Source organism: Lissotriton helveticus, chromosome 5_1, assembly GCF_964261635.1.
Source record: "Lissotriton helveticus chromosome 5_1, aLisHel1.1, whole genome shotgun sequence".
NCBI lineage: Eukaryota > Metazoa > Chordata > Amphibia > Caudata > Salamandridae > Lissotriton > Lissotriton helveticus.
The window spans coordinates 333,937,274-334,009,362 of NC_136065.1; positions in this window are offsets into that span (position 1 = coordinate 333,937,274).

A 72,089-nucleotide genomic window follows, 5' to 3' on the forward strand; every position below is an offset into this window, starting at 1 on the left:
AACCAGCCCCTTGGTTTCCTTTGGGTTCTATTTTCCTTGGCATTTACCCACAGACCCCTTTTTATACAAGCAGTTATTTCTCTGAAATTACTTATGTCTGCATCATCAGATGCCAGATCCAAACAAACAGAAAAACTTGTGTTACACGCATTAATTAAATTGCTAAGGAACTCCTCGGGGACCACCTTAGTCCATTTTAAAGCGTATCCATTCTGCCTTGCAATTTCTAAGTTTTCAGAAGAAACCTCAGCTCTTTTATGCACAGTCAGTTGTGGGTCGGATAATTCTATCCTGATGGGAAAATGATCACTTAGGGGAGATTTTAAAACATTATAACTTACTATGCAATCCCTATAACACGAGGAAATAAGGACAAAGTCAATTGTAGAAGATAAACCTCTACCGTTGAAAGTAGGAGCGAAGGAGGTCTCAGTGCTACATAGCTCGTTCGAAAACCCTAAATCGTTATTAAACATGATCTCATTTAAAGCAGTCCCCGTTACTGAGTGCTCAAAATGTGACAAGGCGGTATCCCTATCCACCATTAACCCACAATTTCCTGTTCCTGCTCTATCACATAGGGCACAATTAAAATCGCCGCCCCATATGACAATGAACTGTTTATGGGAACTGTTATTTATACTATAAAGTTTCGAGTTCAGGGTTTTGAGCACCAATGGTATATCTAATACAGGGATATTATTATAGAAATTTACTAACAATATACAAACAGTGGTATTAATATGTAGCCCGACAATATGATAAAAACAGTTGTGAAAATACAACTCTTTTTTGTTACATAAAAAACAATTAGAAATGTACATGCATAATCCCCCCTTTGCTCTGCCATGTACAGATCCTATGGCTGGGGTGAATACAGTTTTAAAACCACTCATATGATATTCTTTCTTAGCCCATGTTTCTTGCAAACATATAACATCACAGTTGTTAATTAATTTTTGCCAGTTTGGGTTACCTAATTTGGCCTTAAGGCCAGCTATGTTCCAATATACAATGGACCATTTTTCTCCAGGCCCTCCATTTAAACCTGATTTATAACACACCACACTTTCTTTAGGGAATTCAGCAGCCCCCCCCCCGCATTTCCCTTCCTCACAGTGGTTACATTGGGCTTTTCAGAAGATCCAGGATCAATAAAGGACCTGCTAGATTCTACTCTCCTATGGTCAAAATTATTACTAATATGGCCTCCACTTGGAGTTTCTTCCATTATCAATACACCATCCAGATTTTCAGGATGGAGCATCCCTGGTACAAGATTATCATTTTCTACTAAATCATTACAAATAAACAAGTACTCACAGGTGAGTCCCTAATAAGGAGTAGATGGAATAAGTCATTCGTTTGCATCTAAGCCAGAGAGGGGTTCAAATAAATTGTGTAGTGGGATGTTCCAGTACTCATTTGAGTTTATGGGGTGATAGTTATTGCCAAGCGGAAAGGGGTACCTATTTGGGCGTTGAGGTGGTAGAAAAGGGATGTAATTGTTATTATATAGTCTATGGGTGATAGAGTGTGGGATTTGGTATGGAAAATGAGGAGCATCAAGATTACACAAGGTTGGAGGGTTTTTTGGAGGCATCATCAGAGCTTCAGGATAAAAATAGCTCAAGTTACGCGATGATACACCACCCTCACTTCTCCCTGGGAACCAATCACTGATGTACGTGACCACCCTATGATCCCTAAAATTGACTATCACCACATCCCCTTCAATGTCTTTAGGCCGTATGCCCACCCAATTACACCGTCTTACCAATACTATATCTCCATTTAGATGTAATGGGAGAGGTCTGTTGTTACGCAGCCAGTGTATAACTTTATTTTTAAGACTAGTATTAGATTCTGTGTTTCCTGCTGGCACGGCCGGAACTCCTGTTAAAGTAATGACATAGTTAGACGATTCTGGGGGTAAGGCTACTATATTTCTAAAATTAGTTTTTACTCTAGTCGTTTGACTTATCTTCGTTGAACGGTCGTTTCTAGTAGGAAGGACTTTCGGGGCACCTAATTTAACCTTCTCAATGCGTTTGTCTGTCATGACTGCTAATTTGGTAGAATTTGTGTCTGCAAGCGTGTTATTGGGTATGGAAGTATCCATTTGTTGCCTGCATGGTTCCTGTATAGAATGTTTAGTTTTAAAGCAGGCTTCACTTAGATTGGCTAGTTTAGGGTCTTCAATTTGATTGAATGCTGCCAAAATGCGATCCATTTTTTCCCCCAACCCTTTAACTCTCTCTGTGAGTGGGAGTATGAGGGATTTTAGAAGGCATTCAATAGCCTCCATTAGCCCTTTAGTTGGCAAGGCTTCAGAAAGAGAAGTTAGAACAGTTGGAGGCCCTAATGATACATCCTTCCCTATTACCCTAGGTGGCTTGTAAATTGGGTCCAATTGCGTACATGAGGTTTTGTCCCCTTTTCTGACCCCATTTTTTCTCCTTCTTTTCTTTGGTGGAGAACGGTATACTCCTGTATACTTCTTAGTTTGTAATTTGTCCTTGGTTGCACTAACCGCTATAGGCGGTTGTGTTTCCAAGGATACAATAGACTCTACTGTAAGATTAGAAACAGGAGAAGATGCGTTTCTGTTGGAATGAGAGACTGCATCTACCAATATAGGGGAGTTTAGGTCTATTAGGCAATTAGATATAACAGGTGGCTCGTTAGTAATAGGATCATTAATGTTTTCCGTAGCATGTGACAATGGTGGACTGTCTTGAAATATTAACGGGATATTTTCTGTACTAAACAACGCTGCGTCTGCATCAACAGGCGTGATGTTATGTGATTGTGTAGTCAGTGCAGCCTTCTGTGGCGTGATTATTGGCTTGTTTTTTAAGAGTTCAATGGAGAAACGGTGCTCCCCCCATTTCTCTGCCAATGTAATCTCCTTGTCTATTTCTCTAGTGGCCCTAGCAAAGTATTTATCTAATGGCCCAAGTATAGACACCCCTACGGTGGACGGTAAAGAGCTCGGAACACCTGTAGACATCCTTGGTCTATAATACAAATAAAAATATAAATAATTAATCTAATATGAACCAATCTTATACAAGTATGAGGTAAACCCAGTAACTAAGTAGTTGGTCGAACACAATATGAAAAACGTGTGAAGCACAGCTTACTGTCATGTGTTCCCAACTGGGATATAAAGTCCGGATCAGTAAGTTAGAGGGGGGGCCCAGCCCAGCCTCCTGCGGCCCCTGACGGCCACAGACGGTCACGCCCTTGTCCCGGGCTTCTCCCGGGACGCTCCCGCGCAGCGGTATGTTCTGCTAACTATAAAGGAAGAAGAGTGGTCAGGGGGCGGGGCAGGCAGGCAGGGAGAGCGGACCAGGTGATGTTACTAGGTCAACAGGGGCTCCTGGGAAATGAAGTCCCTGTATGAACGCTCGCAGCCCTGTTGCCTGTTGAGCCCTCGCCTTCCTCGTGCTCAGGGCTCCAGCGCTAGACATGGTGCAGGCAATTTACAATGTCTTCGACCCGCGAAGCGGGACCCGCGAAGCGGGACCCGCGAAGCGGGTCAGGCAAGCAGTAGGGAAATCCTCGGGCAAAACCAAAGTCAGTAGAGCAGTTCAATTGGACCTCCTCATGGTACACAAGCAGCAATCAACAGCGTCCCTCGGTCACTCCAACGCGGCAGGTTTAAATCCTTGTGGTCAGGGGGCGGGGCAGGCAGGCAGGGAGAGCGGACCAGGTGATGTTACTAGGTCAACAGGGGCTCCTGGGAAATAAAGTCCCTGTATGAACGCTCGCAGCCCTGTTGCCTGTTGAGCCCTCACCTTCCTCGTGCTCAGCACTCCAGCGCTAGACCAGGTGCAGGCAATTTACAATGTCTTTCACCCGCGAAGCGGGACCCGCGAAGCGGGTCCGGCGAGCAGTAGGGAAATCCTCGGGCAAAACCAAAGTCAGTAGAGCAGTTCAATTGGACCTCCTCACGGTACACAAGCAGCAATCAACAGCGTCACTGTTGGATGAAGAGGCACCCTTCCTTACTTCAGCACCGCTCTCATCGGAAGAGTAGCTGGTCTTATTGTTTGTAAAATCTACTTTGAGATAGGGGTGGCATTTTTCTTTATCAAACCTGTTGATATCTTTCTAGAGTTTACTGATTTTTTGTTTCATCAGAAACTCCCTACTCTCAATGATCAAATGATTTATTTCTGTCAGTTTGCTTTTGAAAGCGGTGTTTTGGATGACTGATTTGAGGTTACCTTCAGCTGCTTGTATCCGTGCCAGTAGGGCATCAGCTATTCTCTTTGCTGTATTAATGATTAGGATGAGGAGGTCCCTAGTACACTTCAATGAAACCAGAGACCATTCCTTCTTAAAGAGTGGGTCATCCAGGAAGAGACGAGGAAAATTGTTTACAATTAATCCGTTAGGTGCAATATTAGCCCTCAAATATTCGGTCATTAGTGCTCCGTGTAAAGTTGCTTTGAGCCATTCTTTTTTGAGGGCAGACAGGAGAGCCCAATCCTCTGAACTGCTGTCAGCACCAAGGATTGAAGGTGTTCTCAAGATTGCTGCTGCTACATCCTCGCCGAAGCTCAATCCTTGAGTTTTATCCATGGTGAGGAAGGGGAAAGGGTCCAGTACAATAAGAGCTAGTGGCTGGTAGCCTGTGGTCTCACGGCTAGAAAACCGTACAAGAATTATAAACAAATGGGAGAGACTGGGGTGGGCTTTTATTAGAGGTCCAGCATACCTGCCCGATCACTGAACACAACCCCTTTTCTTAGTCACACTTCCTCTGACCCCCTTAGGAACTGCATACCTTTCTTTGTTGTTCATATGTGGGGATATGCCTTGTGCACCATATATTCCATTGCGGGAGTGTGGCGGAATGTGCACAGTTCAGTCAATGGGAATACATACAGCAGAAGGATTTACCTGGATTACGGCGCCCACAGGATTACAGTCATCTGGGTTCTGCTGCCTAGCTGTAGGGGGTACCTGGAGAAATGGAATCATGGCAGAGACTGCTAGAGGGAAGCGGATTTGGGTGGCTATGCGCCCCAGGCAGCCGGTCAGACTGCCATGGTCGGGTCATCAAAAAACCACATCGTAATCCGGACAGCGGTAGGAGATACCTGTACTGCCCTATGGATGCTGTTTTAATCCTACTGCCATCTCAGCAGTTGGAGAAAGGCTGTCAGAGTCGGTGGGCTTTCAGTGGTCGCTTGAAGTACGCGATGCATGGATCATAATCGGGTGGGTGGACCGACTGCTTCAGATGAGACCGTGTCGGCCTGACCACCCCGGGCAGGAACATGGAAGCAGTCTGAGCGGCATAGTAGTAATGCCCTTAGCAATCAACTAGTAGAAAGCACTCCACTTGGGTAGATATTTTGTGCAAAACTGTATGTTCTTGTTGGATAAAGGGGCATGTGGTACACCCACTCACAGATCCACTCAGACACTCACACACCCACTCTCACATCCACTCACAGACCCACTCATACACTTATGCACCCACTCATGGATGCACTCACTCTCACACCCATTCACAAACCCACTCAGGCACTCATGCACCCACTCACAGAACCACCCAGACACTCTCACTGTCACTCAAAGACCCATTCAGACACTCATGCACCCACTCACAGACCCACTCAGATGTGTACACCCATTCACAGACCTACTCAGAGACTGACGCACTGACCCATAGACCCACTCAGAGACTCACACACCCACTCACAGGCCCACTCAGAGACTCATGCAGCCATTCACAGACCCAATCAGAGACTCACACACCCACTCACAGACACATTCAGACACTCATGCACTCACTCACAGTCTGACACACACTCAAGAGGAGGCCCAGGCAAACCCACTCAGACACTCTCACACCCACTGACAGACCCACTCAGACACTCACTCAGAAACTCATGCACCCTTTCAGACACTTACACAGACACCCACTCACAGACCCACTCATAGACTGACTCAGACACTCACACACCCACTTCCACACCCAGTGAGACAGTTATGCATCCACTCCCAGACCCACTCAGACACTCACACAGCCAATGAGACACTCACACACTCACTCACACACCCACTAAGACACTCATGCACTCACTCACTCACACACTCACTCTCAAAGGTTGCAGGTTATAGTTAGGAAATAAAATTTTAAAAACCTTAAACATTCCATCAAAAACAAAGGCAACAGGGTCGTTATAGTTAGGAAATAACATTAAAAACCTTAAGAAATCACCAAAAAACAAAGGTTACAGGGACATTATAGTTAGGAAATTGAATTTAAAAAACATAGAAATTCACAAAAAAAACTAAAGGTTATAGAGACATAACAGCTAGATTTAGATTTACTCATAAAAACAGTGAAATTCAGCAGTTATAGTTACCTGAGATAACTATAACTTACAACCACACAATGCACTACTTATGACCTCATATCACTCATGACATGGTCAACAGTATTTGCATAGGTGTAAGGGTGGGTGTGAGAGGGTCTGTATAGATATATGAGTGGGTGTGAAAGTCTCTGTATGGCTGTAAGTGTGTGTGAGAGTCTCTGTATGGGTTAGTGACTGGGCGTAACAGTGTCTGTAACCTTTGTTTTTTTAAGTGAATTGCTATGGTTTTGTAATGTTATTTCCTATCTATAACATCCCTGTAACCTTTGGATTTTTAAGTGAATTTCTAAGGTTTGTTTAATTGTAGTTCCTAATGGTAACCTTTGAGACGGAGTGTGTGAGTAAATGCATATGTGTCCCAGTGGGTCTGTGAGTGGAAGTGAGAGTGTCAGAGTGGGTCTGTCAGTTGGTGTGCGAATGTGTGAATTGGCCCGGGAGCGGCTGCTCAAGTGTTTCACTGGGTGTGTGAGTGGGTATGTGAGCGTGTACGTCAGTCTGTGAGTGAATGCATGAGTGTCCGAGCAAACCAAAAACACACTTCCAATGCAAAAGAGCACAATTAACATTTAATATTTCTAGTAAGGGGTTCTTATGAATCTCACAGTGGGTATAACAGTGTCTAAATTGGTATCATTTTAGGTGAATAAGTGTCTCAATGCATATCTTAGTGGCTGTAACAGTGTCTGTATATCAGTAGGTGTGAGACTCTCTATATCAGTTACAGAGTGGCTATGAACGTGTTCATATAGGTGTAAGTCTGGGTGTGGGAGTGTCTGTATGGGTATGTGAGTGGGTGTAAAAGTGTTTATATAGGTGTAATTATGGGTGTGAGAGTCTATGTATGGGTTTGTGAATGGGTGTGACAATGTCTGTGTGGATGTAAGAGTGGGTGTGAGAGGGTCTGTATGGGTGAGTGTGTTTGAAAGTCTTTGTATGAGGTAAGTGTGTGTGTGAGAGTCTCTGTATGGGTTTGTGAATGGGTGTAACTGTGTCTGTATGATATCTGAATGGGTGTGACAGTGTTTGCATGGGTATATGAGTGGGTGTATAACTGTCTATATAGGTGTGAATGTAGGTGTGAGAGTCTCTGTATGGGTTTGTGAATGGGTGTGACAGTGTCTGAATCAGTATGTGATCGGGTGTGGCAGTATCTGTATGGGTATGTGGGTAGCTGTGAGAAAAAAAGAGAGTATAAAAATAGAAGTTGAAAAGTTACTGGGAATAATATAAAAAAATTGCAAATGGAATGAATAGAATATTGGACATATATTTGTTGTTTATCCATCAAAAATACCTTTTAAAATGACTAATGTACTTTACAGGTATTTTAGGAAAGTCATTAAAAACCATGTGCAAATAGTACTAAAAAAATTGTACAAAGATTAATAACAACAAATTGAACATGAGTTTCTCGTCTAAAATACAATTACGAATTGACAGTGAAAAAGTAAAGATTGAAACACGTTTTAGTCTTTCTTATCCCATATGCAGAAAATAATGACAGACTACTTTGGTGTGGGGCACTTTAAATACATTGTCTAGGCATGTAAACTCTATGACCCTGTTGAAAGCAAATGCAGAAACACATCGGCCATTTCTCGTCCTATCATTGAAAAATATAATAAACACGGAGGTGAAAAATACGGTTCTGCTGTACCATTCTTCTCGGTGATCGGTGTCCAGTTGGATATTTGGGCTGGCTGATGTTTCTGGGGATAGGGGGGGGCGTCTGTGGCGCCTGGTGGATGATCGATGAAGTTTTCGTAAAGGTTTTTGATCTTGAGGTGGAAATAGGTTACAAGCTTGTCGCAGAGGTCTTGGGATGGGGTGATGTCTGTGGCTTCGCTGCATGGGTTGGTGAATTCTTGAATGACACTGAAAAGTTTCTTGGAGTTGGTGGAGTTGGCTGGGATTTTGTTGTGGATGAAGTTCCTCTTGGTGGCTCAAATCTGGTTGTGGTAGTCCGTCATGGCGTCCTTGTAGGTGGTGTGGTTTTCGGTTGTCTTGGTGTTTCTCCAGTTCTTCTCCAGGCGTCTGCAGGTGCGTCTGGCTTCTTGGAGAGCGGTGGTAAACCAGGCGGATTTCCTAGGGCAATGTCTGTCAGGGTTGCGTAGCAGGGAGAGCTCATCTGCGCAGTTGGAGATCCAGGTGTGGAGTTCTCTGGCTGCATTGTTTGCATCAGGTGCCCAGGTGTGGTTGTCTGCGCAAAACTGACGCATTGCTGGAGTTGTGTCGGAAGCGTGACGCAACTCCAGCAATTTTCATTTCACATGAGGCAAGCCCCATGTGAAAGTGCCTGCGTCACCCTTACGCCTGCCATGAGGCGTAAGGTTTTGACGGACTGGTGTCCTAGAAGTGGGGCAGTAAAATCTTATAGATTTCACTGCACCACTCCTACGACCCTTTCTTGTGGGGGAACGCCCACCCTGCATACATTATACCTGATGCAGGTATAATGTAGCGCAGGGGTTTAGGAAGTGACGCATCTGCCTAGATACGTCACTTTGTACTTATGGCGCAACATGGCGCATTATTTACGCCACGACTGCGTCTCTAAAAGTGATGCAACTGTGGCGAAAAAAGTGACGCAGGCCTTCATAAATAAGGCCCTATGTTCTTAACACCTCTGTGTCTCCTGATGAACAGCCTCTTGCACAACATCATGACCCCTGACCATAAGCCAGTTTCTGCCGCAGTAATAACAGAGACGTTTTAAGGGATGGACAAAGTGGGCTCTGGCCCTGGGCCCCAGCCTTTCAGGGGGCCTCCTTGAGAGAGTCTGCCCTGATGATAGTGAATAATTCTTAAACACGTTTCAAATACCGTTTTCCTTTAATTTATTTTTATATAGGGGATGTGTGAGAGTCTATTACAGACATTTTGCAGAGAAATACTGGGGCAGATTTATGATAACTGGCGCATCCCCAGGGATGCGCCAGTTATTTTGCGCCGCTGCTCCGCCACCCATGGTGCGCCGCATTTACAATGCGGCGCACCATGGGGCAAAAACGGCACAGATGCGTGACGCATCTGTGCCATAAAGGTGGCGCATTGCTGGAGTTGCGTCGCAAGCGCGACGCAGCTCCAGCAAGGCTCGGGGGTGCCCCATCTTTACAATGCTGCGTCAAGACCTACGCCTGCTTCAAGCAGGCGCAGGGTTTTGACGCAGCATTGGCCTGAAAGTGACTGAGTGAAATCTCATAGATTTCACTCAGCCACTTTTGCGAGGCGCACCTGCCCCGGAACGCCCACCCTGCGCCAGAACGCCCACAAGTGGAGCAGGGCTTTACAACGTGACACATCTGCCTAGATTCGTCACGTTGTAAATGGGTCGTAGGGATGCGCCACGTTTACGCCGCAGTTGCGTGACGCAAACGTGGTGCATTCCCATCATAAATCTGCCCCATTGTGTTTATGTTTCATTCAACATCCATAAAAACGGTTCTTTTAGATCAAAACAGGAGCTCACATATTCATATGTAACAGAGATTATTTGCAGTAATAGCTGGCGCTGCTGCTGTCTTTTCAAAATTGTAACATTTGTGACTATCTCTAATTATTCACCGTAAACACATTTAGTGTTTGCAGGAGTGTGCGTGAGCTCTGTCAGTGAGTGACCTGACCAAAGAAGGCATAAAAGAACTGAAACTGGATCATAAGTTCAAAGCTGTTCCAAAAAGGGGCCCCATAATACTTTTGGCCCAGGGCTCACGAAATCCTTAAGATGTCCCTACACATCTAGTTCCATTGGGCTCTGATAGCAAAGAGTTCATGGACAATTATTTACAAGAGGGAACGACTTAGTTCATTTAGGTCCACTGGAAATTCTCTCGGATTCAATGGAGAAAAATCAGTCATGTCCAGAACAATACATCTCAAAGAGCTCAAACTTGTTGACAAGGAAAAGTGTAAACATAGGTATAATTGAAATTCAAAGTTAGATCACATCAGATGAATCTCCAATATTGTTCCAGGATCCTCTGAATTCCCTCTCTCGGTCATTTGTAGTAAGGTATGTCCATTCAGGTGATGAGTACCTCTGACAAGGCTCTCTCGATCTCTTTGACCTCCTCAAGGTATTCCCTCCACCTTCGTCATCACTCAAATCAGATTCTTCAGATGTTTCAGGAATAGCGGTCCACGTTCAGTTGGGAAACTCAGTCTCCTATTCATCCACATTCATCCACATACTCCAACTCTGCAAGGGGATCTGTATTCTCATTCAGAGGGCCCTGGCCTGGACCACCACCAATTGCATCTGTGATGATGCAGGGTGTTATATTATTTTGACAGGCACACTGTACAGCCACCCCATAACCCTGGCCACCGTCTATGGTCCCAATGTGGAAAATACAGACTTCTTCACTAGGGTCTGGCATTTGATTGCCAGTTCCGACCTGCAGACTGTACTCTTGTGCGGTGACTTTAATGTCCCGCTGGTAGACGCGCTGGAAAAAGCAGGCAGCTCCAAACGACCCCACCCCCAGGCTGCCTCAACTCTAGCCACAATCATTACAGACAACCACCTCGCGGACATCTGGCGCGACACACACCACAACGCACGCAAGGGCACATGCTTCTCCTTGCAACACGGAGCGTGGTCCAGAATAGATTACTGGCTGGCGACCAGAGAAGTACTGTCCTGGCAGCCAACAGTCACCCATTTGCCACATCCTCTCTCGGACCATACCCCAGTGCAACTTGCCCTCTGGCCCCCTCATGAGCTCCCAATCGCGTTTTCGTGGCAATTACCCCCCGGGCGCCCTTAGAGACTCGGGGGCATATTTACAATAAGTGGCGCATCCCTTCATATCAGCAGGGAAGCGCCACTTATTGTGCGCCATGCCTCCGCCACCATGGATGCGCCGCATTTACAATGCGGCGCACCATGGGGTAAAAACGGTACAGATGTGTGAAGCATCTGTGCCGTAAAAGTGACGCATTGCTGGAGTTTCGTCGCAGGCGCGACGCAGCTCCAGCAATGCTCTGAGGGGCCCTATCTTGTTAATGCTGCGTCAATCCTTACGCCGGCTTCAAGCAGGCACAGGGTTTTGACGCAGCATGGGCCTCAAAGTGACTGAGTGAAATCTTGTAGATTTCACTCAGCCACTTTTAGAAGGCGTTCCTGCGCTGGAACGCCCCTCCCTGCGCAGGAACGCCTCCTTCTGGCGCAGGGCTTTACAACGTGACGCATCTCCCAGATGCGCCACGTTGTAAATACCCCGCACCATATCGCATCTTTTGCGCCGCCGCTGCTTCACAAAAGTGACGCAATGGCGGCGTAAAAGACACGCAAGGGGCTTGTAAATCTGCCCCTTCGTCTTTAGGGAGGAGGTACATGCAGCTATTCAGGACTATTTTGAGCATAACCCTGAATCGGTCGGCTCCCCCGCCGTTCTTTGGGACACTTTCAAACGCGGTTATTCGCGGTGTGTGTATAGCCAAGCAGCATGGTATTCTTAAATCTATCCGGGGGAAGATCTCGACACTTGAAACTTGAAACTCAGTTCCACCGCTCCAATGACCATGGCACCCTGGCCAGCATACGCAGAAAAATGTCGGCATATCAAGATGAGGCACTGAGAGAAGTCATTTTCCTGGGCAAATAGACCCAGGTAGATAAGGTGAGGGAGACCGCCCTGGCAAAACAGCCAGGCTGTTCCAGAAACCTCACATCACATCTTAGATCTCGAACCTCGTCAAACCCGACGACCAAAACTGCTCCTCTACCCTAGAACTGATACAAATCTTCGTTCATCTCTACTCTTCCTCCCAGATGACAACGCCCCCGGATCTCCAGGCCTACTTTGACGCCATCGAGCTGGTGTGGCTTTCGTATGCGATAGGGAATTCCTGATCTCCCCCGTCACTGCACAAGAGGTGCAACAGGAAATTGCTGGCCTCCCCCCAGATAGAGCCCCTGGTATAGATGAACTACCGACCTCCTTTTACAAAGAATATTCCGATATTTTAACCCCTAAGCTCCTGGATGTCTACCACAACATGCTAGAAGTGGGCTCACTTCCACCATCGATGCAGGAGGCTGTAATCTTCACGCTTCTCAAGCCTGACATGCCAGCTAACCACTGCGACGCTTACCGACCCCTGTCGCTCATCAATATAGATAACAAAGTATTCGCTGAGATACTGGCAAGCAGGCTACAACTCCTGCTCCCGGTAGTGATCAGACCTGATCAATCTGGTTTTCATACTGGGCAGATCTACCACCCATAACCTCAGGAATGTGTTTGCAGTCATTCACTACCTACAGCCCCATACACCCACAGTGGCCACCCTGCTCGATGCCACAAAAGCCTTCGACACTTTGGAGTGGGGATATCTGTTCCCACTGCTGGTCTGACTAGGCCTTGGCTCCAACTTTATTGCACAGATCTGCCTTCTTTACATCCTGCCCAATGCCCGAGTACGCCTCAACGGGCAAATATCAGACCCCTTCCCGGTGGCTTGAGGCACGCGGCAAGGGTGCCCATATTTTCTTTTCGCCATTGAGATGGAACCCCTTGCTGCACAAATCCGGCAACACCACGTGAACCGGGGGCTAGGATTCAAAACCCGCAGTATTGTTGTGTCCCTGTATGCGGACGATATTACTCTTTATGTAAGCCACCCCTAGCATAACCTTTGCCCATTAATTTGTGAACTCATGTGCTTTGGGGGTCTAACCGGAGTTCAAACTAACTGGTCTAAATCTGTGATACTACCGCTAACGGAAGCCGCAGCTCCATTCCCTATGAAACACTCGCTTCAATAGGCTACCGGCCCTGTTAAATATTTGGGTAGCCTCGTCAGCAGAAATGTTGAAGAACTTTGGAAAGCCAACTTCGGCAGAGCCATGACCTGGTTTGAGGATTGAGTTCCCCTGTGGTAAAAGCTCCCACTATCTATGGCAGGACGGATTGCCATTGCAAAAATGGTTGTATTACCTAAATGTCTTTATCTATTCGTGAACATCCCCATTCTAATCACTCAGGCCATTTTTAAATGACCCCGCTCTAATCTCATCACACTAGTCTGGGTGGGACAACATCCCCACATAAAGTATGAACCATTAACGCTGCCATAATCACAGGTAGGGTTGGGCGCTATGCGCCGAGGCACACTTTCTGCACTACTGGGCACATCCCACACAGTTCCAGCCACACGTCGCTGTAGAGACAGACAAAGTTTCCCCATGGCCATTATCGACAGTGCTGTTCCTCCCATACAAGCAACCCACCGCAGAGATAGAGACCCCGCGATGCATGCAGTGGGCGTGGGTTGGGCTGGCTGGTTTTGATTGAGTGCTATTTGTGTCCCTCCTGAGGCGGAAGCCGGGAGGTTGTGCTGCTGTGTCATTTTAACTTTATTAGGAACTTTTAAAAACTGAAAAATCAGCGTTTTTTAAACTTCGCTGCTACAACTCCCCATCAGCTTGAATTAATAAGCTCTCTCTGCTGACCCCATTCCCCCTCTTCCTTATTGTCCTGGGCCACTCCCAGCCGAGTATCGACGCTGTGGAGTTTGGTCCCAGGTTCAGACAAGCGGCGGCCATATTGGGTGTGTGTCCAATCCCCCGCGCTCTAGTCACGCATAAAAGGGGTTCCCCGAGCCTGCTACCTGTTTGATTGAGTGCTATTTGTGTCCCTCCTGAGGCGGAAGCCGGGAGGTTGTGCTGCTGTGTCATTTTAACTTTATTAGGAACTTTTAAAAACTGAAAAATCAGCGTTTTTTAAACTTCGCTGCTACAACTCCCCATCAGCTTGAATTAATAAGCTCTCTCTGCCGACCCCATTCCCCCTCTTCCTTATTGTCCTGGGCCACTCCCAGCCGAGTATCGATGCTGTGGAGTTGGTCCCAGGTTCAGACAAGCGGCGGCCATATTGGGTGTGTGTCTAATCCCCCGCGCTCTAGTCGCGCATAAAAGGGGACGGTCATGCATCCCCGCAGCGGATGCGGGCAGCGGACGCGCCGGACCTGTGCCGGAGTCGTGCTAGAGTCCTGCCCGTCTGCGCCCGTCCGCGCTAAGGAGGCGCTGGAGGCCACTTCCCCCTGTGTTTATTCTTCTCGTGTACTTAGGGATCTGGAGTGTGTATCTGCCGCACTACCCTCATGGACATTAGATACTATCTCGGCCCTTGGTATTGCACGGTATGTTCCTCCCCCCTTGCATTAAACAGCTACCCGATCCCAGTGTGATTGAAACACGTATACGGGTTCTATACTTAAATACACGCTCACTGGTCAAGCATCAGATTGATCTCTTCCTCCTCCTCACCGACGAAAGACCTGATATTCTCTTACTTACCGAGACCTGGCTGAATGATGTTTCTCTCCCCGACATCTTAGCTGCTCTGCCCACCGATTACTACCTGCTCAATACGAACCGACCTTCTGGCCGTGCCGGTGGCGGGGTGGCAGCTGTCATCAGCAAGGAGCTTAAATTTACCTCCACGTCCTCTTTCACTCTCACTGAGGTGGACAATCTCATCATCAAGCTAGAGACCGGAGAGGGTGCTCTTACCATTATCATCCTTTATCGTCCTCTTTACCCTATGCCTTCGTTCCCTGCTGCCCTCAGTGAACAGCTAGCCAATCTACTTATTTCATCTGCTCAAGTCGCCATTTTTGGCGACTTCAACTATTGGTATAATGACAAGGAAGCTGGCCCTCATGCGGCTGAGCTATTTGAAGTCCTCACCAGCTTCAACATGAACCAACACGTTACTTCCCCCACTCACACTGGGGGTCATATTTTAGATCACATCTGGACTCATAACCTCATTCTCTCCTATCCTGTGATCACCCCTTGTATCTGGTCCGACCATTATTTGATCGATACAGCAATCACAGTCAGAGGTTGTATTAAGGTCCCTCCCATGGCCGGCGGAACTGCCCGAAAATGGAGTACTCTTGACTCTCAGGCATTCCTTTCATTCTTGGCTGAGACTCGTCCTTCGCTATCAAAAACTGCGACTGTCCATACTCTGGAGGAAGATCTCACTGGCTGGATCATCAAAGCCAGTGATCGCTTTGCCCCTCCCTCCAGCTTTCCCCGTTCTCGGCACAGTAAGTCCCACAAATGGTTCAACTCCACCCTGAAAGCTCAGCAACTCGAACTGCGCCAAACGGAGCGTAGGTGGAGACGCAATTATCTGCCCATCGACAGAGAGCTATATATCGCTGCGAGGAAAAAATATAAAGATGCTATTATTGCAGCAAAAGGTCTTCACATCTCGGAAAGAATCCTCACTGCTCATAACAAATCTCAGGAGATCTTTTCAATCATGAGGGAGCTTACGTCTGATGCAAGGACTCTTCCTTCTCAGACCCCGACGCAGGAATCTTGTAATGCACTAAATAATTTCTTTATTGAAAAAATTGCCAAGATCAAGAATACGATTCCTTCAGTCCTCCCTGTTGATATGCAATCATCCCCCCCTGAAAACCCGCTCTCCTTGCTTTCCTTCCCTGCCCTTGACCCAAGCACTCTGGCTAAACTTGCTGCCCGAGTCAAATCTGGCTCACCTAATGATTGCTGTCCTCCCTCTGTCTTTCGTGACATTTGTTTGTCCATACCGGACTGCATCTTGCCTTTATTAAATGCCTCATTGGAGGCAGGAGCAGTACCTAATTCCTTCAAGGAGGCTGTTCTTGTGCCCCTACTGAAGAAGCCTGGAGCTGACCCGGACGACCTCGCCAACTATCGGCCTATTTCCCTCTTGCCCTACCTATCCAAACTCCTAGAGGCACATGTTACTAGCTGCCTATCTGAATTCATCGAGCGTTCCAACTTTCTCGAACCTAACCAGGCTGGGTTCAGACCAGCCCATTCCACCGAGGCTGTGATCCTGGCAGTCATGGATACGCTTAGGGCTAATGCCGATAAAGGGACATCACAGGCGCTTGTCTTATTGGATCTGTCGGCTGCGTTCGACACGGTGGACCATAACATCCTTATCCGCCGAGCAAGCCGGCATCCGAGGCCTGGCTTCTGCCTGGCTCAAATCCTTCCTGTCGGGCAGAACGCAGGCGGTCCCGCTTGGTCCCTTCACAGCCGCACAGGTCCCATCCATCTGCGGAGTGCCTCAGGGATCTTCCCTGTCCCCTCTGCTTTTTAATCTCTATCTTCAGCCGCTTATTTTTTCCCTGAAGAGGTGGAATATCACCGTATTCAATTATGCAGACGATCTGCAAATCATTTTTCCGCTTAACACTCCCAATGCAGCCCTCGATTATCAAGCAGTGATGCTACACATCCAACATTGGATGAACTCCCATCAGCTTAAATTGAACCCGGGGAAGACCGAGTTAATCCTTACAGGAAACAGTCTTACTCACTGGGGCCCACAGTTCTGGCCTACTGAGCTTGGTTCCCCGCCCACCCCGGCTAAGTCAGCAAAGAGCCTCGGGGTCATAATTGACTCGGAGCTTTCTCTTAAGCCTCAGATTGGTGCGGTTGTGTCCTCATGTATGTTCCAGCTCAGAAAGATCAGGAAAGTCTCCCATCTCCTGACACCAGAGGCCCTGATACAAGTCCTGATCGCCCCGGTGCTCTCCCGCCTGGATTTCTCAAACTCCCTGTACTACCGCCTACCTAAATTTCTCCTTAATAGGCTCCAGATTGTACTGAACCAAGCGGCAAGGCTGGCCTATAAAACCCCGAAGTGGCAATCTGCGAGACCACTGCTTCACAGACTCCACTGGCTGCCGGTGGAGCAGAGGACTGCATTTAAGATTGGCTGCTTGACCTTTAAAGCTGTGTTCGGGACCTCCCCTGCCTTTCTCAAATCACTGGTCATCCCTTACCGTCCGGCACGTAATCTTCGTTCCTCCCATCGCCTTTTGCTAGCTGTCCCTGCTACCAAATTTTAAAAAAACGGTGGTCGTAGATTTGCCTACCTAGCCTCCGCCCTCTGGAACCAGTTACCTCTCCCGCTTAAATCTGCCAATTCCCTTCTGGCTTTCAGAAAACTTCTGAAAACTCACCTCTTCACACAGACTGGCTAGACCCTCATCTCTCCATCTCACTGGCACTCAGCCAGCGCCAGGAAACCTCTCGGTGTCAGTGCGCTATATAAGTATCCCCTAAGATAAGATAAGATAAGATAAGACAATGCGCAAGAATTACACACCTCTATGCCCCATCTGTCCTGGTAGCGAAACATCCCTTGCTGCCTCCCCTGCATGACAGGGGCACTAGAACTCGTGCCAATAAGTTCAATTTACACACCTTTGCAGACCTCTACTCGGACGGCCAATTCCTCGACCCCTCAGCCCCAGGCCACCACTGTACGTACCCCCCAAGAGACTTGTTTGTACTACCAACTGCGAGCGACTTGCTGAGTGCTGTACAACACATTCCCAGCTCCTCCGCAGACATTCTTAGTTCTGGACTACATATGTACGACCACCTCACCCCGCAAACAGATAACTTCCCTATACAATCACATGCATCGCACAGTGCCCGCGGCGGCCACACCTGCAATGGAGGCTTGGGGACGGGACCTCACCCTCTCCCTCACCGACGCTCAGTGGACATTCTGCTGTGGTCAACTTGAATCGCTATCCCCAACTACAGATCGCGACTTATTCCTTTCAAATTTTTGCACAGCATATACCGGACCCCTGTGCAAATACACCTAAAGGGGCTGCCCCCAGATTCTCACTGTCCACGATGCTACTCGCCCTCAGCGGATTTTATCCACCTCGCCCGGCAGTGCTACGCTATTGCCGCCTACTGGGTGGATTTCTGCATCATAGGGAGAGTCGATGATGTACTGATATCCCCATCTCCATTGCTGGGGCTGTTGGGCTATTTTGAGGATGTGGCCCGCGGCTCCCGCAGACTTATTGCTCTCATGCTCCTCCTTGCAAAACACAGGATCACAATGAACTGGGAAGGCACACAGTCACCACAAATTCAAGACTGGATCAGAGATATTACATATTGTCATGAACAATTATCCAACTATATGGACTTGATGCCCGCACCATCTGGGAGTTCTTCTCTACTTACCTTCGCCAAACGGAACCTCCTCCCCTGTTCCCCGACTGTGAAGATGATGAGCCTCTACCTCATAATATGCCTCCCAAAACGAATCCAATGAGACATGATGATATTTTTTTGCTGCTCTCCCTGGAATATTTCAACATTGTAATGTATTGTTTTGGGTGGGCCGGCGGGGGATGACGGGGGTAGGAAGGGGGGAATAGGAGTGACTCTTCTGCGACCCTGCGGTTGTCCTCCATGATGTCAAGTTTCAGCTATGATGTATGTACCCTGTCATTCATGGTATCTTTGAACTTCATGTCTGTAAAATTGTCAACACGTTATAAAGTTTAAAAAACAAAAAATGCAGATGGAAACATAAAAACCTCTCAAGCGGAGTTCAATAAGGTGTTCCTTGAATATAGCAGGTCGCTTTATGGGCAGAACCTGGAGGCACACGAGTCAGTGATATAGGACAACCTAGGGAATTGCATCTTGTGGAGAGTCTCAAAAGAGGCTAAGGCGCAATTGGGCACCCCTATAAATGAACAATGAATAAGGTAGCAATTATGGAAATGGTAATGGGGAAAACTCCAGGAACAAATGGAATCCTGACAGAGTTCTATCATGCCTACTCAGACATACTCACTCCACATCTAGCAAAAAGGTTTGCAGATGCCAAAGAGATCACAGCTTTTGCCACTAACAATGAGAAAAGCCTATATTGTGTTCATGCCCAAGCCCACCAGAGATTTACAGGACAGATCATTTTATAAGCCTTTTTTACTTAACACAGACTATAACATTGATTTGAACATTGGAATGTTGGAAGCTCCATTGAAAACAATGGAGTGCTCCGGGCTTATAATGGCTGGTATAAGCCTGGAGCTCCAACATTCCAATCTTTCTTTGTTCACATCTCTGGCTGTGAACAAAGGCTTCAGGGAGCCTGAGGGGATTCCAATCCCCTCACCCTCCCATAAGGCTTTGTTCTTTTTTGTTAGAACATTCTGCCCTCTAGTGGCAGAATGTTCCAATAGCCTTATAGCCCTTCGTAGCTTGGCTATACCGGCTATACTCGCCTTCGGCTCGGGCCTTTAACGCTGGAGAGGGCCTTTAATAGCCGGTATAGCCCTCTACGGTGGACTATAAGGCTATAGTAAAGAGCTAGATAACTGATTGCTGCCACTGATGATGGACGTGATTTACTCCATTGAAGCCAGCTTTATTCCATCGAGGAATTTCCTTAAGGAAACTGCAGCGGAAGATAGAACGAAAGTTTGGATACTGTCAATCGACCTTGAAAAGGCTTTCGACAGCATGAGCTAGAGGTTTCTACAGATGACACTTAGACACATGAACATGGGTGGCAGCTAGATGCAGTGGATAGTAATTGTACGGGATCCCTACAGCTGAAATCAGAACACCCATCTAATATTTACTGCCTAAGTGATATTCAGGGGGAAGAGACAGGGCCTCTGTCTCCCATGTTGTTTGGTCTGGCGGGTGAACCCTTTGCCGAGGTGATCCATATGGATGATGCAGACAGAGGTGTACCATTGATGGATAGCACACACTGCATAGTGCTAAAAGCTAACGATACCACTGTTAAAGGAGCATGGGCAGCTATATGGCTTCCGCACAAACTGGGGAAGACGCTATTAGAATCCTTGGACCTGATCTCTTAGTACACTGGAACACAGAGTGTTGTCCACACACGTTTCGGTATCTGGGAGTGATGGTTTATCACAGCAACAGATTTACTGGACAGAAATCTAGGTGCGGCTTTGAGATAATTGAAAAGCAATATGGCATTCCAGGGGTTCATTACTGGTCTCTGTGATGGGTCGCATAGCACTATTGGAAAGGATTATGTTCCCCAGACTGCATAAATCTGTCAATTTGGGTTAGACCAGGCATCGATCGAAGCACTAGAATACTGAGAAAGCACTAAGGAGCAAAAAAAGGACAAAGAGATATGGTTAAGCCTAGCACATTGCTTTGGCTTTTTGAAATAAACCCAAATTCTGAAACGTCCCAACCTTCCCATTAAGATTAACATTTCGAGTTTTGTTTGTGAATTAAAGAACATGTTTCAAAATTTGAAGTATACTTGTTTCTGTAGTTTTGTGCATTTTTTTAGGTTTACATCCTACAAATTATTTAGGCAGAGGTCCCTAGCTTCGAGTAATGAATTAGAGGCGGTCCAAAGGGTTAAGAACCGCTGCTTTAGAAGGCTTATTCGGTGCCTGGACGACAACGCAGGTAGAGACCAATAGTGCTACTGGGAAGGTACACGCTAGTTAATAAGAGACTGTTACAAGGAGGGGAACCTCCACGCCATAGAGGAGATGGTGGAATTGGGGCTATCCAACGCACAGTCTTAATTACTGAAAACTCAGATGTATAGTAAGAGGGGCATGGGGTACTAGTGATTTGAAACCTCCGACCGAAAATATTCTTCAGCTCCTCTTCTCCATGGAGATAGGAAGTAAATGGATTTCCTCGCTTTAGAAATCATTAACAAATAACTAAAAAGGGGAGCCTGTTTGAACCCTGAGCCTGTGCCTGTGCCTTACCTTACTGGGGAACGAAGTGCCATCGGGCTGTGCCGTGAGGTGAACGGCTGTGTCAGGTGTAGAGCGGGAGCGCCGCAAGTCACCATTGGACTCCAGTCCCCAGCAGCACCAGGGGCGACGCGCCCGTGACGCGTAGGGAGCGCCAGGAGGCGCTGAAAAGGAGACGCCGCCGAGAGCTCCGGGGAGCCTGTTTGAACCCTGAGCCTGTGCCTGTGCCTTACCTTACTGGGGAACGAAGCACCATCGGGCTGTGCCGTGAGGTGAACGGCTGTGTCAGGTGTAGAGCGGGAGCGCCGCAAGTCACCATTGGACTCCAGTCCCCAGCAGCACCAGGGGCGACGCGCCCGTGACGCGTAGGGAGCGCCAGGAGTCGCTGAAAAGGAGACGCCCCCTCGCGCCCCGCGAGTCGCGCGCGGGAGAAGCCCGGGACAAGGGCGGGACAGTCTGCGACAGTCCGCGACTGGCAGCGTCTGGTGTGGGCAGGGCACTCTGTTGAAAACCTGCTGTGTGACTTACGCCTCAAGGCCCATCTCGGATATCTGCTACAACTAGGTACCATTTTGTTGTTTTAGTATAGTGCATCTAGAGGTACTCACTAACTACGATTAACTATGCCTCCCAAAAAACATTCACCAGTTAAAAACACTATGGAGAATTATCTCGTCCAAGTAGTGGCAAAAATAAACAGTGATAGAAGATCCTCGCTGGGCTTAGATGTACCTACTGAATCCCATACCCGGGATTCACAGCTGGAGGATCCTTTTGTCCAAGATAACAGTGGTAGCCTTGGGCTAACTCCTGATTCTCCCACCAACGTTGTTCACATGCAGCCCAGCGGGACAGTAGTTGGTATAGAAGATAGCAGTGACAGTGAGGATGAGGTTGTGAACGAGCCCACCCCCCCTGACCCAGTGCCTGCCCCGGAAAAAAGGACCTGCCTAAACGTGGGGGGCTTCGTTCAAGTAGGAAAAAAGCTGCTACTCCCCCTAGAAAAATAGTTGAGGAGGAGGATGACGGCTCTAGCGACGAAGCTTGCGTGACTCTAACTAATACACAATTTAATAAGTTGTGGGGTATGCTGGATACAAAAATTAGGGGCATCGTAAAGCCGTTGGTTGGTCGAATTGAAAAGTTAACTGCTGAGGTTAATAGATTGGGGGGTTTGCTGAATAAAACTCTAGTGGAAATAGAAAAGCTACCTGAGGAAGTTGTGACTAGAGTAGAGTCCCTAAAGAGTAGCTCTAACCCTGAGGGTGGTACTGATGCCATCCCCTTGATAAATCAGCCTATGGCCCCGCTGATAAATCTAGCTGGAAGTGAGCAAGGGCTAGCATCCCCATCACCTACACCTAACGCCACGAACCCTGGGAAAGGCTCATGCGAGCTTATTGTTGAGGCCTCTCCCCTCGTTCTTGTCTTAGCTAATGTTCCCCCATTAGCCTCTGGTCAAGAAGAAACCACCCCATCCTTATTGTCTAAATCTCTATCCTGGCTAACCAATAACATGGTGATAACTCCCTGGGGGGAAACAACAACTATCAGAAGAGCTAGTGATGGCCACAAGGGTTGAGTGGATTGGAAACAGGGCTAAAAGATTTAAGGGGGATTGTGTTGTTCTTAATTTTTCTAACTCTGAGGTGCTGACAAATATTCTACCTAATTTATTACCTCCACAGAGAAGATCGACCACTATTGTCCCATTGACTTTGGATTTCTTCTACCCACGTAGAGGAAAAGGCCTCAATCCCTGTACTCTAAGGACAAAATGGAATGTGGTACCGAATAGGGGGAGTAATGCTCCTGCATTTCATGACTGGGGACTAAGTCTTGATAACAGGTTTTCTGCCCTTTCCAACTTGAACGAATGTGATTGACTTTTTGCATGCTCAAAGTTTGCAGTGCAACCTCCATCTAACCCATGTGTTATCAGGGCTAATGAGAACGACCGCCAAGTGATTTATGGTACAGCAAGGAAAGGTTGTGATCTAGCATCCGCTCCACAGGGAGTGGGAAACTCTGTTATTTTGGGTAATGCATGCCAAGATAATGCCATCATTCGAGGTGATGTTGCGCTCAGCAATCTTGTTACTACCTCAAAGCCAATAGGTGAATCACTGCCTGGGACGGGGAGCTTAATCTCCTGGAACGTGGCTGGGTTAAGCTCCAAGTTAGTAAGGGGAAACTGGCTATGCTTCGTCAGCACATATGATGTTTGTATGTTCCAGGAGACTTGGGCTTGTGAACCTGTCTATGTATTGGGATATCTAAATTTCTATGTACCAGCTACTAAGGGTCCAAAACGGCGACCTATGGGGGGTCTCACTATTTGGGTCCGACAGTCCTTTAAATTGACAGTAAAGAGTCTGGCGACTAGTCAAAAAGATATCCAGTTAATCAGGATTATTAGCGGTGCCTCTGATGTACTAGACATTTATAACATATATGCTAGAGGTTATAATCTCCTTGACAAATATTCGCTTGGTCATAGGATTGTAATAGCTGGTGACCTGAATAGAACTTTTGAGCCTCTGTTCGCTGGTGAAGCCTTTCTAGGTGCTGAGGAGGATTTACAATGGGGCAACCCTACCCTAGATACAAATCCAGTATTACGCTGGACAGAGGATATCTTAGGTCTGAATGCAATGTGTCTAGAATTAGGATTAAGAGCATTAAACGGTAGGACTAATTCAGACAAGACAGCCTCCATGACATTTGACAATGGGAGACACAAAAGTCGAATTGATTATGTGATTTGTAGTTTGATTCTATGGTCGACTGTTTGTGACATGGAAGTTGTGTCAAGACCCGAAAGTGATCATAATCCTCTATGTGTGGTGCACAAATGGTGGCTCACTGTTGATGATTTTACTTGCCCTAATGTTCTTGTTCCACCACTGATAATCCCTGAAAACGATATGCGCAGGCTACGATGGGCTAGCGTTATGACTGATCAGCAGGCTATCGGAAATATTAAAGAGGAAGCAGATAAAGCTATCTCGGCCCTGGAGTCAGTCGCAGGTGTGGCTTCTCTGGCCTGGGTGCCGTGGCCAAAATTCATGATAACCTTTTTGGCAAAATTAAATGTCACTTTTTAAAACCGGCAAAAAATCATGGGTCCCGTGCATGCAAACCTGCTAAATGGTATAATATTGATTGCAGGTTGGCTCGAATTGCATTGGGACAGGCAATCAGGCTGAAGGGGGTAGTGGACATCCGCCTTGCTAGAAAGAACTACAAAGCCTGTATTGCGAAAGCCAAGAGAACCTGGGACGAGGCACATTGGAATAAATTGAAATGTGCTAGTGATAGGAAAAATTCCCGGTTGTTTTGGAATATCGTTAAATGGGGTAGCGAAAGATCTGAGGAGCCACCTAATAATAATGTCCCACAGGATGACTGGGTGGAATTTTTTAGCTCCCAGTATGCTGCAAGTGCCCAGGTGGAAGCTGGGAATTGCCCTATCCAGTCTTTAGCAGAGGATAATGTATTCACTCATAATGAAATCTTGTCTGCCCTCAAATCTGTACATAGTGGGCGTGCACCGGGCTTAGATGGCGTCCCTGCGGACGTTTTTATAAATGATAAAGAGAGATGGTGCAAATACATTCATCTGCTTACCAATCACATCGCTAAGGATGCTGATATTCCGGCATCATGGCGGGGGGCTGTGATTATACCTGTGTACAAAAAGGGAGATCGTGCTCAGTCAAGTAATTATCGTCCAATAAGCTTGATCGACACTGTACAAAAAATAGTCGGCCGAGTTATTGTTAATAGATTGCTGGAATGGGCGGATGATAATAAAATCTTATCACCTTTTCAGGCTGGCTTCCGAAGGGCAACCAGTACAGTGGATCAAGTATTTCGCTTTCAATTGATCCAGTGGAGGACCGTGGTATTAGGAGGAGGCAGCCTTTATGCAGCTTTTGTGGATCTACGGGCTGCCTTCGACCTGGTGCCGCGGGCAAAATTGTGGCAGGTTCTGGAGGTTCTGGGGGTTCCCGTGGTTCTGTTGACCATGATTATGAGACTTCATGAGTTAACCTACGCAAAAATTCAGTGGGGTGGTTATGGTAAGGACACTGCTGAATTTCCCGTTGAGCGCGGGGTTCGGCAAGGGTGTTCAATGGCCCCAACCTTGTTTACCTTATTTATCAACGGTATTGTCCCACGCATGCTATCCCAGTCAGTGGATGCTCCCTCGCTTGCAGGTGTAAAAGTTCCCATTTTAATGTTCGCGGATGACACGTTAATTTTATCCAAAACCCCAAGTGGCTTACAACATGCACTGACCATTTTTGATACCTTCTGTGTGGATCACGGTCTGGAGGTGAATGTGTCTAAAATGAAGCTCATGATTTTTAACCCACATCGTAGCTTCAAGTCTAAAATCGTCATGAGTGGTCGACCTCTTGATGTGGTAAAGTCATTTACCTACCTGGGGATTCATATAGCGGATAACAATAGATGGTGTCATCACATTGATATAGCAACTCTACGCCATAAACAATTAGCTGGTGTTATCAACCTGGAACATAGGAAGTCTTTGACTAAACCAGTTAAACCAGCTCTGATGATTTATGAAGCCAAGGCAATCGGGTCTGCGCTTTATGGGGCTGAGATGTGGGGGTATGAACATTTGAGTGCGCTTCAAATATCCAAGAATACATTTTTGAGGTCAATTACTGGTACCCCGAATAGCACTCCATTACTGCCCCTGAGATATGATCTCGGTAGGAAGCAAATTGTGGACTTAGCCAGACTACGGCCAATCTTATACTGGCGTAGGCTCTGGACTACTCCTGAGCTTACCCACTATGCGGAAGGCTTTACTGACGTTATCAAAGCAGACTGTTTCCATAAGATTACCTGGTTTAAATCGCTAAAATTGATGTTGTTTGAGCTCGGGCTAAGTGAGTTGTGGGTAGACCCATCAGGAGCTTTAATTCCGTCAAAGTCAATCTGAAAGAATATGTTTTGGGAATATGTTGCTAACGCCAGTTTGCGTAATTCTAATTATGGGTCCATGGCTGTTAGTTTTCTGGAGGTCAAATTGTTTCCTGTATTTGAAATGTACTGGGATTTTATATCTAAACCCTTAGACAGGAAACTTTTATTCCAAATGAGAGCTGGTTCACTCCCCCTAAGAATACTAACAGCAAAATGGGGCTCTGGAGGGTCCACTATCTGCCCTGTTTGTGGCTTAGGAAAAGAATCTCTCGGTCACCTTTTGTTCTCCTGCAAAGCTTACAGTGACCCTAGACGAGTTTGGCTGGCACCTATGTGCAGAAACCTTGGTACAACATGTAGTAGAGTTGCGTTGCGTATTTTATGTTCAACCTCCCTTACATGGATTATAATTGCCACTGCAAAATACCTTGGTTGGGCTTGGATAATCAGGCAGAGACTGCTAGTTATGTAACTATTCTCTGCCGATGTTAAGCAGAGACTGCTAGTGAATTAACTATTCTTTGCTTATGTATTGTATCAGTGTCTCCACGAAATGTATATTAATGTTTTAACTTTGGTCATCTAAAAATAAGTTTTTAATAATGAACTTTTACACCTTTTTATTCGCTTATCTTATTCGCTTCTTAATAATGTGGTTTGTTCTTGTATAATTGTTCAATGGATTTGTAAGTGCTTTGTAATTTCTGAGTACTTGTATATTTAATCGTTTTTTAATATGTCTGTATGTCTTGCTTTTATCAGTAATTACTCGAATAAAGCACTTTTTAATTGAATTGAATAACTAAAAAGTGCTTGCAATTAATACCAGTGGGAAACCTGCATAGATCGGGTATTAACAGACAAAGAATGGGAGAGGACAAAAGACTACCCCCAACTTAAATGTATAGAATTCAATTAATTGCACAACACGCGTGTCACGCTCAGATCCCGAAATTACATCCGAGTAGATAATCAAAAGCGTCCAACTTGCAGTAACAAAGATGCTGATCTTTAGGTTGAAGTCTACCAGGAAGCGCAGCTGTCTGGTTGTGAAAAGACTATTTGTGGCATTCTGAAAGCTTCTCTGGGAATGCATTCCATCTCTTGCTTACTATTGGCTTTGTAGTTTGTAGCTCATTATCTAGTTTTCTGTTTGCTGGCTTTATTTGTTTTAGGCTCTCCAGCATGTCTTTATTTGTCCCGCAGAGCTAAGTTTGTTTACCAATGCTCCTTTATTCTTCCAGAATCCTCCTTTCTGAAAAAAGGCCTTTTAATTGTGTTCTTGTCTTGTCACATTTGATGTGCGCACAAAGACAGAGGTCAAATGTTGGGATCTGTTTTCTGAAGGAGGGTGGTGTTTACTTTTCTTTCTCAGACTTCAAAGTGAGAGGATTTATATGACAATTTTGCAGGGTGCTGGGAAAGAAAAGATTTTTCTAGCATATAAAATGTAAATGTCTGTTAATGAACTGGGCAAATATTTCATAACATATTAGAGCTAGAAAGGCACATTTCTTTGTCATTCGGAAGTGTGCCGGAAACAAGTATTGTAATACAATAAAAACAATTCAGGTCACTAGATAATGTCATTTCTACACATTATAATTTGTGAGCTGCATTGTTTTATCATTAAAACTGTATGTACAAATGTAATGGCCATTTCAATTGGAAATGTGTCATCTGTGATGGCAGTGTGCAACCACACAATGTACACTATACCATTTCACTCTGCACAACTCTACTCCACTCAACAATACACCACTTCACTTTGACACTTTATGCCACTCTAAGTCACTCCATACCACTCTATAACACTTGACTCCACTTTACACTATGCCACTCCACACCATGACACTACACTGCAGTTCACTCCACACCACTCTATGCCACTCCACTTTTCGCCACTTCACTCGAGGCAACTATGCCACTCCTCAACACTATATGCCACTACACACCCCTCCACAACATTCCACTCCACTCTCTTCTACGCCACTAACTTTCAGCCATACTGAACAGCAGTCACGCTGGCAAAGCCAATAGCTCTTGCATAGGCGAGACTTACTAGCTTTGCCAATGCTTGTTCATATAAGGTGTGGCAGTGTGGGTTCCTGAGGACATAATGGGAAATGATGGTACCCATGGTTAATAGAGAAGGAAACTTCAATGTGTGCCGGAGACATGTCTCCTGTGGTTGGTCCCAAAGAAACAATGGACTATATTCCAGATCGTGACCAGCCTAATACACTAGGGCAACAGGCAAAAAGTAGTACAGCCAGCGAGGGTTCACCATAAAAGAACACATAGATGGTAACAATGTCTGTTGTTGAGTGGAAGGTGGAAATGTAATAGAAATGATAATGTCATGTATAATTACAGTGATCATTATCATTATAGTTTACAGTTGGAATTTTGTTCTATGACAAGAAAAGGAATCCATTGTGGCCAACTTGCCAATCTATCCTGAGTGCCAACAGGCATGATGTTATAATGAATTATTAAAAAATGTATGCATGTAAATATGAAACCTGGATAACAAGCACGTAACAATGATTCTTACAGACTGTACAAAGGACTAATTGTGTCATGGAATGTAAAATAGGAAACGTAGTAGAAATGAAAAACAGAAAATGTAATAAACAGATTTGAAAACAACACCACATCAACACATGAGCCAAGCATCATGAAAAAAAGCAATCTTCCACAATTACATACTTTCAATACCCTCTCAGAAAAATATTTTCGCAACATTATCATCGGAAGCAGACTATCAGGATCACATTCAGACCTGGCCCCCTCTACAAATCTTAAGAGAGATGCTTGCACAACCTGCTCACGGGAGGTAGCTTGAAGCTTCCTCAACAAGTCTCTTGAACTACCCACCCTTAGCTGAAATCTTCCTACATTAGACCACTCCTCAAAAAGAATAACCTAGACCCATCCAACACAGCAAACTACAGACCTATAATCAAATGGGCGATTCTTAGAAAAATGTTTACTCAACTTTCAAAATTTAGAGAAGAAAATGACTTGTCAGACCAACAGTTTGGATTTAAACAAGGCAGACTCACACAGTCAGCCTTTATATCAATTTGGGATGACCTAAAACGTAAGGGATAAGAACAGAGTGGGGAGCTCACAGAGGAAATCCCGATTAGGAGAGGGGTGCCCCAGGGCTGCGTCCTGGTGCCCACACTATTTTTATTATATGTAAATGATATGGTAGAGCACTTGCAACTGGCCTTACACGACTCACCCAAACTTTGAGGCAAGCATATTTGTGCTCTCACATTTGCTGATGACACAATATTGCTGTCACAAACCCCGAGCGCCTCCAAAACCTACTAGATAGCCTTGACAAATATTGTAAAATAAAAGGTCTAGAAATAAACCCTAATAATACTAAGTACATGGCTATCAAACCACATAAAAACTTCCAAAAAAGATTAGCTTTGAATGCGGAACTTTTGGAGTGTGTTCCAAACTTTGTATATTTAGGCGTCACAATAGACTCAAAACTCATATAGAAGACACAAATAAACAAATCCAATACCATGGTAATGCAGAATTCTATCCCTATTGTGAAGAAGCAGTATTCGACTGTATCTAAGGCCATTACTCCTGCGCTAGAAGTTTATAAAGCCAGAGCGCAAACTGCCTCACTCTATGGATCAGAGCTATGAGGAGGCGACAATTTGCAGTCATTAATTATTGGGGAAAATAAAAACCTGAGAATGTTTAGGCGCTTACCAAAAAATACCCCAATGACCCCACTCACATACGATATTGGGATAAAAAGGCTAGACCATCTTGCTGTTTGGAGACTTCTGGCCTACTGGATTAGAATCTGGTTAAAAGTAGAATTAGAGATTTAGAGACTGACTCTGAGGGAGCTCCTGCAACTGGATGTACCTGTTACCCTGCCCTGGTTGGCCCATGTCCGTAAATGGCTTCTAGATCTAGGCCTGAGCCGGTATTGGGCAAACCCGAATTTGTTGATTCCCGACTCAAAGAGAAAGATCAGGAATGTATATTGGGAATTTATTTTACATAAAATCACTTTAAATCCCGAGGCAGGGAGACTGACATCACAATTTCTGTCTTTTAAAATGAAACCGAGTTTTGCGCCTTTTTTAGATGAGATCGAACCGCAATTGGCAAAATCAATCTACTTGAAATTTAGGTATGGGGTAATCCAAGTCAATACCTTCACAGCCAAATGGGTAAAATCAGACTTTACTGAAAGGGACTCTAGATGCACGTCGTGCCTATTAAGGGCGAATGAGTATATTGCGAACGTCTTGTTTTTTTGCACAGCTTACGCAATACCTAGACGAAAGTGGATTAAGCCCCTCTGCAGAAGACTGAATAGTAGAAGCTATCTAGAGGTACTAAGAATATTAAAATCTGATAGCTCCCAAATTGTGGTACTGGGGTTAGCAAATTTCTCTTGGCTGCCAGTTTTATAAGGAGTAAGAAAGGGCAACATTTTAAAAATTTTCTTAAACATTTTATGCATTCAAAAGTTTTATCTCTGCACTTGTGACAGAATTGGAGTTGTATGTGACAATTGAATAGTAATCTATGTACTTCATTTACAACATTCCTGAAAGAAATCATGATCTCGGTGTAACGCTTTAGCCCAGAGAAACATATAATTGTTATATGTTTTGTTTTTAAATATTTTATCCTTGAAAATCTGTTTTATATATTTTTACTAGATGTTTCAAAACTGAAATGTTTTAAAGGATGTGTTTGTATGCTCTAATGATTCTTTGAATTGAATAAAGAGATTTGATGATGAGTGGCCCCCTTATTGCTTCTGTACTTAGCTGCATTTGACACTGTCCACCACCACATGTTATTACATCTAGGGGTTGATTCCGATCCTGGGGAAAAAAAACTCTGATCAACTTGAATCCGTATTTTTTTCCGTACGAATCGTACAACACCCGTCCGACCCGTGTAGTACAATTCGTACGGGAAAAATACATACGGGACGGCCCGAACCGTACGAATAGCATTGGGAAAACCCGTATGACACAGACCCATAAAAAGAACCGTACGAATCGTACAAATGCTGTACGACTCAACAAGTACGAATTGGACCAGGAATCCCAATGCGAACCCTACGGAAAACATCACGTATATGGGGAATGACTCATACCGGGCTACGAGTCATACCCCTGTACGACTTGTACTGTACGACTCGTACCCCTGTACGATTCGTACTGTATGACTCGTACCCCTGTACGAGTCGTACCACTGTACGACTCGTACTGTACTGTATGACTCCTACCCCAGTACCACTCGTACTGTATGACTCGTACCCCTGTATGACTCCTACTGTATGACTCGTACCCCTGTACAACTCGTACCACTGTACAAGTCGTACAGGGGTACGAGTCGTACAGGGGTAGTATGTGGTGTTCTCAGGCATTGATGACCCCGAAGACCTCAACACCTCAAAAGTTGACTGCCTTCATGCCATATATACGTGGACGATGAGTAACCATCTAAAGCTCAACACCACAAAGTCAGCGATCATGACCGACCAACAAAGGCAAAAAAAACAGCCTCACAACATATGGCCCATAGAACTCATAAGCCTCTGACAACATCAAGTCAGAAACATAGTGGTAACCATGGTACCAGACCTATACTGAACAACATATGTCAAAAAAGTCGCAAAGAACACCTTCTGCCCAATGAAAACAGTTGCATCTTCCCATACCTTGAATACCATCAACTAACAGCTCTTCTTGCAGCCATAATCTCCAAGCTTCACTATAACAACAGCTTATTGCTTGGCGTACTCATATTCATCATATGCAAAATACAATTAACCCCAAATACTCGCATAAGACTCCTTCTCCGCTTTCATCCGAGAAAACTTAAGGCTTTAGCCCTACAATAACTCTACTTATAGCGAGAAAGGCAATTATCAGGGCACGCTGCAATGTCCACAGATTCAATAAACAATGGGGCAATCCAGTATCCCTCAGAACCTGGGTATGGATATGTAAAGCAAACAGTGGTTCTGTCGGGTGTAAAAGCTATTTCTTATACAAATGATCAATTCACAAAGTTATTGTTTACAATCTTCAAATGTTCGTATCCGAGTTTCATTTAAGGAACACACACAAGGCACAAAAGCGACACAAATTGATGGGTATTATGTTATTTTATATAAATTGCATCATATATATATATATACCCAAACTATTTATAACAGCTGTCAAACACAAGGTGAAATATAAAGTGATACGTGTTCAAGTGACATATTGTGCTCAGTGACAAGTTGGTGCGTATTATGTACAAAGTGACTGAAATATGTACACAGGAAAAAGAAGAATAGAAGGCCAGAACAGAGCGGAACACCAATGACTTTGCTGCTCATACAAATTAATATTTTGCGTGCAAAGCCTTGGTCTGGTCCAAGAAATATCGTTGACATTTCAACCCAAGATATGCACTACTAAGTAGTCAATGAGGGTCTTCATCAGGACAAAGGTGGGGAGGAGGGATGACAGGCTACAGATGCTCATTTGAGTATCAGGAGCACATAAGGATCGAATAAGCGCTATCTTGGCCCCATCGTGGCAATTCAAAGTTGGTATGATGGCGGGAGCGGTAATTAATACACTCACTTGTCGGAAATGCTCATTTGTCTCTAAAAGCGCGCTTGATGTGATGTAAATCGAAGGGCGGTTCTAGATTTGTTACTGTAGGCACCTCGGATAGTATGTGGCGTTCTCAGGCATTAGTCCTGGTTGAACGCTGCAATTCGTCGAAGTAAAAAATCTAGAACCGCCCTTCGATTTACATCACCTCAAGTAAGCGCCTGAGCGCGAGCATTTCCGAATAGCGGGTCTATCAATTACTGCTCGGGCCATCATACCGACTTTGAACCAGCCTTTGATTCACATCACCACAATCAAGAGCCTGAGCGCGCTTTTAATTAGATTCTGAAGGTTGTAGAATTTTAAAACATTTACCCCCTTTATTATTAGATGAAGTTAAAGTGGATGACGAATTAAGAAGTATCAATAAGCCATTAAACTTGAATTTTCAAACGAAGAGAAATGAGGCCTTGGCTTGGCAATTTTTCTTTGTTTCTGTTCATTTCTTTTTTTTTTTTTTTTTTCAGAGTCGAGGAAAACTGCCTATTTTGTAATTTGTTACTTTTTTAAGAACATTGGACTTTACATGATTAGGGATCAGTTGGCAAAAAAGCATCAAATCTGATATTTCGATTCCACAACTTATTTCGGCTCAGGCCATAAAAGCACACAAATAAGCAAAGATAAAACATGAGTAATCAAAAATTAAATACATATATATTGTAAAAACAAGTACACCTAAAACCACCTCAAAACATTCATATATATCACTAATGGCCATTGTGCTTTATAATAAGAAAAAAAGAAGAAAAATAAAAGGTTGAGAACGCACATTTTGTTGTGTTTGCCCACATTATCATAATTGCACCAAATGTTTTACCTTTAGAGACGCAGAATTTTGTCCTGATTTTCCACATAGCCAACAGGCAACAGGCAACAGTGGAAAAACGAATGGATTGCTAAGGTCAGTTTTTAATATCCTTAGGACAAGCTTATGTTCTCTAATCCCCAAATTCCAGCAAAGAGGAGAAATCCAACACCGCCTACTGGTTAAGTTGAAACTGGTGGACGAGGTGACATTGATCTGGCGGTTCATGGAGAGGGAGAAGTTGAGGATTATGCAGAGGTTACGGGCGTGGTCTGTCGGGGTGGCTGGGCTCCCAAGGGCGGGAGGCCACCAGGTGCTGTCCCATGCTGCGGTGCAGGGTCCGAGAACGAGGACTTGGTCTTCTCAGAGTTGAGCTTTAGGCAGCTATCCTTCATCCAGGCTGCTACGTTTATCATTCCTTCCTGGAAGCAGCATCTGGTGTCTTCTGGGTTCTTGGTGAGGGAGAGGATGAGCTGGGTGTTGTCGGCGTAGGATATGATGCTGAGCCCATGCTGTCTGACGATGGCAGCGATGGGGGCCATGTAGATGTTGAAGAGCGTCGGGCTATGTGATGATCCTGGGGTACTCCGCAGATGATGTCAGTGAGGTTGGAGAGAAAAGGGTGTAGTGTAGTTCCTATAGTCCCAATAGGCTCTGCGCATTGGAATAATATCTTTAGTAGTGTAGACGTAGGACTGAGGTTAACTAGGTCTCTACTGACTATATTAGACTTAAGTTTTTTGCCAGCTAGCTCAGAGTTCACTAGAAACTTTCTCGAATAAGCGAGGAGGAGTTTAACCTCCCTGGATAGACAAGAAGGGATTTAGTTTCTGACAACCATAAAACATGACAACTTTGCTCTCCCTGAATAAGAGTGTATCTCTAGAGTCGTGTGAAAACAAAAGACAGCTATTTCACTCAGTTTCACCAGATTGCAGAGAAAAAGAGAGACGGGCGTTTTCAATAAAAGGTGTTATTTATTGAGCAGTCTATTTCCTCATACAAGAGAAATGAATTGCTACAATTGCAATACTTATAGTTAAGTAAAGTGCATACAGTAAAAGCAGGATTATGAAATAATACTGTAAAAGCCTTGATATGGTTTCTTAGCCATATGATACTTTAAAATGGATAAAATAGATACATACATATATACATTGACTAATCGTACTCAACTGGTGCTTCTAACTATGCCTACCCCGGTGTACCTGACCTAAACCTAATACGTGGGAAGGAGTAAGTAAGTAGCAGTTTAAGTTAAGTTTGTTTTGCCAAGAATCTGACTCAAGAATTCTCTGTAAGGGTTTAGTCAGTTCAGTACCTGGGTATTAGAAGGCAGGAGGGCTGGTATCTCTCTCTCAGGACTCGGTATCCCAGTCACCCGCAAGGGTAGGCTGGAAACGCCGGAGGCTGGATTTCTCGGCAAGAGAAAAGACAGCGTCTTTCTCAGCGCGTCAAAAGGGAGGGGCAGCGTCCGTGGGCTCTCGCATCAGCTGGGCTCTCGGGCAAGTAGTAGCTGCTCCAGATTCGTCACCACCGTGTGTTTGCTTAAGGCAACGTTGGTATATTTATACCTGAAAGGTGCCGGGTTTGACGTAAGGCTGGACATAAGACGTCAATAAAGATGTCACTAAGAACTGGTCGTTCTTACAGTGTTTTTACATGAGTTCTTGGACGAAATCAAAACAACAGTAGCGGGGATTTCCCAGGTTGCTGGAGGCTTGGATTTGTTTAAGAACTCGGTGTGCTTTCTAGGGGGCTGGAGGAATAGGCTTGCTTAATGTGACAGCATGCGCTATGACTGAATTATGAAAAGGGTTTCTATGCCGTTGTAGGGATATTATTGATTTATAACCAGACAAAGGCAAAGAATAGGAATATTGATTCAGGTACCTAGATAAACACACTACACCCACTCCACGAATTCATGTCCATAATTACTAAACTAAGCAATAGTAAACATATCTAACGGTGCATGTGTATACCGATCCACCCCAAAATAAATTTTTTGCATCTGAAATGGCATATGCGAAATACACGAAAAATGAGTATAGGTACAGTATTTCAAGCAGAGTAATCATTCATAAAATAGGATGCATATATATATCAGCATGAATGATTTGCGAAATTTACACATGAAATGGCTCTTAATACAGAAAAAAGGTGCGAGACCATTCCATCACATATAAATACAGTTATTTGTAAATAATATGCTAGAGGCTGAGGTAATATATTGTCTCTAGAGTTCCTAAAATAGAAGCTCTGTTCTCTAAGAATAGTTCTACTTCAAGCAGAGTACTTGTGCCAAAAAAAAAGTAAATATTTTGGAATCGGGAAGAAAAATAATTTCGTTTTTCAGGGGAAGAAGAAAAAATAGTTCCAAATATTTTCAGTAGCTTTTGTTTTTCAAAGCTGAAGGCCGAATTCAGAGTTCATGGAACGCTGTGTGCTTGTTTGCTTTAAAGTTATTCTTTTTGTTCAGGGGAGAACATCATTTCAGACAGACTTTCAAAGAAGCAGTTTACCGCTTCAGGTGAAAGTTCGACCAAGTTGGAAAATGCCGCAACTGTGCAGTCGTTAGAATGATTGCTATCATTGATGTATTGATCAGCATTGCTCACAGAAGGTCGTACCTGGTTGATGCTGCTCTCATCTTGCACTTCACTACCCTTTAATCGCAGTGGTGAAGTTTCCACGAATGCCGTCATCAGGATGGGTAACCGCTGGGGACAACACGATGCATGAGCCGTTACAGGACTTAGCAAAGTATCTGTATCCAATGGTACTTCTGATTGTAGTGTGAGACAGATGTCTAACACGCATTCTTCTCCGCACAGCATACATCTTAACACAGGTGAGATACAATTCTGCCAGATGGGTCTGAATGAAAGAAACCAGGTCATACTCAGATCTCTTAGCCGGGCTAATCCAAGGACTTTAGTTATGCGGTCCCGATAGCGTATAGCTAGGATCGTTTCTTCCATTGTTGCTGGAGTCTTGTCTGTGACATGGCTTGCCATAACGAAGCAGGAGTATCAAAAATAAAATGCCTGCTACGAGTCCCAACAGGAGTGGAAGGCCGCAAAAGACCGAATGGACAAAATTAGGAAAGATGCCCAGGACTGCTTTGAAGGGTGTTAACAGTCCCGAAAAAATTGTCTTAAATACACTTGGGATACCATTCGTATCTGAAATGTTTAAGATTTGGTTTAGCATTTCTGCGAAATAGTGATAATAGTGCATGTATCTCTGTTATTGTCCTTGCAACCTGGAGATCATACGTTTCTTTTGATGATGTCAAGGGCACAGGCGTCTGTAGAAGAACAGACTTCATTCTGCTTAAAGTATCAATACGAATAGAAGAGATTTTCAAACTGGGCCAAATTATTCCCTCCCTGTCTGGAGTGTCGTTCGGAAACAATACTTGCATACAACAAGTGACCATGGATGAAACTCTTACAAGATAAGCTTTTCCTGGCATCAAGCCACAACATCTGTGGTCGACAATTAGAATGTAGCTCCCGTTCGAAAGCCGTCTATAGAATGGCTCTATTCGAGTTGCAGGTGTGCCAAGCTGGTGACATGAAAGGTTATTTGAAGTCCCCTCACAGGCCCCATGTAGATTTATACCCTGACACAGAAGTATACCACTTAGTGATTTTTCACAATTATTACCACTAAGAAATACATTCTGTCCTTTTTCACTATAACATGTGTGTGTGTAAGGTAATTTCCATGATGACTTAATGTATCCTTTACCCAACCTTTCATACTGGCCTGCCTGTATATACTTTTGGCAGTATTTAAATTGGAAAGTTGTTATTGGAATAGTTATGATTCCGTGTATTATCCATTCAATGACAGGTCGTTCTGACATTGTCAATGGTAATCTCTCAAGTTTTTCAATGCTCAGAATTGTATATTCCGCTCCTTTTTGTGCCAAGCTGATTTGTGTATCAGTAAGGTTAAAGATAGAGAATAATGACGTTGTGTTGATTAAACGCCAAGGCACGTAGCCTGAACGCAGATTTTGTAACGTCCAGCCAAGCTGTACAATAGAACGCAATTGGGACTGACCATGTTGTAACATTAGTAAGTCCTGCTCTATTATATCGATTGCAGATGATACAATACTGTCCAGTGAATATATTCTGGAAGAGAGAGTCATTAACCCATTGTCCACAACAGAAAGTGATTTTTCCAAATTAATACGGTCAATTTCCCGTATTTTCTCTGCTGTTTCAATTTGAGTTTCTTTCCAAGCTTCGTTATAAGCTGCATATATAGAGGCTGCTATGAAACGTTTTTGACGCTGTTTGCGTGGTCCCATAATGAAATCACGCAAGTCAGCACCTTCTTTAAGTAAAGTTAAGTGTTGCTTAATTTCTGCCAGTGTGGATGTCTGTAGCCATTCAAGGCAGAGTTTTCCTACACTGTATGTTGTTACTATCCCTGGATGTTGTCTCTGGGAGTATCTAGGGTCTGGCCTGGTCAATTTGAACCCCTGTATTTTGTTCAGGAATCTATCTTGACAGTTATTTGTGTCTGTGGGCCAGATAAACCAACAGGATGTGTTCTGTTTTGGTTTAAAATATGGGATACGTCTATCTCAACATCTGTAGTGCTATTACTGTCAGGTGTTGGCTTTGGAATAGACGGTTTGTTTAAGTCTTTAATTTTGGCTAGGCCAAAACAGGTTGTTTGTTGAATTGTGTCATTCAAAAATATAATTTGTTCTGGGATCATGCAGGCTCTGAATAATGATTCTATACCTTGGACTTGCCAATCTTTGGTACCCCAGATGGTTTTTGTTTCAATGTTATTTTTCCAAAAATCAAAACCAAATGTATTCATTTTTTCAAAAAAAAATTCTGAATAGATTAATTTTGTATTTGTCAGCATGGTTTTCATTCCTGTCTTATTTAACAGTTTGAAATAAAATGTTTCTGCTTCACTTGTGTTAAACCCTGAGAAGTATGGGAATTTATCATAAAATGTTTTAGAACTGCCTTTTGGTGGAGTTGCACAATGTTCCCATTGATTAAAATTAAAAACATTTATGTAAATAATGGTTAGCATAGTGGTTGTAGCAGTACATCGGTTCATAATTTGATGAACCTTGTAAATAATCATGTTCTGTAAATTTTGCTGACTTAACTAAGTCTGACATCATATCATTAATACTTTCAAAGTCCCAATCATCTGAGAATGTGCTCGGTTTTACAAAGTCACTTAATGAAACCTTAAATTGATGAGGATACTTCAAGAGCTCGACCGGGCCATATATTTCGTAATCTGTTTTGTCCCATGCTACCCCACCGGGTATCGGATTGGCTGTGAAGTTTACTGAAGAAAGTTCTCTTTTCTCGATGTGTGAAGACTTGTGTGGCTTTAGGACCAGGTTGATATTCTCGCTTGCTGTGTCCATTGTAATATATTTTCCCTCAATGAAGTGTCCCAAGCATAGCACCATGATGAGCCAAAGCAGGAGGAAAAGTACACCTAGCACCACCCAAAATTCAATCCATGGGGAAATCAGATAGGTTTCTTGTAGTTGATGAAAGAGTTCTTTAGCTTTGTCTTTAAAAGTTTTGTTGTTGGCTGTTCCTCAGGTTCGCTTGCATCCTCAGAAAAGTCATCGAAATTGATGAAGTAGCCTGATGCAGTTCTGTCAATTGTTGGAATTGCTTCTGGATTTTTCTTTGTTTCATTAGCATAGTCTGTGGCTACATCGTTGTAGACAGGTGTTTCTTGACGAATTGTTGCAATTTGGGTTTTAAGAGGCATAAGTTCCATGGCATTGTTGCATAGTCCTTGTTGATTCACTGTAGGTTTATCAAAAGTGATTAGTCTCTTAGTTTGAACCTCTTGATTTGTAGCAAATTTTGGTGTTCTGCTATTTCTTGGGAGTCCACTTGGCCTACTACTTATTATTGGCCACATGATTCTGGTTTAACCAGGTCGATGGATACAACTCGGTTCTCCTTTTTACCAGCAAGGGGCGGTAGTACAACTGATCTTGTTCCGTTGACAGCTAAGACAGGTACTGATTTTCTGTAAGAAGGCCCAAATTCTTTCTCCACCGCAATTTTTTCTCTGACCAGATCCCCAATCTTTGGAATCCAGACAGGCCTTGCTGGGACAGATGGTTTCTCTTCAGTGGCTGTTGGCTGTTGTTTCAACTTTATGTTGCTCAGGTCTTTTCTTGTTTCATTTAAGTCCTGTAAAATAGCCAAACGATCTTTGATATCAAAGCATTTTCCTTCTACCACTGAAGTCTGACTATCGAGGTCCTGGATATGCATTCTAGTCCCGAACAATAGTTCGTACGGACTGAAACCTTTTAGAGAATTTCTTGGCAGATTGTTAAGACTACGTTGGACACTTGTTAAATGTTTGACCCACCCATCACCCGTACCTAATACCTTTGCCGTTATAGATTGCTTTATGTCTCGGTTTTTTCTTTCCACAAGCCCGTTTCCCTCAGGATGGAAGGGACAAGAATACCGCAATGCAATGCCCATGCTGGTCATGGCCTCCTTATAAGCTCGAGAGCTAAAAGCAGGACCCTGGTCAGAGTGTAGCATGCCAATTGCGTATGTGCCGATATAGACTCGCAAATCTTTTATAACCGTTCTGGCGTCAGCCGAGCGCTGGGGTCTACATTTTAAGTGAATCTAGTCTTAAATGATATACAATGGGACGCATTTTTCCTGTTTGAGCATGCGTATAGATCGCCTTATGCTTTCTATTATGTGTTCTGGCACTACTTCGGCCGGTTCGCCACTGCGATCTCTGTTGCAGTTTTCACAATTTTTTGCAAATTTGTGATTATGCAGGCTCATTCCCGGCCACCAGTATACTGATTGTAATTCTGTCAGAGATTCTTTGATCATCTGATGCCTTAGACCTAATCCCATATGTGCTTCTTGTATTAAGAAGATTCTCCTGTTCGTGTTTGGAATCACTCTATCCCCCACTCCAGGGATTCGAGCAAAAGGAACGGAGTTAGCATCTTTTATGTATGTATAATTGAGTGGATAGTTGACGGGTAGCGCTGCACAGTCGCCTTTTGATGACGTTTTTACCGCCAGCATGGTCCCCGTCTATGTATTTTTCTGAACGCTTTTTTGTAGCTACGGAAGCCGGTTTAGTTGCTTCCGCTGTGGCTGTCTCAGCCAATGAATTCCCTGTAACGTGAACGCCATCACGTTCAAGACTCAATGAATGTATCACGTGAGTTTTTGGTAGTTCTTTCTGTAAAAGAACTACTTGTTCCCAAAGCGATTTTTGCTTTATTGTGGCACCTGTGTCATCCTTGTAACCGTTTTGAACCCATTTCTGCAAGTCATTATTGTATGATTTGACGCAGTAATGCGATTCTCACACTATTAGTGTTGGGAATTCGCGATCGGCAATGTCTAGCGCCATTTTCAAAGCTATTAGTTCAGTTTGTTGACCTGAATTGTCTTTTACAGATTGTGACATTGTTACCAGAGGTCTCAATTTACCTCCGCGCCACCGGTTTTTAACAACCTCGCACGTAGAGTTATAGGCTTGTTCTCCCCAAACTGAGGGTTCTGCATAACTGTTTGTGTATATTACGCAGGCGTAAAGTTGTATTGGCAGAATGTCGTCAGGCAGAGGATATTCTTTTTCATATGTTAGATATTTCAATTTTTTCATTTCCGGGTCAAAATAGTATTTCACTTTGTCTGTAGCAAGAGAATTTTCCCATTGTATCCATTTTGGATCTAATGCCACGGTAGTTAAATTAACTGGGCTTGTTAAAGCCTCGAAGGCTGATTCTGCTGTTGAAACAGTAATCCGTCTGCCTTTGGCCTGGGCTCTTTCTTTTGCTACAGCTGTTTGAACCGCATGTACAACATTTTTCGCGAGACTGAATGTTTTTTCAGCTTGTGAGTACAAGTGTGATTTGTATGCTATTGGTACCGTTTCTCCCTCCTCAGAGGTTAGGTATGTGAATCCGCATCTTCCTGGGATGACCCGGATCACAAGGTTGCGTGTGTTATCGCGTGTTTGCAATTTTGTTTTAGCTAACATGTCTGTTTGCAATGATCCCAACAACAATTAGCAGTGAGTCAGGATGAAAGCCCATCAGACACACCATCTTCACTTCTGTGGTACAGCATTCGGGACACCCACTGACTTGGTTACATCATCTGCCAGGTCAGCAGTGGTTTCCTCAAAACCTTGATTTGTACAAGAGATCCCAGATGATGAAGGGCGGTCTCGATGGTGGACTGAAGGGAACTCGTTCCAATTGTTAACTTTTCCCTTTCTGTCTTTTGTTTGGGTACATGTTTAGATTGGCTTTTATCCTGACTCGCTGCTAATTGTTGTTGGTGTCATTTCTAGTCAGGGGGTTTAGCAGTCAGGGTCTTGAAACATTCCCCTGGGACCTTCTTTTGTGTTTAGTTGTTTGCAATGATCTCAAAATTTCTGTGTGTTTTTGAGTCCAATTGATTGTTTTAAAATCTGGTTTTATTAGTTCATAGAGAGGTTTAACCCTCTCTGCATAATTTAGAATGTAAGTTCTTCCGAAATTCAGGAAACCTAGAATTGATTGTAAGTTTTTCAGCGTTCTTGGTGCTTGGATTACAGCGCATTTCTCTAAGAAATTGTCTGCCAGGCTTTTGCCTTCACTTGATAATTCATATCCTAAAAACAGGACAGTTAGATGGGCAATTCGTGACTTTTTAAAGTTGAATTTGTAACCCTCTGCTGCGAACCCAAGTATTATGGTGTTCACTCTTTTCAAGTGAGTATCAAAGTCATCATCTGTTAGATAGATGTCATTGACATAAGATAATGCCTCATCATCATACATTTGTAGTAACTCTGTTACTCTTGCTGAGAATAATCCTGGGCTGTTCTTGAACCCCTGTGGGAGTCGACAGAATTTTTTCTGCGAGCCCATTATTGAGAAAGCGGTCAAATACCTGCTTTCAGGTGCTATGTTTTGACAAAAGAATCCATTAGAGATGTCTAATGTTGTTTTGTATTTTTTGCGCACAATGTTATTCATTAGTGCTGCACTGTGTGAGTTTTGTACTGCAAAAGTTTTGCAACATGAGTTTAGATGTCTGTAGTCCAAAACTAGACGATATGAATCGTCTGGCTTGGAGACAGGAAACAAAGGATTGTTCATTTGTGAGGTGCAAGTTTCAATCACCCCCTGGTATTCAAGTTGATCTAAGATCTCCCTGACCTGTTTTTTAGCTTCTTACTTAATTGGGTACTGCCTCTGTGCAGTTGGTTGACATTTTAACTGGATTTTGTGAGGAGGAGAGTCCTCATCCCATCCAACATGGTTTTTATACAATGCAGAAGCTTGGGCTACTGCCCACTTTCTTGCAAGTGTATATTTTTTATGAATTGGAATGTGATTTGAGAAGGCAGGCATAATCATTTCTTCGCCATGAGGGCACTCTCTGACAAACTTCAGCGAAAAGGATGTCATAGCCTTTGGAGAGGTTATCCCAAAATAGACCCCTTATTTTCCTAGTCTTATCTCCCTCTATACGTAATGTTATTTCGTATATTTTATGAGGTTTGCTAACTCTGGTATCTGCAGTTTCCACCTGAATGTATTCATTCGTGTCCACTGTCTCCAGATGATTCATCAGGATCTTGCGAGCTATGCTCACTTCTGCTGCGCTGTCTAGCATTGTCTGAGCCCACTCTCCGTTTTTCAGCTGTGTCCTCAGGATACTCGGCATGTTTGATTATTTTAATACTGGCTACCTTCTTTTTTGGAAATTGTAATTTTTTACTTTGATGAGCAGGTTCCTATTCTTTGGATTTGACGTGCTCTTCCCTGTGTTCTAACCGTCCTCTTCTTTCCGATTTCTGCGAGGAAGTCTGAAAAGATCGAGAGGGACGTGTATCAATATCTTGATATCTATCAGGTTTCTTCAGATTATCCCTATTTCTAAGGTTGTATCTTTTCTCAGAGGGCTCCCTCTGGGGAGACTTGTGTCCTTGGTCCGGAGATCTTTCTCTCCGCCGAGGAGACCTTCCTCTGGACTGGAATCTTTTTTCTTTGGGAGTGGATTGTTTATTTCCATCCCAGCTCTTTTTTGGAGTGTTTAGATTATTTTTAATAAATATTTTTTCAGGATTTTCAGTTAGTTGGGGTTTTACTGGTTTCTCACCCAAACTATCTCTTCCTAGCTCTTCATAGGATTTTTCTATGATTCTGGCAAGTTCAAATGGTTGTTCTGCTATATCTGTTTCTTTCAATTTCTGGCGGATCGCCACAGATGCTGCTTCTCCTTTTATGTTGGATAATAATAAAGCTGAGACCTGCTTGAAGTCTTTCAGTAATTTCATACCCAGAGTTAAAGCAGGTTCTGGACCATATTCATTTTGAATCTGTCTTAGCACATCGGGTATTACCGCCATGGACGAAACACCATGTGTTTTTGTGTAAATGGAAGCAAAGACTGTGCCCCAAGTGCCACAGTCCTCCACATGTGGTGCGATCCCCATTGGAAGACAGATAGTCATAATTCTGTGTTTCTCAACAGGGGTAGTATCCGGAAATACTGCCTCTATTTGAGTTATTTTTTGTGCTAACCAGAATGGAATTTGTTCCCGTTTTATGGGTACTTTACCCAGACATGACTGTATGTTCTGTGGTGTAATTTTATTTGTGTTCCCCTGATGAGGGGTCAGCTGTGGAATGCTAATAGCTGGTTGAACTGTTGAAGTCCGCATTACATATTGGACTAATTGTCTATGTATTTTAATTAGTACTTTTAGTTGGACTAGAAGTTCTGGTATCGACATTTTTTCGATGTCTGGATGTGGTATGTAGCTGGCTAGAACCGGCCACGTTGCTCGTGGTCTACCTAGTGGACCGAGCCTGGTGATGTGATTATTATGTTTTAGGGCACCTTTAAACCAGGGGAGGTGCTCTTGGTATTTTAATGGGATTTCCACCTCCTCGAAAGGAGTGTACTCTTCCGGAGGTTCCTCTATTTTGTAATAGTGGAACTCACGTGTGACAGCGTTTGCTGCTGGAAAGTTTATCCATGAATAGAATACCTCTGTCTGCCGATATTCATGTGCCTCAATTACGAATATGACTGTACCACCTCTCGATGTTAGTCCATTTTCTATAAGTTTAATAGTTATAGTTTTTCTTATGTTGACCGGGATGAGTATTGCATCCGGGTCAGTCTGCAGGAGACTTGTGTCATCCGTTAGGAGTTGAGCTGCTATTCTAGCTGCCTCCCTTTCTTCTTCACTTTCTGACATTTTACTGACAGAAAGGTTTTTGTTGCAGATCAAGTTTCAAGGAAACAAAGATTAGGTGCACAATATTTTGGAACACTGTATCCTTCAACGTTGAATAAACCAAAAACTATACATAGAAATCTCTTCCTACTAAGTTTCGGCGGATTTTTAACCTTTTACCCACTCCAGACGTCTTTGGAGTATTTACGGGAGAAAGGGTCTGTGTGAAAAAGCACGACTGAGTTACTCTAACGTCTTGCGTTAGATTTATCGCCTTACCAAACGTTGGGCACCATGTAGTGTAGTTCCTATAGTCCCAATAGGCTCTGCGCATTGGAATAATATCTTCAGTAGTGTAGACGTAGGACTGAGGTTAACTAGGTCTCTACTGACTATATTAGACTTAAGTTTTTTGCCAGCTAGCTCAGAGTTCACTAGAAACGTTCTCGAATAAGCGAGGAGGAGTTTAACCTCCCTGGATAGACAAGAAGGGATTTAGTTTCTGACAACCATAAAACAGGACAACTTTGCTCTCCCTGAATAAGAGTGTATCTCTAGAGTCGTGTGAAAACAAAAGACAGCTATTTCACTCAGTCAATAAGTGCGTACTTAGTTTCACCAGATTGCAGAGAAAAAGAGAGACAGGTGTTTTCAATAAAAGGTGTTATTTATTGAGCAGTCTCTTTCCTCATACAAGAGAAATGAATTGCTACAATTGCAATACTTATAGTTAAGTAAAGTGCATACAGTAAAAGCAGGATTATGAAATAATACTGTAAAAGCCTTGATTATGGTTTCTTAGCCATATGAGACTTTAAAATGGATAAAATATATACATTGACTAATCGTACTCAACTGGTGCTTCTAACTATGCCTACCCCGGTGTACCTGACCTAAACCTAATACGTGGGAAGGAGTAAGTAAGTAGCAGTTTAAGTTAAGTTTGTTTTGCCAAGAATCTGACTCAAGAATTCTCTGTAAGGGTTTAGTCAGTTCAGTACCTGGGTATTAGAAGGCAGGAGGGCTGGTATCTCTCTCTCAGGACTCGGTATCCCAGTCACCCGCAAGGGTAGGCTGGAAACGCCGGAGGCTGGATTTCTCGGCAAGAGAAAAGACAGCGTCTTTCTCAGCGCGTCAAAAGGGAGGGGCAGCGTCCGTGGGCTCTCGCATCAGCTGGGCTCTCGGGCAAGTAGTAGCTGCTCCAGATTCGTCACCACCGTGTGTTTGCTTAAGGCAACGTTGGTATATTTATACCTGAAAGGTGCCGGGTTTGACGTAAGGCTGGACATAAGACGTCAATAAAGATGTCACTAAGAACTGGCCGTTCTTACAGTGTTTTTACATGAGTTCTTGGATGAAATCAAAACAACAGTAGCGGGGATTTCCCAGGTTGCTGGAGGCTTGGATTTGTTTAAGAACTCGGTGTACTATCTAGGGGGCTGGAGGAATAGGCTTGCTTAATGTGACAGCATGCGCTATGACTGAATTATGAAAAGGGTTTCTTTGCCGTTGTAGGGATATTATTGATTTATAACCAGAAAAAGGCAAAGAATAGGAATATTGATTCAGGTACCTAGATAAACACACTACAAGGGGGGGATCTGATCCTCTGGGTTCTGCCGGAGAGGAAGGATTGGCCCCAGTCGAGGGTGGATCCCTGTATTACCGAGTTGTGGAGTCTGGCGGCTAGCGTGCAATGTGAGACTGTGTCGAAGGATCCGTGGAGGTCTAGGAGGATGAGGGCTGCGGTGTGTCCCTGGTCTAGCAGCATTCGGATGTCGTCGGTGGCGGCAAGGAGGGCGGTCTCGGTGCTGTGGTTGCTGCGGAAGCCAGACTGGGATGGAGTTCTCTTCGATGAAGGCGGTCAGCTGGGCTTTTACAAGTCTTTTGGTGACTTTGGCTGCGAAGGGGAGGAGAGAGATGGGACACTAGTTCTTCAGGTCAGTTGAGTTGGCCGTTGTTTGTTTGAGGAGGGGGTTTCACTTCCGTACGCTTCCGTACGCTTCCAGTCGTCTGGGCAGATGCCGGATCTGAGGGAGGAGTTGACTGTCTGTCCTAGTTCAGGTGCGATGACAGCAGTGGCCCTGTGGAAGATGTGAGGGGGGCAGGGGTCGTTTGGGGTGCCCTGAGTGGGTCTTATTCATGGTTGAGGTGATGAGCTCGACGGATGCGGGGGCCTAGGAGGTGAAGGTAGGCTTCTCGGTGGTCGGAAGTGTGGTGCTGCCTTCTGCTGGCTCGCTAAAGTTGTTGTGGAGGGCCTTGATCTTCAGGTGGAAGTAGGAGCCGAGTTTGTCGCAGAGTTCCTGGGAGGGTGTGATGTCCGTGGCTTCGCAGGTGGGTTTTGCGAACTGCTGAATGACGTTGAACAGTTCCTTGATGTTGGATGCGTTGGTCTTGATTTTGTCTCTGATGAAGGTTCTTTTGGTGTCCCTTATACGCTGGTGGTAGTCCTTCAGGGCGCTCTAGTGGTTGTTCCGTGCTTCCGTGGTTTTCTGGTTCCGCCAGGTTTTCTCCAAGAATCTGCAGGAGCGTCTGGCTTAATGGAGTTCGGTGGTGAACCAGGCGGCCTTCAGCGGGCGTTGTCTGGCGGTGCGGCAGAGAGGTGCCAACTTGTCGGCTCAGCAGAAGACCCAGGGGTGGAATTCCCTGGCTGCGGAGTTGGTGTCGGTCGTAGCGTTGGGGGGGTCTTGGTGGAGGGCAGAGTTAAGGTGTTCTTCGGTGACCTTACCCCAGTCCTGTCGCAGCAGGCACGGGGCGGTCTTGGGTGCGACGGTGGTGTTGAATGTGAAATGGATGCAGTGGTGGTCCATCCAGAGGGCTGGGTGGTGTGGCTGAAATGGATGTTTGATCCTCCCGCGAAGATGGGGTCGAGAGTGTGACCCGCTCTGTGGGTGGGAGTGCTGATGACCTGTTTCAGTCCTAGGTTGGCAAGGTTCTTGAGGAGAGTGGTGGAATCGGGGTCCCGGCTGTTCGAGGTGGAAGTAGGTGGAAGTTCAGGTCCCCAAGCAGAATGTAGTCCGTGGAGGTGATGGCGTGGGGTGCGGGCTGGGCGCCGGGTCCAGACGGTCTGTAGATGAGGGTGCCACGTAGCGTGGTCCTGAGGCTGGTCTGGATCTGGAAATTGAGGTGTTCCGCGTTGGAGTGGGGGTCACTCATGCTGGATGTGGAGAGTCGAAGGAGGGTCTTTTGTGCGATGGCGAGGCCTCCTCCCGGGCGGTGTAAGCGGTCCTTTCTCCGGATCTTGTAGCCCTCGGAGATTGCAGTGGCGATGTCGGGGCCGGAGGTGGCGTTGGTCCAGGTTTCCGTGAAGAAGGCGATGTCGGGTGAGAGGGTGTCAATCAGGTCCCAGATCTCTACGGCGTGTCGGTGTAGGGAGCGTACGTTGAGAAGGATGCAAGTCAGGGTTTCAGTGGGTCGTTCAGTAGGCGGCCCTTCGGCAGTTGCGGGCGCCTTGTTGATGCTGAAGGATCTTCGGCAGTGTCCGCACGAGAACTGCCCATGGGTCATGCTGGGCAAGGATCTTGCGCAGTCGGCGTGGCCTCTGGGGTTGAGAGCGTGGAGGGTGGCTGAGTCGTAGCGGTAGGGACCAAGAGAACCATGGTTCCTGGTGCCGGTCGCGGTTGGGTCGCAGACGGGCTTGCCTTAGGCGCGCCTTTGGCGTGCCAGTGGTCGCCATTTAGTAGGGGAGGGGGGGCGGGAGCAGAGGAGTGGGAGGCGGGAGCGGGGCTGAAATGGGGGGTGGTGTGGCAGGGGCAGCAGCAGCGGGAAAAGAAGCAAAATACAGGGACAGAAGCAAAGTACAGGGATAGTAAAAATATACAATACAGTTATAAAATACAGCAATGCAATAACAAGGCAACAGTCACGCAACCAATAAGGATCTGCAGGGGAGGGGGAGAGGCAAAATACTGGGAAGGAACAGAGCAGCCTCGAACCCAGGGCTCAAGACTCGGGCGAACCTGTTGACGAGCGGCGCTGCTAGGGAGAGTGCCACCTTTGACCAGAGGTCAAGGAATCACGAGCGCTCCCAGGCAACGGTCGCCATTTAGTAGGGGAGGGGGGCGGGAGCAGAGGAGTGGGAGCCGGGAGCGGGGCTGGGCCACAGGGGCAGCAGCGGCGGGAAAAGAAGCAAAATACAGGCTCAGAAGCAAAGTACAGGGACAGTAAAGATATACAATACAGTTATAAAATACAGCAATGCAATAACAAGGCAACAGTCACGCAACCAATAAGGATCAGCAGGGGGGGGGGGGGAAGCGGCAAAATACCGGGAAGGAACGGAGCAGCCACGAACCCATGAGAGAGAGGGCTCAAGACTGGGGCGAACCGGCTGACGAGCGGCGCTGCTGGGGAGAGTGCTACCTTTGACCAGAGGTCAAGGAATCACCCAAAGTATGAAAGAAAGGGACACCTTGCAAGGGTGTGCAAAAATAAAGGTAGCACAATTGTAGAAGCAGACAAATTACTAGTATGAATAAGGGAGGTAGAAAAAAAAAAGGAATCCGGAAATGTTGTGCTCAAGGTGTATGAAGTAGGACAAGTAAGAACAGATGGCCCATTTTGTGACATCTTAATTGGAGGACATAAAGCCAACATTTTAGCAGACTCTGGGGCCTGATCTACATTAAACAGAGATATGCTACATATGTTTGGAGATGTCAAGTTGTTGCCCTCTGATTAAGTTAGTGGGTAGTGGAAATATATTGATGAGGTTGGTTATTTTGTGACCATTTTAGAATTCAAGGGAATGCGAATAGAAGCTAATGTATATGTAGATAAAGAAGAGTCATGTTTACTTGGGTGGCCTCAGAGAACTATTTATGAAGCTGGACTGCAATCAAGTGATAGAGTATGAAGATATTATGGTAGTGGCGCTAATAAAAATTGGCGAGTTTGATAAGTGGCTACAATTGTTTCTGAAAGTGGCTACGGATTTTCTTGGATTATTAAAATGGTTTGTACATAATAATTCTTAAGAAAAATGCAATCACAGTAGCATATATGGTAAGGAGTGTTCCATTGGCAGTATAGAATGATTTGAGGTGTGAGTTGGAGTGGTTAGTAAGAAAAGGTTTGATTGATGAATTCTGAGTGATTGTCACCTGTGGTGGTAATTCATAATGGCAATGGCGTCGTGAGAGTATGTGTTGATTTAAGAGACCTGAATAGGAAAGTTTGGATGGATTGACATTCATTACCCAATATTAACAACATTTTGGGAAGAATAAAGGGTGCTCAGTATGTGACTACTCCAGATTTATCTTCAGCCTACGAGCAGATTGGCTTGCGTAAAAAGTCCAAAACGTTCACATCATTTATCACACCAGAGGGTGCATACAGGTATATCTGCATGCTGAGCTAGTGTATGCATCTGCATTTTTTCAGAGGGCCACACATCAACAACTTAGAAATGTATTTAACATAGTTAATTTATAAGAGGATATTTTGTCCATGAACATCTTAGGAAGAACATGGTAAGATGTTATCCCAGATCGTTAGTATATTGGAAGATCATGGTTTGACAACTGCTAAGGACCAAGTTTGGTGTGGAATATTTAGGTCATTGGAGAAGTCAAAATGGTATTTCACTTAAGACAACAACTGTATATAGTAGATGCTCCCAGTCGTGTGAATAAAGGCCAATTAAGCTTGTTTTTGAGATTGGCAGATCACTACTCAAACAACATTTTTACCCAATTGTTAAGAGAAAACAGCGCTCATTAGGCAATTATTAAAGATTAATATGGAATTTGAATGGTGCAATGTGTGAGAGAATTCTCAAACCTAAACGTTTTACTGCTAATGTACATGCACCTGTACCATTTGAAACAATTTGTAATCCTTTTTGTAGTGTTGGATACTAGCAATGCTGGTATTGGGGCAGTTCTGCTTCTAGTCAGCAATGGGTGTTTGGAAGCAGCTGCATTTGCTTCACGCTCCCTGAGAGAGGCAGAAGTTAGGTACTCACATTTTGAAAAGGAAGCACTACCTTGCTTGTGGGGGTTAACTAATTTTCAAACATATCTTTGGGTTATGTCTTTTTATAACAAGAACTGACCACTGGTGGATTTATTTGCCACCAAAGGTGGTTGAAAAGGCAATTATAGGATTGCCATGTGGCAACATCAGCTGTTAGATTACTATTTTAATATCAAATATATTTGACAAATTTAAACATGCAGACAGATTGCCTCTGCTATGTTGTTGATAAAGGTGAAGATATCATTGCTACATGGTCATCTTTAAATGATGCCTCTACAGGTGCCCTCATGAGAGTAGAATGGTAAGCAGCCAAGGAGAAAGATGAAACTCTCCAACAGAAAATTTATGAAAAAACTTTGGCCAGATAAGAAAACGTTACAAGGTGAATTATTCTTATAATATGGTCCCAGAAATGAGATTTCAGTGCCTAAATTTGCCATTGTAGCTACTGACCAGTTTTACATTGGCCTGAAGTAGAATTTATTACAAGTCAATACCACAGAGTTAATTATATTTCCCCGCAGAGTTCTTAAAAAAAACTGTTTTGGTACCTAAAGAGGTGTGGCGCAGCGGCCAGGGCAACTGACTCCAGAACTCGGGGGCTGACGGTTCAATCCCTGGTGCAGGCGGCAGATCAGCCCAACACCATGTGACTCTGGGTAATAGCTTGCTTAATCTTGCCGGCCGCCCCCAGCGCCTTGACACCTTCGGGTTATTGTTTGCGCTTTACAAATACTGGACATTTACATAATGGGGTACACTTACTATCCCAGAAAATTAATGCGTCATTTGTATAACTGGACTAGGTATGCAAGTACATCTGTGCATTTTGCAAAACATAATGGTATTATGCATAGCTGGAATCCAGGTTTGAAATAATGGTTATGTGTGAGGGTGCCAATTGCAGAAGTATAGATGATGCAAGGCATATCACACCACACCACAGAATAATGGTGAGAAAACCCCTTTTTGCAAAATGAGAGGAAGAAAACTAGGAACTCAACTAAAAGTATTCTGGATGTGTAAAACTAGAGTAACAATGGCAGGACTGAACTCAATAGAATGGAGTGCTCACATGACTTCAAATTTGGAGTAGTAGGAGTTAAGTTAGGAACAAAATCCTTAATTCCGTATCTAGGTACGCTAGGAAGAGCTGACTGAAGTTTGGCGTGAGTATTATATAGTAATGCCAGTTAATATATAACCCTTCTGGCCCACACCTCTACTATTATCATACCATGCAGTGGTCTGCAGCCAACTGAAACCTAGTCTTCTTACACTCGCATAAGACCTGGTATGGTTCTTGTCCAACACCCAATACTGTACCAGCCTATAAACCACTTATCACCAACTGAACAGGGATGGAACGGATGATATCTGTTACATATAGCTGTCCAATCAGAGGGCGCAATTCTAGTCGAACACTGTAGGTATCAACTAGTTACACACCATCACTTGTTTACATCTCACAATGACATTCAACTACAAGATGATAGTAACAAAGCCCATCCCAGCAGTTCTCTACACCTCTTCTCCCTCAAACAATGTCTGCTCAGGACCAAATGTTTTAGACAAAATGCCAGGTTGGACCCGGTGCAGTAACCTGTTAAGTAAACTATTATCATAAGAAATGCCATAACGGGAATTGCAGAGCTGCCAGCTTACTGAAAACCATAAACTGTGCATATATACATGCAGCGCACTGCTAAGCGCTGCATCCCAAAACACAATAAAAGTGCCTGAGTTATCATCGCACACAACATGGAAACACTTCGCACGCACATGATAAAACCTTCAGCACCCACAGAAAGGTAGTAAGCACTATATAAATTAGAGTGAGCATAACTCACATAATTCCATGTAGCAGAATTACCCACAAATTCTGCAAGATAACACGGAATTACGAGGGAAGAGTAATTTTGCATTTAGCACTATGTTCTTAGCGCGAAAATGCCCCCACTTGTTCAAAATGGACAGGAAGATGTATTTTGCTCTAAGAAATAGCGCTAAATGCTAGAGAACATGAACAGAAATCGCTAGTGGCCACTCACGCTTGCTAAATGTGTACCTGGGGTATGATTTTTCCCCCCAATTTACTCCCTGAATTTAGCACAATTTTCTTAGCTCAAAAAGCACCCTTATGTAAGAAATGGACGTGAGGATGCATTTTGTGCTAAAAAATTGTGCTAAATGCAATAGAATACAAAAAACTGCTGCAATACAATGCTGTATGGGCAGTGTACAGTTCAATAAGACTGTCTCGGCTGCCTTTCCTATTAGAAGGGACATATGTGAGGGGGGCCAGCTTTCACCGCTTGTTTGCCCTAGCTGCCATTGATGGATATACCAAAGATGCATTCATGCAGATTTTTGAGTGGAGTCCAAAATTAAAAAGTTACTTATCTGCAGTAATAATCTTTCTGGTAGATACTATATCAACCTGCAGATTCCTCATCTGTAGACTAACCCCAGGTATCAGACTGGATGTAGAAAACACCAAACCTCGCACATCACCAGTAGAAGCGGGCTTACCATGGACTCCAGAGGTGGCTTCAGATCACATCACCAAAGCTTTATAGTGCCCACAGAAGTGTAACTACATCAGTTTCAATCCAAATTTCCTCCGCGGCAAGCAGGTTTACTGATAGAAAAGTGCAGTGCCTAAATATATGTATATTTGGGATCTTAAGCTTTCCCTAGAACTAGCCATCAAACGGGGAGGCAGTTGGGTTAGTGAGGAATCTGCAGGTAGATGGGAGCATCCACCAGAAAGATAGTTACTGAGGTTAATTAACATTTTCTTCTTATTAATACTTCTACATGTAGACTCAAGCCTGGTCCCTTCTTGGGCTTTCTTCTTGGCCAAAGCATAGCAGGTCTTTATGCAGAGGGTGATTCATCTAGAAATGGTGGTAATTTTATCCGCTTTACCTTTCATGGAATCACTCCACCGTATGAAGAGCTGGTCACCCAGTCTCAACTCCTCGGTGCAGTCCCAGTAGTAAGTAGTTGACAACCCAGCCTAGGATCCAACCAATGGAACCACTTCTCCACTTTTCTGGGATGGAGCGGGGGATAGATCTTCAAAATAGTGATGGTGTGACTGAGGTGGAAGTTACCACCTTAGGCAGAAAAATAGCCCTATTTCTCAACACCAACTTATCCAGTTTAAAAAAACTGAAATGCTGAGATGGGGGATGTGAGCTAAGGGCCTGTAACTCGCTCACCAATCTAGCTGAAGTGACTGCCACTAGTAAAACTGCTTTGAAGGTCAACATCCTGTAGGAACAACTACGTAAAAGCCCAAACCAAGTTCCCATGAGAAAAGTTAACACCAAACTAAGGCCCCACTAGGGAACAACAAAGGGGTTGGAGGACACAGATTGGCCAAGCCTTTCCGAAAATGCATCACAATTGGGGATTTGAATAGCAACAGTTCAGATAGCTCAGCTAGATATCCTTCAACAGTACCATTTGTACCCCACCCTCCACTGTGCAAGCGAACAGGCAAACTATAAGACAGTAGACAACATGGACCGTAAGGGATCTATGTTATCTGGGCACCACGCAACAAAGTAACTTCATCTGCCAAAGTAAGCCGGAAGATGACACCAACAACCTCCTTTAGTAGCTGAGAGGAACTCAATTGTCCTTGCTCAATCTCCAGGCATGAAGGTGGAGCCCACGGAGATTGGGGTGCAGTACCATGCCTTCTGTGACAGCAGGTCCGGTCTGAATGGCAGCTTGAGTAGCGGACATGTGGAGAAGTGCAGGTGGTTTTTATACCATACCCTCTTTGGACAAACCAAAGCGATGAGAGCATCTTGGGTCTAGTTTTGTCATATCTTCTTCAGAACCTAAAACTCAACAATTTCATTTAAATTGAAACCCGTCCCCATAACAAATAGTGGAGGGCACTGAACCGCAAGCATTGATCGATGAGGTGAACAGGTCCAAATGTGGTGTGCCTCCCCGGGCAAAGGAAGAAGTTGTCACTTGTGATCGACAGGATAATGCCACCTCAGGCTGTCTGCTCAGACAGAGACCCTGCTAATTAGCAGTTAACCAGATCCCTTGAGGTGTGCCCAAAACCACAGCCTCAACGTCTCCAGAGGAGGTGAGACCCCTACTCTCCCTTACTTATTGACATACCACATCGCTGTCATGTCTGTCAAGAACTGGACGTACCAACCCCCGATAGAGGGAAGGAAGGCCTTGAGCGCTAGCTGAATCACCCTCACTTCCAGCAAATTGATGTAGAGAACCTGTTCATCCGGAGACCAGAGGCTTCTATCTCCAGATCCTCCTGGTGAGGTCCCCACCCGAAGGTGGAGGCATCTGTCTCTACTGTAGTCACGTTGGGTGGAGGGGTTGTGGGAAGGAGTGAAGCCCATTCCATGGCTGAGATTTACCTTGTACCCACCACATACCACATCTGTCAATGCTGGAGATCATGGTGGAGTTCGACAGGTCTCCCCCATACTGCAGTCATTGCTTGTGCTGGCACCATTGCAGGGCCCTCATGTGCCAAATTGGGTGCATGACTAGGAGAATGCAGGAAGCTAGCAAACCTAGGAAACTCAGGACAGAAACGCTTGCCCTGTAGAGATGGTTTGGAATGCGACAATCCTCTGAGGTAGAGGAAAGGCAAGGGAAGAGAGTTGTCTAGTACTGAACCTATGAACTGGGTTAATTGGAAGAGCCTCAGGAGAGATTTGGGCTTGTTGATCGAATAGCCCAAGTTGAATAGTAAGGATACAGTTGACGATCGATGGCACAGCAACCACTTGTGGCCTGCTTTGATTTGCTAGTGATTCAGGTACGGGAAAATGGGGATGCCTACCCTACTGAGGTGAACCACAACCACTGCCATCACCTTGGGTAAGGCTTGAGGTGCTGATGTTAAGCCCAAGAAGGGAACTGCAAGCTGGTAACATGTGGAACTGACAGCAAAGCGCAAATACTTCTGATGCAACCGCAGGACGAGATGTACAAATTCACATCCTGCAGGTTGCGTAACACCATCCTGTCTCCAGCTTTCAATGCCTACAATACCCAAGCTAGGGTTAGCATCTTGCAGTTTTCCCTTTTTGAAGAAGTTCAACTCCTTGTGGTCAAAAGATACAATGCAGACCGCTCTCCTCCTTAGGCACAAGCACAAGGCATTTCTTGCCCTTTTTCCTGCTCAGGCACGAACTACACAGCTCCTTGTTGCAGGAGTGCCATAACCTCTTGCTGGAGGATGGCAAGGTGGTCCGGGGTGGAGAGTAAGACAGGGGTGAAATGAGGGGTGGAGTCTGAAGGTAAAGAGTATAACCTCTTTCCACTATTGAAGCACCCACTGGTCCAAAGGAATGACCTTCCAGGCTGGCAGAAAGGAGGGCAATTGTCATCCTACATGCTCCGAATGTAGTTGAGGAAGAGATCTAAGACTGCTTCACTGGAGGATGGGGAGGCTTGCTGATGGGATCTACAGCTTTTAACTCTTCCTCTACATTGTTAGACCATCAGGTTCTGATGCTATTGCATCTGTGCCCCATAGGGTTGCCTCTGCCAAAAGGAGAAACTTCTGGGGAATCCCTGCAAGTAGCACACACTCCTATAGTCTCTTTGGTGGCTGCAGCTGTTGACTATCCAAGGAGCAGGCAGTTGCCTTGCAGGTCTTAAACCTTTCCAAGTGGCATCAGCTTTGCTCCCAAATACATTTTCATGGCAGGGGAAAATCCAGCAAAACTGACTGTATATATGATGGAAAAATAGGAGGTTGACCCAGCAATGGAAGATGATTGAGACTGAAGTACCCATTGCTTAATCGGATACACACTTTATATGCCTAAAAGCGTTCAGACTATCATGCAGGGCTTCCTGAAAATGTGCAGCATCTCATCAGGAACATATGGCACCATCAGTTGGGCATGTTCCACGGGACACATACGGAATGGGCTAACCGGTAATTCGTGTTTAGGGACTTTAGGGCCATCCTCCCAGCTGAAAATATATTCTTCTCCCAGGCTTCTAGCTCCTTGAATTCAGTCACAGGGGACTGAGGAAAATGTGCCTTGTGTCTACTCAGAGGTCTGGATGCCTGAACTACCAGGCGCTCCGGGGAATAGTGAGGGGAGAAAGGATTGGTTGTCAGGAGTAGGATGATAGCACCAGCTACCAGTCTATTTACTGCAGGTGTCGAGGACAGCTTCTCCCAGGCTATGAAACAGGTTACACCACAGCATCATTAAAATGCAGCAAGGGCTCCGATGAGGGGTTCAATGGAAGAATGGCCTCAGTTAAGATATTTGCTTTTACATCCACCGAGGACAACTGTAGGTCCAAAACCTCAGCTGCTTTCTTGATTACAGAATGTAAAGACTGGAACTCTGAGGTAGGGGGTTCAACAGGGAATTTGATGCCCAGTTCTATGCTAGTGCCCAGGCCACTGACAGATGACACTCATGGGATCTCATAGAAGTCTTTGTCCCATCATCCCGGGGTACAGTTCCAAGGGGACAGAATATGTGCCAAAGAGAATCATGGACCCTTCTATAATCCTCTTCAATAAGCCTTTGCACCACCTTTCTTGATCTCTTGAGTTGGATCAGCAGTCTGAGGGGGTGGAGTTGGCGGTTTCGCTGTTGGCGGGCTTGCATAGCTAAGCAATAGTGGCGCTAGTGATGCCAGTCCCATGCTGAATGGCACCATTGGCATATAAATAGGGGGGTAGAAAGGTGTTCCTGGTCCATGGGGTGCAGTTGAAGACTGCAAGGTCCTGGCGAAAATGGCATAAAAAAAAAAAAAACACTATTGGGTCCATTCCAGGTGTCATGAAGTCTGGAAAGGAGGGTGCCGGAGCCGAAGGATCCGGTCAGAACCACACTGCTTGCAATGGGAAACAATGTAGAGGTCTGCTCACAGGCTGGGTCTGGCTCGGGCACAGGCATGGTGCCACCCCAAGCGGGACCAGATGGATCCACCATTACTAACTCCGGGTCGGAGGAATATCCAGGTGGAGCTAGAGGTCGCCTGGGAGACTTACCTCTTCCAGAGTGTTTCTTGTGCTTGCTATGCTTTTTCCTTTCAGTTCCTAACAAATGGAGGGAAGGAGACCTGGAAAGAGATCTTGATAGTCAACTACTCTGCGTGTGCTCACTAGACCGGGCAATACACCGCTTTGACTCTCATTCCTTGCTTGCCTTCTGATGCATACCAAGGTAAGATTTACAGGAGTAGGAATAATGTTCTGATCCCAGGCATCAAACACAAACGGAATGTGAGAAGATGATGGACATCTGCCCCTTGCATTCCTTCAAACACTTAAAGTCAGAACATTTTGAAGGAGACACGGCACTGCACTCGATTACATTTCTCTAAAGAGAGAATGTGTCCCAAATCAATTGCAAAGGCACTGAAAAGAAGGGAATTGATGTAACGCCAGGCTGTGTGCTATATGGCTTCGGTGACGTCACAGGACGCCATTTCTGGCATCGATGCAGATTCAGCACCCTCTACCAGCGACATGAAAGCTTTTAAATTTCCAGATTCAGCCTGACACCTTGGGTTACTCAGAACAGAACAAGCTTTATTCGATTTTATGCATGTAAAATCACAAAAGCAGACAACAATTAAAAACGCAACATCTTACATAAAAAGCTTATTTGTGAACATACAGCAAAGGCAATTAATATAAAAAAGAAATCTCGATTAGATCAATGCCTCACAGATTTAAGTTCATCACTCAATTTCGAAAACACATACCCGTATGACATTTAAATCGAAATAGTCTTTCTGATTGTCAGAGTACCTTTTAAAAAACAAGCAATTGCATTGGTAAAACATTCATAGTCTAAAAATTGCAAAAATAAAAACGCTGGTCGGCATTGGGTCCACACCCCTATTCTTAAAATTGGCTGAATACACCCTTCTTTGCATTTTATCAAATTTGCAGAAAAAAACCATATGCATTGATGATTGCTGGGACTGATAATCAGATGGACAACAGCATTACTCGTTCGACCAATTCTTTACTTCGGGAAAACTTATCAAACCATAAAAATTCCCAAATCTAAAACGGGTTAGAACATATCTATCATACCCACTTAGATTATACTGCATATATGGCTGTACAGTGTAGGTAGTTAAAATCAATCGGTGCCATTGTACTGTTGGTTTATTTGCTTCTAAAAACAATCTATTTGCCTCCAGGTGAGTCATACAAATTCTTTTGAACTCCTTCCTGGAGACGGAGTTTATGGATTCGGGGGAATTATAGTAATCTGGGTGCCCAAGGTCATGCATGACGTTTTTTATATATTTTAACCAGGCGATCTTAGTAGCCTGGTCCAACTTCATGCTATCTCTAAAGATATCAAGGTAAATACCAGTTCTAGTGGAAGTTCAGATCCCATGCCATAATAGAGCGGGCTGAGCTTTAATAATGTCGGAGAAGAAAAAAAGTTACTTACCTGTAACTTTCGTTCTCCAGTATTGGAAACTTTCATAGATTCCCATGCTCGTATCATTCCCAATCGTCAGAACGGGAGTGCCCGGTATACATAAAATAGCAATAGAAACCATTACCAAAACAGAACCTAGGCCCATTCTTGTTTTGCAACCTATCCACATCTTTTTGTAAAAGAGACACAAAAAAACAATGAACCACCAGATTAGCCTCACCCCTTAGAACCCTCCTGAGAAAAGCTCAGAACCTCAGATTTTCGTAGCAATTGTGTAACCGCACCACTGAAAATGGAAGAGGCTGAGCTTTCCCAGGGGAGTGGGGTGGGTTACATGGGAATCTATGAAAGTTTCCAATACAGGAGAACGAAAGTTACAGGTAAGTAACTTGCTTTCTTACTCCAGTATTTGAACTTTCATAGATTCCCATGCTTGTATCAAAGTAGCTAGCAGTTATGAGCACATTTTTGGAACCATGACCATTATAAAAGCAAGAACAAAGCAATAGCATATTCACCATAATGACAATTTCAATGGTCAATAACATACTTAGAAACCTTAGAAAATGTAAACACATGAGGTTAAAAAATGTGCGAGAGTTGAAACAACAGTAACATGGAAGGAGGGAAGAAAGGGAAAGCTCACCACTACTGAAAGAGTTTGCTCAGGACTGCCTGGCCGACTGCTGTGTCACTCTGCGTTGCAGAATCCAGACAGTAATGCCTTGTAAACGTATGGGTACTACTTCAGGTCGCCACCCTGCAGATCTCTCGGACAGGAACTCCGGCAAAGAGGGCTGTCAAAGAAATCACCCTCGTGGAATGAGCACGGACCCGGGGATTACCTGCTGCTCTGTGACAATACTGGATAGTGCTGGTAATCCAACGAGCAATCCCCTGTTTGGAAAGGGGAAAGCCCTTAAGAGGGTCACTAAAGGACACAAATAGTTGAGAAGACTTCCTGAAGTCCTTAGTAAGTTGGAGATAGAACTTTAAGCACTTCTGAATGTTCAGTGAGTGAAGTGCCTTTTCTGCCGGAGTAGCAAGTTGAGTGAAAAAAAGTCTGGAGTATAACCGGCTCATTCAAATGAAAGTCTGAAGGTACTTTCGGTATGAACTTTGGGTTAGACACAGTACCACTGTTTCATTTTTGAACTGGAGAAAGGGTTCCTGTATGGTGAGAGCCAGCAATTCTCCCACTCGTCTAGCTGAAGTCAAACCTAGTAGAAGAGCTACCTTCCAGGAGAGGAATATCAACTCCGCCCTGTGAATAGGTTCGAAAGGAGGCTTCATGAGTAGGGCGAGAACCAAGTTAAGATGCCAAAGAGGAGGAGGCTTGACTGGAGGGAAAACTCTGAAAAGGCCCTTGAGAAACTGCTTAATTATCCTTGCTGACCAGAGGGAAGGACCTGAAGACGTGCGTCTGAAGCGTGAGTTGGCTGCAAGATGCACCTTGATGGAAGAGTGAGCCAGTCTCGATTTTGCCTATGACAGAATATATGGAAGAACTTCATGCGGCTCAGACTTAAAAGGATGGACACCGTTTTGCTGGCATCAAATGCAGAAACGCTTCCACTTCAACTTGTATGTCTTGTTGGTACTTGGGGCTCTTGCCTGAGAAAGCACTTCCCTACATTCTGTTAAGAGTCAGACCAAGAAATTCTCTCTGCTCAGGAGCCAAGCCAAGAGCTGCAGAGACTGCGGATCCGGACCTCAGACTTGGCCCTGGGACATCGTCAGCAGTGAAGGAATCGGCTGCAGCGGAAGGTCCAAGGAGAGAAGGTGCAGTTCAGTGAACCAAAACTGTTGGGGCCATGCAAGAGCTATCAGAATCATCTTGCAGGGCCCTGCTTTACGCTTCCTGAGAAGTCTGGGGATCAGAGGAAAGGGGGGGAAAGCATAAACAATTGCGCCTGACCAGGCCATCGAAAGCGCATTCCCCAACAAACCCAGATGGTGAAGCCTGCTTGCGTAAAATCGGCCTTTTCTGTTCTCCGGCGTGGCAAAGAGATCTAGGGAAGGCCTGCCCCATCGGCGAAAGGCCTTCTGTAGAGTGGAGTGGTCCAGTTCCTACTCGTGGCTGACCGACTTCAGTCTGCTGAGCGTGTATGCTGCTTTGTTGAGAACACCTGGAAAGTGCTACGCCTAGAGTGATATTACCTGCTGGATTGCCCATTCCCAGATTGTCTGGGCTTCTTGTGACAACAGTCGAGATCTGGTGCCTCCTTCCTTGTTTATATAATGTATGGCCGTCGTATTGTCTGTACGTATTACAATGGCAGACTGCTGTATCTGTGGAAGAAAAGCCTGCAAGACCAGGCGAATCGCTCTGAGCTTCAGCAGATTGATATGTAGAAGACGATGCTGGGGTAGCCAACGCCCGCTTACATGAAGGTCTTGTAATACTGCTCCCCAGCCCTCTAGCGAGGCGTCTGTAGTTATTATGTGAGGAGCAGGGGCGATCCTGAAGGATAGGCCCTGAGCAATGTTTCCCTTGCTCGTCCACCATGATGCGGCGTCCCTCATGGCCATGGTAACTGAGATCTTGTCGAAGGATCCGTCGACTTGGCGCCACTGCAAGTCCAACTCCTCCTGGAGTGGACACATCCACAACCTGCAGTGAGGAATCAGAGGTACGCAGGAGGAAATGGACCTCAGAAGGGACTTGTAGAGGTGAACTGAAAGTGACTGTCTTTTTAAAAACCGAGAGGCCATGGTAATCAGCTTTTCTTGCCTCTCCAGGGTCAGGAAAGCTTTGTTTATGGACGTGTCCAGAATGGCTCCCAAAAATCTGGCTGTTCTGGATGGACAGAGAGCAGACTTTTCTCTGTTGAGAGTTAGTCCGAGATTGTCGAACAGGCGTGTACATGCTATGATGGATTCTTGTGCTGCCTGCCTGGTAGGAGCTTTCAGTAACCAGTCGTCCAGGTAACAGAAGGTCTGATAGGTTTGTTTTCGAAGACAAGCTGCTACCGGAACTAGCACCTTTGTAAAGATTAGTGGGGCAGGTCGGAGTCCAAAAGGTAGAACCTTGAACTGAAAGTGGCTTTTGGCTACTTTAAAGCAAAGAAACCTTCTGTGAGCTGGATGTTTGGGTATAAGAAAATAAGCGTACTCTAGATCCAATGTGGCCATGTAATCTCCTGAGTTAAGAAGACGAAAGATGTCCTGTAGAGAAACCATCCGAAATGATTGTTTGACGGGATAGGTGTTGAGCTCCCTCAGATCTAGAATAGGGCGCCACTTTTTTAAAGTCTTCCGGACCAGGAAGAATCGGGAGTAGAATCCCTCTCTCTGCTGAGAGATAGGGACAGGTTCTATCACTCCTTTGAGGAGCATTTGATGGACCTCCAACCGTAGAAGACGGAGATGTTTTGATACAGAGGCGCGAGGGGGCTTGGAAGGTGGTACTTGGACAAACTCCAGTGTATGGCCGCATTGAATAATCTTCAGCACCCAATGGTCCGATGTTATTCGTTGTCAGTTGGCGAGGTTATGTGATATTCTGCCTCCCACTGATGTTACAGGAGGATAAGGGCCAGTAGTAAGAGCCAGCAAGCCGCCATTGACGCTTCGAGAAGTCCCTTCCCTGGGGTCTTTGTCTTCCTCTGTTAGACGATCGAGAGAAAGAAGAGGCTTGATTTTGCTGCTGGTTATAACTTGGCCAGTAAGATTGTGAATTCGATGCATATGAGGAATACTGTTGTTGCTGGTACCGTCCTCTATATGTGGCATTACCTCTCCCTCTGGCCCCACGAAAGGTGAGCTTGCAGGACTGCAGAGTCCCTAAGTATTTTGCTGTCTCCGTGTCTTTTTTGATGTCCTGGAGCGCATCATCAATATGTTTTCCAAAGAGTGCTTCACCATCAAAGGGAAAATTCAGGATCTTGTTCTGGACCTCCGGACGGAACCATGTAGCCCGCAGCCAATCATTCAGCCGATGTTACCTCCCCCTCCTGTAGAATCCTCTTAGCCTCTTTTCTTGCATCTTCAAGCAATAGGTCCAGGTATGGGGAAAGATCGGACCACATCTGGTGATCATAACAAATAAGAATCGCTAAAGCGTTAGCCGCTCTAACCAACAGACTTGACATGAAAGAAAACCTCTTGCCCGCATTGTCCAGGCATCTGACCTCTTTATATGGAGGCGTTGTGAGAGGAGCTGAAGGATTCCTCAACCTTCTTTGGGCAGCCTGAGAAATGACAGTCTGGTTTTGGCTGATTGACCAAGCAGGCCAGACTATCATCTGGAGCCCTATATTTCTTCTCAAGGCGAGGTAAAACTGGAATCCCCGTAGCAGGATTCATCATCACTTTTAACCCCTCATCCCAGATGTGACCAACTATAGGGATAGAGCGGACAGTTTTCCTGTAAGGCTCCTTGAAGTCATAGAGGAAGCATTCAGACTGCTCCATGTGTATGGGCAGCTCAAACCTCCTTGAGGCCCTATCCATCAAATTATGGAAACCCCCTATGTCCGCAGATGGGGGAATCAACAGGTGCTGGTGCAGGAGAAACCAGGTCAGGAATGACATAGTCATCCCACTCGGTCAGTATCTGGAATAGCTCCAGTGCCCTGGTCGTCATCAGAGGGGTCATCGTGAACGAGAGACACGACAGGTGGTGCGTCTTGAGCCCTTAGTATTGGTTGAGATGTCAGCAATTGGGGGGTAGCAGGCTAAGCAGGAGGGACAGCTGTACCTGGTACCACCGCTGGAACTGAAGGTTGCATCGCAAATCTCCTAGTCCACCAGCATAGATTGCAAATCCGCTAGTAAGGAGGAAGGCATGGAAACAATGCTGCTCCTCTCTGTAATCCCCCTCCGAGTCTGTGTCCTGACACTTGACGTGTAATTGCGAAGGGCTAGTCGCATATGCAAAAGGACCATCATCTTCTTCAGAGTCCTCTTCTTCCAGAAGAAGTGCCAGAGGTAGAGGAGTCACCCTCCTGGGGATGTCATATCAGGCGTAATGTGGCACTTTTTAAGAGAAATTATCATTTTTTCCACCATCGACAAGGTACTCGACGGGGCCGTCGACGATGTGAGAATCGTCGATGCAGCCGTTGTTGAGACAGTCTACACCCCCGCCATCGTCGTAGCCGTCGTCACCCTCGTCGACATAGTCAGCACCGGCGACAAACTAGTCGACGCAGAACTCTGGAATAGTCCCGGAGACAATGAAATCCCCGTCAGCGAACCCGTTGATGGAGCCATAGATGAAACAGAAGATTGGGACTGTACCTTTGATGCTTTTGCCGACTGAGTCGTTGACAGCGCCGTCGACGAGGGAGCTTTTTTCATTGATTTCACCTCAGAAGAGTAAAGAGGGCTTTTTAAAAGTCTTTGGAGCCGCAGGAGGAGAAGATGGAGGAACAGAGCTGGATTTCCTCTCAGACTTCACTCCCTTAGACAGTCCTTCCCTCGCCTTTACACCTCGGTGAGGAGTTTCGCCAGGACTACGCCCTTCATACCTATTAGAGGTCTTTTTTAATCACTTGGATGCTAAGCCTATTTGTTGTCCTTCATGTAATTTCCATTGAAATCAATGGAAACTCCATGACGAGTTACCCTTGTCATTAGCATCGAAGTGGTTAAGGCCTTACCAGGACGTTCCTCAGAAGGTGAAGGGGAGACTCTACCCCTTTTTGCAGACCTTCTGGGAGATGTTGCAGAGGCTGAGTCACTATCACTGGAAACTGGTTCTTTCATTGACTTAAGCTTCTGGAGCCAGGTCAAAAGACATCCTTCACGGTCTCGTAGAGTTTTTGTTGAAAAAGTGCAGCATATTTTACAGTTTGCTGCCTTGTGGTCTGGATACAGACAGTAAATAAAATCTTTGTGCTTGTCCTCCACATACAACCTCTTCTTAGCACAAGTTGCACAGGCTTTAAAGAGAGCTTTCTTCTCCTTATCTGATATCTTGACACGAAGTCCAAGAAAGTCTTGAAGAAAAACTGGTGAAAAAACTGTAAATTTAAGGATAATAGGCATAAAACTGAGCAGAACTCAGTGGAGACTCCCTAGCATAACGTGCCGTAGAAAACCTAAGGTTCTGAGCTTCTCTCAAGAGGGTTCTAATGGGTGAGACTAATCGGATTGGTTGTTCATTTTTTTTTTGTCTCTAACAAAAAGAGGTGGATAGGTCGCAAAACAAGAATGGGCCTAGGCCTAGGTTCTGTTTTGGTAATGGTATCTATTGCTATTTTATGTATACCGGGGACTCCCATTCCAGCGACGGGGAATGAAACAAGCATGGGAATCTATGAAAGTTCCAATACTGGAGTAACACCTAGTTCACTGTGACAATTATAAACAGAGGTGCTAGCCGGACTCGCCAAAAGGAACTTCAAAAAGGCATTTTCAACTTATTGAATAAGTTAAGAATCTTGAAATCCCCACACACCCGCCCCATAGGTAGCTATACTCATACATTTAGCTTGGTTAATCTGCAGAAGCAGGGCTGGTGGCCTTCTACCCAATGTTTTTGTGATGTTGGCCACTGCTGCCGTCGATTTCATGAGAAGCAAACTCCTACTTTTAATAGCCGGATACCAAGACCCATTAGAATCAAATAAAAAACCTAGATATGAAAATGTCTTGGTAGATTCCACCCTGCTACCCCCCATGGACATGCGCCTACATTTCAGGCTTCCCTTCCTGCACTTCATTATATAGGTTTTTGTTGCTTTTAATTTCAAGCCAAGATTGTCCATATATGCAGTATAGGTGGAGAGTGCCTTTTGTAGACCCAATTTTGTACGGGCCATCAGCACCGCATCGCCTGCATACAAAAGGGTGGCTATAGGGCGTTTATTAATTTGTGGCGTTTCCTGCACCTTTTCCACCATTTTTTGTTCCAGGGCATTTGTATATAATATAAATAAAAATGGTGCCAGGACGCAGCCCTGTCTAACCCACCCATTCCACGGTAAACGGTGCAGTGCATTCTCCCCTGATTTCATAGCGGACCCTAGCTGTCGCCCCGCAATACAGCTGCCTCAGAAACCGAACCAACAGGGGATCCACCCCCAGATCAGTTAAAATGTCCCAAAGTTTGCAATGTACGCACAGTCAAAAGCGGCTGTAAGGTCGACAAATGCTAAGTAGTCTCTCCATTTTTGACCTGCGTATATTTCCCTTTTAAAATACTAAGATTAAGAGCTTGCTCAAAAGTACCCAGCCCCTGCTTAAAACCATATTGTACATCTGACAAAATGTTTTTGTCTTCTGCCCAATCTTGAAGCCTGTTTAAGACGATCCGCCGTGCTACCTTTACCAGAGAGTCGGTAGCAGGCTGGATTTTGCCGGTCGCCTTTCTTAAAGATGGGTACTATAATTGACTCGGACCAGTTCTTAATAAAACCCTTCGAGCAGCAAGCATGGAGTTAGTAAGGGAGCACAAAGGGACAGATTTGATTTTAAAAGATCAATTGGCACACCATCTGGGCCAGGAGCCTTGCCGCCCTTACTCTCGTTGATTGCGCAAGTGACCTTGTCTTCAGTAAAATGAAGATCTAGGGGAGGTATTTCATGGGTGATAATTCCCCACTGGCTACAAGGGGAGGTTACACTTACTGCTTCAGGGTGAGAATTATAAACGTTAAAAAAATAAATCCACCTATTGCGTTTCATCTATTGCAACCTCTATCGATGGTTTATTAGAGGCTGTAAAAAAAAGTTGCATTCAGTGCCTGCCAAAATGCAGTACAGTCTTTATTCAACGAAGATTCATTTGGAGTGGCCCATGCATTCTCTTTGAGCTCCTTTTTGCATTTTTTTAGGGCTTGGTTATAATCCCTTCTACACTGCTGAATTTCCTCACAGACCCTTGAAGGTCAGTGGAGGGCTGCCCTTGGTTTGGTATATGCTTTTGAACATTTTGTATCAAACCAACCCTGACTGCGTGTCAGCTCCTTTATACTCAACCCTAAGAGCGTTTTGTATTTCATATGTAAGCTGGGCAATTGCTTCTACAGTATTATCATGGGAACTGGATTCCTCCAAACAGGTTAAAATAGAGTTATAGCACTTAGGCACAATTTTCCCAGTGAACTCTATTGGTTTGCAACAGGACCAGGACAAAGAATACCCATTAATCCTCCCCAAAGATGCATTCTGGGCCCAAGGTACTTGACTAATATGTTGGTTCCACCTACTGCTTGGGAGCGCTAAACTTACACCCAATGGGAGGTGATCACTTATTGCATTCTTATGGATTTTATAGCTTAAAAGACGTGAAGCATATTGACTAGGTAAATTAATAAAATCAATTGTTGATTTAAAACCCCTCTCGATAAAAGTGTGCTCAAAATCGACTGGTGGAAGAGCACAAACTGTTGGCAAAGCCCATATCCCGTGAGAATAAGGTCTCGTTTAGTAGGTCCCCGGAATAGGAGTATAAAAAAATGGGAATGAGGGTCGTTTTCATCTAGTAGTAAACAACAGTTACTATCCCCGCTTAGAGGGCATAACCCGGTATTAAAATCGCCACCCCAGATGACAATCACCTCTTGATCTCGATCTTTCTGGAATTTGGTCAAGTCACTATTTAATTTCGTCAGGACTTCCCTTATCTGATCTTTCGGGGGATTATTATAAAAATGTATCAGAGCCAGTATGTGGTATTTACCTAGTTGGATGGATATGATCTGATAATAAATTTCAGATGTCAACATGGTTATCTTAGATACCTTAATCAGATTAGAAACTTAAGTACAAATGCCGCCCCCCCCCCCCACGGCTCTCCCATGTGTTGAGGGTACTGCGGCAGTATGATATATCTCAAAACCATTAATGTGGATTTCACCGGTTGCCTGTTTCTTGGAGACAAAGAATTTTAAATTTCCCAGTGAACTGGGGGTAATACAGTCAGAAGTGAGGATTCTTGTATTGGGTTCAACCTACTGGCTTGTTTGTTCCCCCCGATTGGTGATAGTGGTCTTCTCTGTGTTTTTAGTTCCTAAACACTAACATCCACTAACATAGTTAGTCCCCAGGGCCCCAAATAGAACATCATCCTGCTTATTAGCAAGGGAAACTGGGACAATATGGGTAGCCGCTACCTCTCTGAGACTGGTGCTATTTTCCTGAATGGTTAGTCAATCAATCTCGTGTAGTGTTTGGAGTGGCGCAAATCTATTGGATGCGTCTATGTTGTAAGTACGTTGTTCAGAACCAGGCACCGCCAAACAATTTACTTTTTGACCCATAAAATAAGATGGCTGGTAAAAATATCCCAAAGGTAGGACATTAATGCCGGCATATTATGTATTCTTTTCCCCGGCTCATCAAAAGATTTCTTCCACTAATTGTGAAGAGTTAAACGTAAGAACACAGCCCCCCTGGAACGTTTTTCTATTATTGCCCAGCCAACCAATTCTCCTAACCATGTTAAATTCATCGAACAATAGGTTGGCCAGCCCTGCATTGGTCCCCAGCCAATGTAATGCCTTATTTCGTTGGGAAACCCAGGTTTCATTTTCTCTCGGATGCAAGCTTGAAACATTGGCCTAAATAACTGTACGGGGTGGCGGCTGGTGGGAAGTTCAGCTGATTTAAGCTGTCTGAAGTCTTCACATGAGGAGAAAGGATGAATAGGGCTATATTGGATGGCACAGGAAAATGTCCCACCGCAGTGCTACCTTTTTTCCTTTCGTACACTAGTTTACCTATCGGTCCATATCTGTTTTGGAGGGCGTGGCACTGCTTTTTGATCTATGCTGGGTAGACTCAAAGTTTCCCGCTTTTAGGCAGTTGTTTTAGGGTGTTTAATTTTGGAGACTTAGGTTCATGGGGGTTTATCTGAGTTTCGCACGTAGCAGTCTCAAGGCATAGGATTTTCTCAGGATTACGTGGTCTTTTTTGAAGGGGGCTGAGTTTTCAACTCCAGGTCACTACCCGATATATAATCGGAAATATACTGAGTACACCCATTTTGAGATGACCCTCCCTCAGAAGACCAGTTGTACCAGTCCGCATATCCTCAGCTTCTATTCCTTTTTCTTTAACTAGTGCCCCCAAAGAGTCCAAGTTCAAAGTCTCTTTGACTGTGGAAATTTGCTTTTCGATGGCTCCCATGGCCCCTGTAAGAAAGTTAAGTAAAGTCAATCGAGCAGCCCCATTGGCCTTGCTCGGTAGTTGTAATGATTGACTGGCTGTTACCTTTCTTTTGCCCATCCTTCGTCCTGTGTGTTACTTCAAATTTCAGTACTGCAAAATATGATTCCTCGTCCCGATTATTAATAGAGAGACAGCACGCAAACACAAATTCAATAGTGTGAGTTTCAGGTGTTTAACAGCTCCCCGGAGTCAGTGCTCATCCACCATACGAATAGTTTTACAAACAGTATTAGATTTGGACTTACTTTTACAAGTGAGGAATTTGCAGGTACAAGTATCCATCAGCAACAGTCATCACTTAATGTAGATGACTTGCCTTTTTATGATCCCCCAAGGAGATGGCACAAAGACTAATGGAGAGGCTAAACATTTTTATGACGAGCCTGGGCATGGCATGCGCTGCTGTGATGCATGCAGTGTTGGAGTATGGCTTTGAAGTCCCGCCCACTCTTCGCCCATAGTTTTAACTCCACAGTGGAGCTGTGCTCATGACGAGCTGGGTTCGTCATAACGGCTGCGCTCCGCCCACGCACGATTGATTCCCCGCCTGTGCAGGCGAATTAATCAGTGGGCAGAGTCGTGACTAGCCCAGCTCGTCATGAGCACAGCTCCACTGTGACTCATGGCGAGCTGGGCTCGTCACGAGCACCGCAGCGCCATGCCCCCCTCCCCCACCGTGGGGGATTTGCCCCCGCAGCGAAGGGGTTAATAGACTTGTGTCATTGTCTTTTGTAAACGCAGGCTATCGAGTCGTTATTAGGCTTGTACCTCCTTGGTACCGCCTTCCCTGAAATTTCTTACCTCCCATAACGACTGGACATTTTACTTGTCTTGTTGCACGTCTGCTTTTTTTTTTAGTTTTAAATAATTTTATTGGGTGTTTCAGTATCAAATGAAATGCAAATGAAATATTACATTGGAAACATACATTATTACAGAAGAGACAATACATTAATGCAAAAAGTAAAGTACCTGATCATAGACATTAGATTAGACTAGTACATATCGGCGTACGTGGTTGGCTGTAGTGGAGTCGCATGTATCAGTCTCCAGCGGTAGAACATGAAGTAGTACAGACTGAGAAGCAGTAAAGTTATGAGGTTGGAGCTCAGGGTCACAGAGTGAACAAAGCTAGTAGGGTAGTTCCACTAACCCGATTTATGGTGTTGTCAGTTCGGGTCAAATGTATGGGGGGGGGGGGGGGTGAAGATAGCTAAGGCGGTTTATGGGTGGTAAAATAACTGTCAAGGTTAGACCACATCTGTCTCTTAGGGGGGCGCCAAGGTGACTGTTGGAGAGCTATGTTGTCCACTCCTCGGAGACTAATTACCCAATTAAGCCAGCAGGCAAAGTTAGCTTTGCTAGTGTCCTTCCAGTTATTAAGGACTACCTTGACAGCTGCTATGAGCAGGAGATCTAGTAGTGCTCTGTCGTCGGCCTTGAGGGAGGGGTCTTGGAGGCATCTGAAGGCCAGGTATGGTAGCTCTCTGGACGGAGAGATGGGGAAAACTTTACTAATAAAATCAAAGATCTTGTCCCAAAAGGGGGTTACACAGTCGCATTGTAGAAGAATGTGTGCTAAGTCGCCTTCCGCCCGCTTACAGTTCCAGCAAAAGGCGTCTGGGCTGATGTTATGGGCATAGAGACGCGCCAGAGTCCAAAAGGCTTTATGGAGGAGCTAATATTTGGTCTGGGCTAAAGTAGGGCTAATTGTGTCGCATGCAAGATTCCCAGGTATTGGTCCAATCCGCTTCTGAGATCAGCCTAGAAGAAAGTGAGGACCAGAACTGTGTGAGCGGTGTGGTTAGATTGGAATGTTGGGGGCGAATGAGTTTGTAGGGATAGGACACCTGGTGGCCTAATTTGTGTAATCTAGAGAGATAAATTGGGAGAGAGGGGGGTGCTAGTGAGAGTTTCGCTTCAGAGAGTGCTGCCTTTATGTTTAAGAAGGTGTAGAACTCTAGTGGCGCAAGACTATAAGTAACTTGTAGGTCTCTGAACGGGATAGAATACGATCCTTCAAATAGTTGGTGCGGGAAGAGGATGCCTTTTTTAAATCATTGCGAGTTGAACAGTGGTTTGCCTTTGTACAGTATAGATCGATTATTCCATAAGGACTCCGAACCTGAGCGGCGAATGCTATGTTCTAGAAATTTATCTATTTTAAGAAGTGCCGCTTTCGTATTACGGAAGAGTAGTTTTGAGTGGGTTAACATGTTTAAGTTGGTTGATAGGGCAGCAGCAGGGGCGATGCCGTCAAGGATCGCTCGCTCGACTTCCAGCCAAACCGGGGTCTAGTCTGCCGTGGGGGCTAGCCAGTGGGCGCCCTGCTTAGCTAGAAAAGCGGTCTCATAACGCCTAAAGTCCGGTAGGTTGACCCCTCCTAATGACTTGTCCAAGCATAATTTTTTAACGCTGATCCTCTCCTTTTTCCCTTTCCATAGGAAGTTAGTAAGTGCCTGGTCTAGTTTGTGGTAGAAGTCTTGTGAAAGGGTTAGAGGAAGCATGGAAATGAGAAAATTCACCAGAGGTGAGATCATCATCTTGATGGTCTCGACTCTGCCCCACCAAGTGATGAAGCGAGGGGACCATCCTTCCAGTTGGTTTTTGATTTTAGTTAAGGTTGCCTTCTCGTTTTGCTGAAGGGTCTCCATAAGGGAGTCACCAAACTCTATTCCCAGATACTTTACAAACCCTGATTGCCAGCAGAGTCCAGAGTTCCCCAGCATGTCCTTGGTGGCTAGGATGTTTAATAGTTTGACCTCCGATTTTTCCTGTTGAGTTTATACCCGGAATGGGTGGAATACGTTTCAATGGTGAACATCAAGGCAGCAATGGAGGGCTCCGGGGACTCAGACTATCA